At 44.8% G+C, this 71,582-nt stretch overlaps 1 protein-coding gene and 1 long non-coding RNA gene across 2 annotated transcripts; one reads left to right on the top strand and one right to left on the bottom strand.

The window, feature by feature from the left end:
- Positions 1–45,337: 45,337 nt before the first annotated feature.
- LOC119325880 lies at positions 45,338–46,161 on the bottom strand. Its single transcript, XR_005157737.1, has 3 exons — positions 45,911–46,161; positions 45,737–45,818; positions 45,338–45,653 (listed from the first exon to the last, which is right to left on the bottom strand). It is a non-coding gene; the product is annotated as an uncharacterized LOC119325880 (long non-coding RNA).
- Positions 46,162–49,147: 2,986 nt separating this feature from the next.
- LOC119326404 (cytochrome b-c1 complex subunit Rieske, mitochondrial-like) lies at positions 49,148–68,790 on the top strand. The gene is made up of 2 exons (XM_037600060.1): positions 49,148–49,452; positions 67,831–68,790. The coding sequence occupies exons 1-2, from the start codon at positions 49,284–49,286 to the stop codon at positions 68,472–68,474; spliced, it is 813 nt and encodes a 270-aa protein (XP_037455957.1). The 5' UTR covers positions 49,148–49,283; the 3' UTR covers positions 68,475–68,790.
- The last annotated feature ends 2,792 nt before the right edge of the window (positions 68,791–71,582 follow it).

Below are 71,582 nucleotides of genomic sequence, written 5' to 3'. Positions count from 1 at the left end.
AGGAGAGCGAATCAGGCCGCGCGGGGGGGGGGGTTAGGTGAAAATAGCTTTAACAGTAGCGTATGGAGGCAAAATGCGCTGCTGCTAAAATCCGTAGTAGTAGCGCTGTTCCTAGAAGGGCGCTACTACTATACCTAGCACGTCGGGAACGGTGTGGCAATTATAGTAGTAGCGCGTTCTGTTCCTACCGCGCTACTGCTAAGCGGGTAATAGTAGCACCGTTCTAGCCGACGCGCTACTGCTAAGTAGCAGTAGCGCCTCATTTTAACAAGCGCTACTGGTGACATTCTGTGTATAAGGTTTTCCCTAGTAGTGTTAGCACCAAAGGGGAAACTGCCTCCTCTGCGCCTGCTGGCGCCCGCCTAGCCTTGGTAGTCATGGCTTGCTTCATCAAAACCTCATGAGCTGGGTACCTGCATAGAAATCTCTGCTCCTTAGGAGGCAGCCTAGGGAGACCACTCTCTCGGGATGTCTTGGCGTCATTCACCTCGCGAGGCTTGGCCCCTGTGAGGGTCTTGTCTCGATGGTCTTGGAGGTGGGCCATACCAGGCCGTCAAAGGAGACACGTCATGGGCCGCGGGTAGGCAAGTATGGGTACCCTGGTTCCTAGAACGCCGACACTATGCAATTCAATTTCATCAATACACGTTTCAACAATACCACTTTGAATGACTACATTTGGTTGCTGCATGTTGTAGCTAACACGCCTTTCCATTTTTATTTAACAATAACCAGTGTACTTAGACCGGCACAATACCAGTTTGAATGACTATGTTTGCTTGTTGTTAATTGTTAGGCCTGTTGCACTTAACACACCTTTCCACTTGTTTTGCTTAACTAGCGTGCTTAAACCTGCACACTGAAACTATCTTTTTGAGATTATTTTGTCTGCCATGGATATATTTGGTTGATGTTTAGCATGTGGTGCTTCACATGCCTCTCGATGTACTTACACACGAGAATTTCGGGAATGACTGTTGTTTTCCATCGAGGTTAGTTTCATCCCCTGGCTTATATATACTCACTATTCAGGATATCAGCAGCTGGTACCATATAGGTCGGGGGCTTATAAGGGACTAATCGGTGAATCGGACTTTCAACTGAATATATCTATAACCCATTTATCGTTAGGTTAACTAGGGCCATGCGTAATATATCTGAGGCTACATAGCAACATGCATTGTACTGAATGTCTTAATATGCAATCCTAGGCTACATAGCAACAAGGAAGAGTGCTACCTTAATATTCTAATGATGTCTACATATACGTAGAAGAGCAGCAGCAACAATAACAACAACATAGCAGCAGTTAATCAGCCGATAATTTGTAAAAATGCAATAAACTCCCTCCGACTCATAATATAAGATGTTAATTCATCCAATATGTGAGTATATTGGATGTTACAAGATATTATATAATGGGACGGAGGGAGTGTTGTACTACATCATTGTGCAATTGTTGTTTAGCTTCTAATATTAACTTGGTGCTTTTAGGTACGTATGTCATTGGTAAAGATCCGCGCTTCGACCCTTTTTGTGTATGGGGCAATGAGATATTGATGAACCAGCATCAAGTGAGGAAGCTGATAAAGATTGTTAGTAAAATGGGTCAAAAGATGGCAATTGAACTATTTGTTTACACTTTATCCAAGACAACAGCGAACTGCAGGATGGTAAGTAAGAACTCTGCAGCCTTCTTTTCACTTCCCATAATGAGTTGTTTTAGATGACAATGTCTGAATCTTTTTCCTTTGCAGTGGTTTCCAAAGCAATTTACTCAAGATTACCTCTCAAACTACATGATTGGTGGCAAAGGTTAAAGTATTTCTACCAGAACACGATGATTATCTAGATGTGTTCATGAAGATAGTGAAGGATGGGCGGTCGGCCATCACAAGGAGGTGGACTAGAGTTGTGTGTGCCTTCTACATGGAGGATGGCACAATATGGGCATTCTGCTTCACCTTGTTTAGCAACCAGAATGTATTTCGCCTCTTTCTTTACCGTCTTTAATAGACAAGTATACAAATGTGGTTCATCATTCTTTATTTGGTGCTTATGTAATTCTTGAACATATGTACCTGTGAATCGAATAATGCATTGATTGTTTGAACCTAATGGATATGAATCAAGCTATAGCATACTTTCCAATTCAAATCTGGTACAATTTGAAATAGCAGCAATTAAATTACGATGAAATTACGGTCTGCAGGTCGTTACGGCGCACACGGTCGGTAAAACACAAGCGTTTGTGATATACACTATAATCCGACGTGGTTCATAGAGAGGAAACATGTGCGAGCATTCACACAGTTGCCATTTTCAAACCGTGTGTGATGTCAGACAATATCACAAATGGTGCAGGCAAACTAAATGTTTGTGATAGTTGCCTTATCGTACATGATTTGCAACCATGAACTGTTTCTAATGTGGTATGTGTCGGGGATATACCCCGCGGTGTAAACCGGCCGGAAGTTAACCCGTCCGGACTTGGCGGATTATTTGAGGTCCCGCTGGCACTTGGCGATATTCATCTGGTGACCCGCCCAAACCTGGCGATTTACCAGCAACCCGCCAGGACGTTGTAACTCACTGGTGACCCGGCGGACGGGTCAGAGGAGCGACAAGACCCGGTGGCCCGTCTGGCGGTTCATGAAGGCCGGTTCAACCATTGTGGGCCGGTTTAAGAGGAAAGGCATGAGGAATATTTACCTTACATGGAGTTAAGACCAGGACTTGTATCCAGTTTGTATTAGAGATAGAATAGTCCTAATCCTAATAGGACTCCACATGTAACCCGCCCCTTCAACATATATAAGGAGGGGCAGGGCTTCCCAAAGAGGGACAAGCTACAAGCAATAAGAAATAATCTTAGGGCTAGACACAAAGAAGAGAGCCGGTTTACGGCGACTCCCTCATGATGATAATGAGACCTAGCCTCAAACAGCATGTAGGGTTTTTACCGGATGATGTTTCCCGGGGCCCGAAGCTGTCTAAATCCCTGTCTTGTGTTGCGTCTCTCGATTCCGCTCAACCCCTCTCAAGCTACCAGATAGATGCGTTGGCCTCGCGACTAAGTCCTTACATTAGGACATCTGCCGTGACAAATCCACGACAGTTGGCGCCCACCGTGGGGCTTGCGCACGGTGGTGTTGAGTTCTTGGAGGGATCTTTCCAGGGTTACGGGAAGCTCGCGGTTGTTCAGATAAAGAAAAGATCGGTGTCAGCTTCAAGTTCATCAGTTTAGATTTATAATCTATGAGATTGGAGTTTAAGGAGAATTAGGGTTAAAGATATTCGCGTCTGCCGCTGCCATCCGATGATCCGCCGAAACTGACAGTCGTTAAATACCAGAGAAAGCAAATACGGCCAATTTCTGCAGCACCTAGTATTGGCTGGACACGTAAGGCGCTAAGACCAAGGAGGACCGTTCCGATGAAGAATCCAGCAAAATCGTCGAGTTGACGAGACCGACAAGCAGTCTAATCCAAAACCGGATCGATTTCTCGGGATGCTATCGCGCGTCGCTACTATTACGAGGCGGTGTGTTACTAGTACTACTTCCCGGTCGTACTACTACTCCACATCATCACAAAAGGACAAGAGGATCTGTGCTTCCTACGTGGTTTTGAGTGTTAATTCAGTTTTTTTTAGTTAGTACTTCTGATGGCTATGCGTACACACAAGGAGGCGGACTGTTTGAAGAAACACGAGCTGCAGGGTACGGATCCGTACACCAACGTACAGTCAAATTTATATTAAAAAAATAATATCGCAGGCAGGACATTGATTTGCCTCTGGAACAAAAAAAAACTCCGAGCTGCTGTCATCACCAAGTTTACCAACGTTTGGATCAAGAAGAGTACTCAGTACATGCACAGCTACCGCAAAGCAGAGATGGAGATCGATTCCTGGGCGGGCAGTCCGCCGAGATGAACATCAGTTTCTGCTATGCTGCCGCTGTCAAATCGCAGGCCGTCTCCGCACACACGCGTTCAAGTCCATCCAGCTGGTCCAGCAACAGTAGCGCTGTCACATCTTGAAACTACAGGCCTGCCACCCACGTGAAGGGCCAAGCGCCAACGGAAATCAAAAACTATGCTAGTTCACGTAAAAAAACATTAAACCGGCTACATCCTCGGCGGCCGGTCCCTGCACGGGCGACGAGCGGCTCACGGGCAGCAGTGGTGGCAGATCAAAGACAGTGCCTAGCTCCAAAACTCTCCTGCTCTACTTCGCCGGGGCTCTCTCGCTGCAGCCCAAGTCGCCGCTGGTCGGTCAAAGTTGCCGCAACTAAAAATGACCAGGTGATATCCGTCCAGTTTATTTCAGCACATATTAATTTTTGTATGAACAATTACTTTGTGTTGCGATACTTTTTGATGCAGGACAATTGTTCATAACTAATGAGGTGTTATATTACGGTCCCTTTGGCCGACTCGCCCGTCCGCGCCGTTTTACAACGCCACGGACGGATCGCCCGTCCATCCGGGAGACCGATTCACGCATCCACGCCGACTTACGACGCGGAGGGCAACTTGCTTGTCCGCACCGGCTTGGGGGCTAATGTCGGGGATATACCCCGCGGTGTAAACCGGCCGGAAGTTAACTCGGCCGGACTTGGCGGATTATTTGAGGTCCCGCTGGCACTTGGCGATATTCATCTGGTGACCCGCCCAAACCTGGCGATTTACCAGCAACCCGTCAAGACGTTGTAACTCACTTGTGACTCGGCGGACGGGTCAGAGGAGCGACAAGACCCGGTGGCCCGTCTGGCGGTTCATGAAGGCCGGTTCAACCATTGTGGGCCGGTTTAAGAGGAAAGGCATGAGGAATATTTACCTTACAAGGAGTTAAGACCAGGACTTGTATCCGGTTTGTATTAGAGATAGACTAGTCCTAATCCTAATAGGACTCCACATGTAACCCGCCCCTTCAACATATATAAGGAGGGGCAGGGCTCCCCAAAGAGGGACAAGCTACAAGCAATAAGAAATAATCTTAGGGCTAGACACAAAGAGGAGAGCCGGTTTACGGCGACTCCCTCGTGATGATAATGAGACCTAGCCTCAAACAGCATGTAGGGTTTTTACCGGATGATGTTTCCCAGGGCCCAAAGCTGTCTAAATCCCTGTCTTGTGTTGCGTCTCTCGATTTCGCTCAACCCCTCTCAAGCTACCAGATAGATGCGTTGGCCTCGCGACTAAGTCCTTACATTAGGACATCTGCCGTGACAAATCCACGACAGTATGCATCATAAACGTTGCACCACAGAATAGCATCTACGATAGTTATCATGTACAACGATGTTACGAGGTCCGACGTTTCTTAATCCTATCCGAGACTCGTATGATGATTAGCTAATATTCTTAATTAGTTATCGCATACGGTTCGGGAAAAGTAAATGTGTGTGATTGTCTGCTTATCATACACGTTCTATAATCGTGAACCATTTGTGATGGGCCGCGCATGGTAAACGTAGCACCACATAATACCGACTGCGATGGCAATGCGAGCACAAACGAGTAGCAAGGATGAAGCATTTGGGATATTCGAGATATCACAAACAGTTTTATAGGGACAACTATATGCATCAAGGCTCCCTATCCCCGGCGGTTTCTGGGTCGTGTGGGAAGGACCCCCGTATCGCACACACTCACTTGGCGGCGGTTCAAAATGTCGTCACGAAAAGGGGTTAAAACCGTTTGTATAGCACCTCGATGTACCAGTGCATGCTTGAACCGAGGGAAATGAAAGTGGGAGACAAAGTACATTGCAAAGCACTTTATGTGTTTCCCTTTGGTCATCCATTCCAAGATCCATTTGGTGTTATAACCTTCATCACCAGAGATATACAGTGTGGCATAGAATTGTAGTATAATCCCTCTGTTCCACGGGTGCTGAAATGCAAAGACATGCATGAGGGCAAAAATCTTCGATGCATTGCAATACTTGAATGAAGCAGTCAATGTTCTTCATCGCAGCGATATACTCATGAGGAAAAATCTTGCGGCTGTCATAGAGAATCCAAGAATAAAATATAGCCTATTCTTGAGTCTAGAACCAAGGAGATTTAGATGTGCGAGGTTTACTGTACGGACTCTCTTGAAAGAACTGAGGGTGTGTGTTCCAATTGAAAAGTGGCCCTTTGACACCAACGCCGATAGAGAGTAACGGCAATTGTTCGCGAGGATATGGATATTTGATCTCATCTTCAACGGAAATCACTTCATCGCCATAAATTACGGAATCTGAATGATGAGCAGAAACAGACTTTACTGCAGAAGGACCAACATCTGAAGTTCTTTTCGTTGTGTTGAGGGAAATTTGCAGTGGATAGGGATCGGACACTTTATCAGGTACTGAACCTTTATCAGGCACCGAATCTTTATCAGCCACCGGGGACCATTGAGGATTTTCTTTAGCAAGCGGTTGAGGTGCAGAGGGAGGAACTGAATCATGTGGTTCAACACGAGCTGGAGATGTTTGAAGTGCAAACTAAGGAATTTCACCTTCTTCCGAAACAATTGGCTAAGAAGGATTTGCTGCATGAACAGGGGAGGTCATAGGCACTGGTTCAGTTGGCCTTGGCGTGGTTGGAGCATATGTAGCTGATTCATGAGTTGGAGAGGGAATAGCATGCTCCAAAGAATTTTTCCTTCTGTGGCACTGCTTCTGGAGACTTTTCTTTCGGAGGAGGATGAGGAGCATTCTTCTTTGCAATTTTCTTCTTCTTCTTCTTTTGCTTCGGCTGAGCAGGCGGATCAATGTGCCCTTTGACAAGATCATTATATCCATTGGCCTGAGCTTGATGATCGAGGCAGACCTTGCGAACAATTTGATACAGGCCAGAATGAAATCCTAATCGTTTGTTCTAAAGGATAGTCAAAGCTTGATTGACATCCACATATGATTCTTCAAGTTGCTTGATGACAAACTTGGATATCGTAGCCTTCATACGGTTGTCAAGCTCATTTAACTGGGCAATGAGGTCGTTGATGTCAACAGAATCATCTCTCGTGTCTCGAACCAGATCAGTAGCTTGAGCAATTACTTCAGAGGGAATGGGCAAAGATGCCACTTCTCCATCAAACAGGTTCTCATCAAATCTGCCAAGCTACTCCATGATGAACACTTGGTCAAAGTAATGAAGTGCAGCTTGATCATCAGTCTATGTAACTGGAGCAGTCTGTACTACATTTTGCTCGGTTGAAGGCTAGACGCCAATGGTTGAGTCAACTTCAGAGCAAATTGGTCAGCCTTTTCTGTCACTGTATTTGCTTGCGGAGCACTTTGCTCGGCAGAGGGAGCCATGACTTTCTTCACCTTTTGCTTCGGGATCTTCTCTCCTGGATTAGCTATGCCTACTGGGGCATCAACTACCAAATCTTGCAAATCTATTGCAGAGGGGTTGTATTTACTTGATCAACCATTGTGACAGTGACAGGAGGCGTTTTTCTCTTCAATGGGTTCTTCTTCGAAGGTGCTATTGGGACAGCACGAGCTCGAAGATCAGGCAGTATGGTAGAAATAGTGACGTTCACTTGTTCGGAGAGAGTCGCTTCAATTTTTTCTCTTGTGAGTGGAGGATCATCTTGATCGAAGGAATCACTTCAGCATCACGCTCAACTGGTTTAGCCGGCCTTCTCTTTGGCACACTCTTTTTCTTCAAAGCAGCAGATCTGGTATCATGTTTGTGCTTTGGACGCCCTTCTGATTTTCCTTTGGCCTTTTTCTTTTTTATGTCTGATTTGATAAGACGACGATTTTCTTCTTCCCTAGATCTTTCCTTTTCAATCTTCTTAGCTCTCTTTTCTGCATTCTTTAGGCGCTTGGCCTTTTCTTTGGGATAAAAGTAAGGTGTTTTGAGAGATGACTCATCAGCATCAGGAGGTGGCGGAGGCCTTTCCTGGGGATCACTTGCACGGATGAGTCCAATTTCACGACAGTCACCCCAAGGAGGATGGAAGGCAAAGTTCTTGGCATACCGAGGATGAACCATTTTCTAGTTGAACCACTTCCATACCCAGTGACGTCAAATCTTTTGCAGATGCCTTCTTTTCGCTGATGAATTTTCTCCTGGAACAATGTTGTATTTGTCATCAGATATATACTGAGCTGAATTTGTGAAATGTTGCCTATCTCCTTTCTTTTTCTTCGATGCATCTGCTTCTTGCTCATTTTTATTTGGTTCGGACCTTTTTCTCTTGCTGCAAGATGGGCCTACCATTAGGCCGTTGGCATTTAGAGCTTTGGATTCAGCAGTTGTACCCATGAATACCTCTTCTTCATCGGCCATACTGTGTGGTCTAGCAGAATCCTCAACTTACTGCATATACCTGTGAATAAGAGTTGATACAAGGGGAAATGGGGACAGGGTTACAAATGCTCACAGCGAATATTTTCCCGAACAAACAGTATTTTGAAGAAGAAATAGATGCAGACTTTGAGAAATGTTTCGAATGAAGCAAACATATATAGCGAGCTACTAGGTCCGAAGAATATACTAGACATCATGCTAGGCACTTCATTAAAGTGAAACATAATATAAACTGTAGATCTGAAGTGATTCGAATGTGAGGAACAACTACAACCCATATCCTCACTAGTAAAGGAAAAAACCTAGATCTAAGATATGCGGTAAAATCAAAGGAAAATAACCGCGGGCGAACTCGAATCATGAAGGACGAAGGCCCGAGTTTGAAGTTCACGTACCATAGCCTGGTGACGTGCTGGCGGCGCGGGGAAGTATCCCACAATGGCGAGTAAGGACTCCGGTGACCACTTTCCGGCAGTGAAGCAGCGAAGAGATTGTCAGCGTCGAGCTCAAGGTGGAGCGTTGTGGCGAGGATTTGGGCAAAGAGGGGGCGAGGAGAAAGAGAAGTGAACAGGATGGAGGAAGGGGTGTGCGGTTTTAGAATGGAATTAACCATACACAGTTAAATTTGATCGAACAATCTCTGCTCAGAGACTATTGCGATTCAATGGACAAGATGGAGTAGCAGTTGATGTATTGCGCGTGGAAACTGTCATAAAAGATCGTGGTCCTGACTTGGGCGGGAAACCCCAAATTTTGCACAGCTTTCACCAAAACAGATTAATGTTCGTACTGAATCTTAATCGTGCTCAAGGACACTAGATAAAGTTTCGTTCCAGACAAAATTGAGCATTTGTAACGGAACAACATAGACTGGAAGAGATACAGCAGAGGGAGAACAGGGTCCTAGGCATTTCACCCAGAGAGCAAAAACACAAACACTCGAGCAAATAGCTATGAGAGAAATGCATTTGGACAACATAAAAACTTTCGATCGAAAAGAAACTCAATGAAAGAAAAAATTGTGGTGGCGCAATCCACCATATAAGAATTGTATGACCCCGAGCATCACACAATTATCGTGGCACCCAGTTAGTCTAGTTATTCGTTAATGTATTCACTCTTAGAAAGAAAATTTCACTTTTCAAAATTTTCAAACTCTTCGAGTGTTATGCATCCATTCCTTCAAATATGTGAAAGTATTAGCGCGGGTGCCGAGTCCAGCTTATTGCATGTTTGCGAAGTCTAGGATATTTAGCCCACACCATAACGCACATAATATTTTCTCATCGAGAGGCTTGGTGAATATATCAGCGAGATTCTCTTTGGTCTTGACGTGATTGATGATAATATCCTCTCGAGCAACATGATCGCGAATGAAATGGTGTCTGATAGCAATATGCTTCATGCGAGAATGTTGCACAGGATTATGTGAAATTTTGATGGCACCCTCATTATCACAATATAGAGGGATATGCTTGACCTTGATGCCATATCCTTCAGTGTCTGCTTCATCCACAATAACTGAGTGCAACAAGCGCCAGCAGCAATATATTTGGCCTCAGCCATAGAAAGAGATACACAATTATGCTTCCTTGATGACCAACAGACCAATGATCTACCAAGGAAATGGCATGTCCCCGAAGTAGATTTCCTGTCAACCAACTCACCATCCCAATCTGAGTCTGAATGTCCAACAAGATCAAACTATGCTCCCTTAGGATACCATAAACCTAAGGTGGGGGTGTGAGCCAAATATCTTAGAATGCGCTTGACCGCTTGGTGATGCGATTCTTTCGGTGCAGCTTGATAGTGGGCACACATGCAAACACTCAACATAATGTCAGGTTTGGATGCACATAGATAAACAAGAGAACCAATCATCAAACGTTAAGCTTTCTGATCATAATCCTTACAATACACATCTGCATCCAGCTTACCATTCGTGGGCATAGGTGATTTATAGCACTTCATTTTAGAATCTTACATTTTGAACTTCCTCAGGCATTCTTTCAGATATGTCTCCCGAGAACTGAAAATGCCATTTGCCTATTGACGAATTTACAGTGCGAGAAAGAACTTGAGTTCACCCATCATAGACATTTGATATTTACGGGACATCAGTTTCCCAAACTCTAAGCTGCAAGCATTGTTAGTACAGCCGAAGATAATATCATCCACATAGATTTGACATACAAATTGATCATTATCAATAGCACGAGTGAAAACTGTGGGATCAGTGGATCCTGGCTTGAACCCTTTGCCGAGCAAAAACTTCTTCAACGTGGCATACCAAGCTTGAGGGGCTTGCCTCAGCCATATAGAACTTTCTTCAACCTGGAAACTTTGTTAGGAAACTCAGGGTGTTCAAAGCCAGGTGGATGTCTAACATAGACTTCCTCATCAATTTCACCATTGAGAAAGGCACTTTTCACATCCATTTGATAAAGCAAGATATCATTGTAATGTGCATAAGCGAGAAGAATACGAATTGCCTCAAGGCTTGCAATAGGAGCATATGTTTCTCCGAAATCAATACCTTCTACCTGTGTGTACCCTTGAGCAACAAGGCGTGCCTTGTTTCTCACCACAATGCCATTTTCATCTTGCTTATTGCGGAAAATCCATTTTGTGCCGATGATATTGTGCTTCTTTGGATTCGGTTTGTCAACCAATTCCCACACATCATTTAGTTTGAATTGCACCAACTCCTCTTGCATGGCATTCATCCAATCTAGATCATTCATGGCTTCTTCATACTTGGTAGGTTCTGCTAATGAAACAAAGGAGGAACTACCACAGTAGTTAGCCAAACGAGTGCGTGAATGAGTTGTGGGTCGATAACCTAGGTTCTCAATTTCATCGAGAATTAATGAAGGACCAACTCGATTAGCCACTCGAGGATGAGCATTTTCTTCGTGACGATCATTTTCATTTTCATCAGCATCAGCATTTGTATCATCATTCCCTTCGGGGTTGTCATTTTGATCGGCATTTGGATTTTGATTGCCATTTCCATTCGGAGGAGAATTTGCTTCGGTGGTGGCTTGACGAGTTCTGCTTCGGGTCATGGGAGCATCATCATCAGAGGATTCAGGTGCATTTCCTTCAACAGGCTTCACACTCCCAATAGCCATTTGCCGAATAGCATCCGATATTAGTGGTTCATCTATCACATTTGGCAGGTGCTCCTTTTGGGAGTCGTTAGATTCATCAAACTGCACATTTACCATTCCCATAACTTTCATGTGGTGAGAGTTATAGACACGATACATATGCGAGTTTGAGCCATAACCGAGAAGAAAACCTTCATGCGCCTTAGGTGCAAACTTGGAAGAATGATTCATATCAAGAATGTAACAAGGTGCACCAAGGACGCGTAGATAAGAAACATTCGGTTTCTTGCCAGTGAAAAGCTCATATGAAGTTTTCTTAAGGAACTTGTGAAGATAAAAACGATTGATAACATCACAAGCAGTGTTAATGGCATCAGCCCAGAAGCGAATGGGAGTTTTGTACTCACTAAGCATTGTTCTCGCCATTTCAATGAGAGTTCTGTTCTTTCGTTCAACAACTCCATTCTGTTGGGGAGTGTATGCGGTAGAGAACTCATGAGTAATACCATGTTCATCAAGAAATTCAGCAATATGAGTATTTTTGAACTCAGTTCCAGTGTCACTTCTGACATGCTTAATCCGCACATCATATTCATTCTAGGCCTTCTTAGCGGAACTTTTGAAAATATCTTGGGTGCAGGTTCTGTCTTCGAGAAAGAATAGCCAAGTGTATCAAGAGAAATCATCAACAATAACCAGACCATAATGACTTCCATTGAAACTTGCATAATTTTGAGGACCGAATAAATCCGTATGAAGAATTTCTAGAGGCCTTATTGTGGCCATGACTGTCTTTGATGAATGATGCTTCTTGGATAATTTACCAGCCTCACATGCAGCACAAGACAATTCTTGACGAATTTTACATTAGGAATGCCGCAGAGATGGTTTTTCTTCACCAGGGTCTGCAAATTTCTCATACCTGCATGACCAAGTCTTCGGTGCCACACCCAACCTTCGGTTGCTTTTGCAAGCAAACAAGTTTGGGCTGAAGGATCCTTAGAGAAATCCACAATATATAGATCATCTTTTCTAATTCCCACAAAGACGAAGGAATTAACATAGGCATGAAGACAATGCATTTTTATATGGAGAATAGAACTAGCATGCATAAATCAAATAGCTTGCCAAGAGATTGAACAAGTAGAACATCATCAATGGACTTGTCTTTGGATATAGCAATTTTACCTAGCCCAATTACCTTTCCTTTGTTGTTGTCACCAAAAGTGATATACTTCAAAGGAGAAGTGGTTAAGTTGGGGTCGACAAACAACGACTTGTCTTCGGTCATAGACTGGTGCATCCGCTATCCATTATCCATTTTGTACACCCGGAGACATAGTCCTGCAGAAGAACTAGGCTTTCTTAACCACCCACATCTTTGCAGGTGGCTTCGAAACAGTAGAGCGGACAGGATATGATTTCTTTCAATAAGCATAATTATTGCTTGGTGATGTACGAGCATAATTGAAAGAATAAGCATTGAAATTCCTTCCAGAAGCATGAGTATAATGATTGACTGAGGTATGCATGTACTCATTCTGTTGGGGATATAACTATTTGTGTAAGCCGCCCAGGAGGGGCCGGGTTATACAAAGAGGACTCACCAGGAAGAAGCCCAAGATCAAGCATGAAGATGGCGGTTTAATAAAGAGTCTAAGGCCCGCGGGCGGCTTAAGGCCCATAGTGGTAAATCGCCATGATGACATGACTTGTAACATAAGGTAGAATTAACTAGTCACCGAGCCGGACACTGTCTATGAGCCGGCCGGGACTCTGTAGACTGCAGGGCGTCCACCCGTGTATATAAGGGGACGACCCACTAGCGGCTTAGGGCAAGAAACAACTCATCGAGAACCGAGCATAATGTATCTCGCTCCCCGGTCATCGAAACATCAAGCAATACCAACCCAACTAGACGTAGGCCTTACCTTCATCGTAAGGGGCCGAACTAGTATAAATCTCTCGTGTCCTTTGTCCCGATAACCCCTTCAAGCTTCCTAGTTGTGATGTCTCCACAACTAAGTCTTTGCAAGAGGACATCTTCCGTGACAATTCCACGACAGTTGGCTCCCACCGTGGGGCCAGCGCACGGTGGATTTGAGTTCTTGAAGGGCAACTTCGAAGGGCTCAAGGGATACGCAGTGGGCCGGATGACCAAGAGTCGTCGCGGCAAGATCTACATCGACGATGAAGGCTGGGGCCCCAACACCGGCTCAGTTGAGTACGGGTACCGGGTCCCCTTCGGCGAAATCCACATCTTCATCGGCCGGATTGGTGAGCCGGGCCCTAAGCCAGACAACTGCACCGACCTCGTCGAAATGGCTCAGTGTGCGAGACCCGCCTGAGTTCAACTCGTCATGAAGCATGCTTTCGTGGGCTACATCCACGGAGAGGAACTTTTTGAAGGATCTGAAGATGGTGGTGAGACGGCCGTCCTCTCTGACGGTGATTCGTCCACCGATTCAACAGATTCGCTGTACCAAGTGCAAGACGGCGTGCTAGGGGGCTGTTCCGATGGCACCAGTATTCCGGACCCCTATGAGCCGCAAGATGGGCAAGAGTCTTCATGGCTAGGACTCAACCTGGCCAAAACTCTACAACCGCTACAGCAATAACGTCCGGGACAGGAGCAGCCGGGGCAGGAGGCCTTGTGTGCCCGTCAGCTTAGGTGCTTATAGATCTCATGGATAAGCTTACGGCCCTGTTGACCGCCACGGTTATTCCCGCAAATAAAGATGAGCATGACACGGAGGTGGCATGGGTGCACGAGGAAATAGCACGGGCCAAGGAGGCCTTGGCAGCTGAGGATACCAGGTTAGCCACAGAACGGGCGGCTTTGGATGCACGGGCACAACGGCTACAGTTAGAGGCCTTCCAGCTCATGATGAGCCTGAACACATCTAACGAGGTGATGAGGAGGAGACATCAGAAAACCCAGTCCCGTTTACCTCCGGTTTATGATCCTCGGAATCTTTTTGCTACACCCGGAGCCGGCCCAAGTAACCCGCCAGATGCAAATCAGTTTATGACAGCTGGAACAGGAGGACCGGCTCAGCCTCGGGAGATGGCACCTCCTCACGGGAACATGGCACCGCCCCGTTACGTGCCAATACCACCGGGTCACTTCTCCAACCCCATGGAGAACTTAATCGCAGCATCGGCACGTTTGGTGGCTCTCCCAGTGGACGGTGATGATCCAACAGCGGTGGAAACCCGGAGGATCAGAGAACTTGTCCAGACGGCCCTAGCTCAGCAAGAGACTTATTCTTATAGCCGGGACAGGATTCATTCAACTCCTCCGCCTTGGTTAGCACCGCCTCGTCAAAACCGGAGTCCAAGTTACAGCAGGCACATGGAGCCAGAAGCTTTGTCAAGCAACGCCCAGCGCCGTAACCAGCCTGGTGGCTATAACCCGGTACAAGACCGAATACGTCAGGAGAACGAGCGGGCGGCTCAGCTAGCGGCTCAAGAGGCGGCTCATCAAGATTTCCCAGAGTATCCGACGACTTCCGTTGAGACAGGAGTGGCTACTAGAACCGGCGGTGTTCCTTGTTTGGTGTCGGCTTTGCGTAATGTACGCTTACCTAAGGACTTCAAGGGACCTCGAAAGGTGCCGAATTACACGGCCGACTTACAGCCTGGGGCATGGATTGAAAGTTATGAGATGGCCATGGAGCTGTTGGAGGTCAGCGACGCGGCAATGGCTAAGTACTTCACCATGATGTTGGATGGAACGGCCCGGTCTTGGTTAAAGGGCTTGCTGCCCAATTTCATTAATTCATGGGCAGAGCTAAAGGCCCGATTCATCTAGAACTTCAAAGACACTTGCAAGCAATCCATGTCGATTGTGGACTTGACAAATTGTAAGCAGGAGGAGGGTGAATCCACAACTCATTGTGTGCGCCGGGTCAAGGAGATAATACATTCATCTGATAAGATGGATGCCGGCTCTGCAGTCCTTATGTTGGAGAAGAACTGCCGCTTTGAGCCGCTGAGACAGAAACTGGGGCGCCTTAAGCGTGATTGCAATGACATGGGTACGCTGATGGCAGCTTTAGTCAAATACGCCGACTCTGATAGTACCAAGGATCCCGCGTCTGATGAGGAAAAGACAGGGAAGGGAAAGAAGAACGACAATGGAAAGGGCCAGCAGCATAACCTGATGAATCAAGGAGGCAATAAGCGTAAGGCGGAGGGTAACCCGGAGTTTGTGGCCAATGCCAATGCGCAGGGTAATAATCAGAGACGTAAGGGAAAACCGCCCCCTCGATCTGGCGGGTCAGGTCCATCTCTTGAGCAGCTACTCAATGAGCCTTGCCCGAGACACGGCACCCGGGAACGACCCGCCACCCATTTATGGAAAGATTGCGCGATCATGAAGGCTTTTAAGAATTCCAACACGTTTGATGGCAATCATGGGTCGGGCGGTGGCTCAGGAGCTGGCGGCTTTCATGGCCCGGGCGGTGGTTCAAGTTCCGGCTTCCAGGGACATCAAGGCGGTTATAATCAACAGCAGTCTGGTCAAGGGGAGCAACAGCAGCAGCAGTCGGGTTATCAAAGCCATCCGAAGCAGCTAAATAGTGGGCAGTATCACGTGTTCACCACCAGCTTGTGCAAACGTGACCAGAAGGTTCATAAGAGGGCCGTGAATTCTTTTGAGCCGGCGGTTCCCCGTTATTTGAGGTGGTCAGAACAGCCCGTTGTATGGAGTAGGGCGGATCACCCCCTCCGGGTTGATAATCCGGGTCAGTTAGCATTGGTGGTAGCACCTCAGGTTGGTGGATATAAAATCACTAAGGTACTCATGGACGGGGGTAGCAGCATCAATATCCTTTATTATGAGACCTTTCGACGCATGGGGTTGACTGATAAGAATTTGAAGACGTCCAACACTGTTTTTCATGGAGTGGTTCCTGGTAAGTCGGCTTACCAAGTTGGCAAGATTGAACTGGAAGTGGCCTTTGGAGATGAGTATGATTCCAGGGCTGAGAAATTGACGTTTGAGGTGGTCAAAATTAGGAGTCCATATCATGCTCTGTTTGGGCGGCCGGCTTATGCCAAGTTCATGGCACGGCCGTGCTATGTTTATCTGCAGCTTAAGATGCCGGGTCATGCTACCTCTTGAGCACTGCGTTGGATTTCCCCGAAGAGGAGAGGATGATGCAGCAAAGTAGCGTAAGTATTTCCCTTAGTTTTTGAGAACCAAGGTATCAATTCAGTAGGAGACCACGCACAAGTCCCTCGTACCTATACAAAACGATAGCTACTCGCTACCGACGCGATTAGGGGTTGTCAATCCCTTCACGGTCACTTACGAGGGTGAGATCTGATAGAGATGATAAATAATATTTTTGGTATTTTTGATAGATAGATGCAAAGTGAAAAGTAAAAGGCAAAGTAAAAACAAAGCAAGTAATAAAGCGATAGAGATTGATATGATGAGAATAGACCCAGGGGCCATAGGTTTCAGTAGTGGCTTCTCTCAAGAGCATAAGTATTCTACGGTGGGTGAACAAATTACTGTTGAGCAATTGACAGAACTGAGCATAGTTATGAGTATATCTAGGCAATGATCATGTATATAGGCGTCACGTCCAAGACAAGTAGATCAAAACGATTCTGCATCTACTAGTATTACTCCACTCATCGATCGTTGTCCAGCATGCATCTAGAGTATTAAGTAAAAATAGAGTAACGCCTTAAGCAAGATGACATCATGTAGAGGGATAAATTCATGCAATATGATAAAAAACCCATCTTGTTATCCTCGATGGCAACAATACAATACATGCCTTGCAACCCTTTCTGTCACTGGGTAAGGACACCGCAAGATTGAACCCAAAGCTAAGCACTTCTCCCATTGCAAGAACTACCAATCTAGTTGGCCAAACCAAAAAGGATAATTCGAAGAGACTTGCAAAGATAACTCAATCATACATAAAAGAATTCAGAGAAGAATCAAATATTTTCCATAGATAATACTGGATCATAAACCCACAATTCATCGGTCTCAACAAACACACCACAAAAATAAGATTACATCGAATAGATCTCCACGAGAGGGGGAGAACATTGTATTGAGATCCAAAAAGAAAGAAGAAGCCATTTAGCTACTAGCTATGGACCCGAAGGTCTGAAATAAACTACTCACACTTCATTGGAGGGGCTATGGTGTTGATGTAGAAGCCCTCCGTGGTGGATGCCCCCTCCGACGGAGCTCCGGAACAGGCCCCAAGATGGGATCTTGTGGATACAGAAGGTTGCGGCGGTGGAATTAGGTTTTTGGCTCCTGTTCTGATCGTTTGGGGATACTTAGGTATAAATAGGAGGAAGGAGTACGTCGGTGGAGCAATAGAGGGCCCACGAGGTAGGGGGCGCGCCCCAGGGGGGCGCGCCCTCCACCCTCGTGACCGCCTCTGGCACTTCTTGGAGTAGGGTCCAAGTCTCCTGGATCACGTTCGGTGAGAAAATCACGTTCCCGAAGGTTTCATTCCGTTTGGACTCCGTTTGATATTCCGTTTCTTCGAAACACTGAAATAGGGGAAAAAACAGCAATTCTAGGCTGGGCCTCCGGTTAATAGGTTAGTCCCAAAAATAATATAAAAGTGGAAAATAAAGCCCAATATAGTCCAAAACAGTAGATAAAGTAGCATGGAGCAATCAAAAATTATAGATACGTTGGAGACGTATCAGGTCACAAGGGCACCATCACCATGCATGGAAGTCGAAAGGTAGCCCTGGAATGTGAGGAGGGCGACGAGGCTTATGTTGGGTCTGTTTGTGCAGCAGAGGAACTAAAGTTTTATCAAGACAACGTTGACCCGGCGGATATGACCTCTCTAAAGAAGCCAACCACCGAGCATGACCCGTCGATGAAGTTTAAGTCGGCTGCTGAAACCGAGCTCGTGGATTTCAATCCAGGTGATTCATCTAAGCAGTTCAGTATCAGTGCCAATTTGGATCCTAAATAGGAAAGCGCGCTCATCGAGTTCATCCGTGAGAACCAGGACATCTATGCATGGAAACCTTCTGACATGCCGGGTGTACCGTGAGAACTCGCTGAGCACACTCTTAATATTGATCCGAAGTATAAGCCGGCCAGGCAGTTTCTTCGACGGTTCAATGAAGAGAGACGGAAAGCTATTGGAGAGGAAGTCGCCCGGCTCTTAGCGACTGTGTTTATTGTTGAAGTTTTTCACCCGGAGTGGTTGTCTAACCCGGTGCTCGTGCTCAAGAAGAATGGCACCTGGCGGATGTGTGTGGATTACACGAACTTAAATAAAGCTTGTCCGGCTGATCCCTTTGCTCTCCCCCGTATTGATCAAATCATTGATGCTACGGCAGGTTGCGAGCATTTGAGTTTTTTGGATGCTTACTCTGGTTATCATCAGATCAAGATGGTAGTTAAGGACTAGGAGAAGACGGCTTTCATCACACCGTTTGGAGCCTTCTGTTATGTATCTATGCCATTTGGGCTCAAGAGTGCTCAGGCGACTTATCAGCGATGTCTACAGAACTTTCTCCACGATCAAATCGGGCGCAATGTTCGTGCTTATGTGGATGACATTGTGGTGGAGTACAGAGAGAAGGAAACCTTGATATCTGATTTGAAAGAGACCTTTGATAATCTCCAGGTTTATAATATGATGCTTAACCCGGCCAAGTGTGTATTTGGTGTACCTGCAGGCAAGCTCTTGGGTTTTCTGGTCTCAAACAGAGGCATTGAAGCTAATCTGGAGAAGATCAAGGCAATTACCTCTCTGGCTAAACCGGCATGCATCAATGATGTTCAGCGACTGGCGGGTCGTGTTGCTGCTTTAAGCCGGTTCATAAGCCGGTTAGGTGAGAAGGCCCTACCGTTGTATCAGATGATGAAGAAAACGGACACTTTTGTCTGGAGTGATGCTGTTGATACTGCCTTTGAAGATTTACAGAGACAGTTGTCCGAGCCACCGGTCCTTGCGGCTCCCATTGATAAAGAGTCGTTGCTGTTATATGTGGCTGCTAATTCACGAGCCGTCAGTGTTGCCATAGCGTAAGGAGGCTGGAAAGGAGCATCCGGTTCAACGGCCGGTTTACTACATCAGTGAGATGCTCATTGAGTCTAAACAAAGGTATCCACATTGGCAGAAACTTGTTTACGGAGTGTTTATGGCAAGCCGGAAGCTGAAGCAGTACTTCCAAAGTCATCCTATAACTGTGGTAAGTTCTGCCCCCTTGGGAGACATCATCCAGAACAGGGAAGCCACAGGACGAGTAGCCAAGTGGGCTATTGAGTTTGGGCCTCATGGTTTGAAGTATATGCCACGTACTGCTATCAAGTCTCAAGCCTTGGTGGACTTTATCAATGATTGGACAGAGTTGCAGGCACCCGAGGAGAAGCCGGATAACACATATTGGACTATTCACTTTGATGGGTCCAGGCAGTTAGAAGGCTCGGGGGCTGGAGTTGTTTTAACTTCCCCTCGAGGTGACAAATTTTGTTATGTGCTCCAGCTTATGTTTCCTTGTACTAACAATGTAGCTGAGTACGAGGCCTTACTCCATGGTCTCCAGATGGCTAAAGAGATGAATTTGAGCCGGTAAGGTGCTTGGGCGATTCAGATCTCGTGGCTCAACAGGTGTCAGGAAAGTGGGACTCCAAGGATCCCCTTATGGCAGCTTACCGTCGTGAAGTAGATGTTGTGGCTGGGTACTTCAAAGGTTATCAAGTGGAGCACATTGATCGAAGAAAGAATGAGGCGGCTGATGCCTTAAGTTGGTTGGGATCTCAGCGTAAGTCGGTGCCGCCTAACACCTTTCTCGATGTTTTGCATAATCCTTCTGTCAAGGTACCTACAGAGGAAGAACTAGCAGTGCCAGACCCAGAGGCACAGCTGGTGGCAGCTCTTCACGTCATCCCGGATTGGACAGTGCCATATTTGGCCTATATGACCCGGGGAGAGTTGCCTGAGGATGAGACCTTGGCGAGACAAATCATCAGGCGGTCCAAATCTATGACGATTGTTCATGGCGAGTTACATCACCGCAGTGTCACTGGGGCGTTTCAACGTTGTGTGTCGCCTGCGGAGGGTCAGGAGATACTTCGTGAGATCCATGAAGGGGATTGTGGTCATCATGCCAGTTCAAAATCTCTTGTGGCCAAGGCTTTCCGTCATGGTTTCTATTGGCTGACGGCTCATGCTGATGCGGAGGATGTAGTCAGCAAATGTGACGAATGTCAAAAATTCTCACGACGAGCTCATGTGTCGGCTCAAGAGTTGAGGATGATTCCAATTACTTGGTTGTTCACAGTCTGGGGGCTTGACATGGTTGGACCTTTCAAGAGGTCTAAGGATAAAAAGACACACCTCCTGGTGGCAGTAGATAAGTTTACAAAGTGGGTTGAGGCAGAGCCGGTCAGTAAGTGTGATGCACCCACGGCGGTTCAGTTCATGAAAAAGGTGATCTTTCGTTTTGGTTTCCCACACAGCATCATAACTGATAATGGCACTAATCTCTCCAAGGGGGCCATGGAAGAGTTCTGTCAACGAGAACATATCCGGCTTGATGTTTCGGCTGTTGCTCATCCTCAATCCAATGGTCAAGCAGAAAGAGCTAATCAGGAGATCCTGAAGGGTATCAAGCCCCGGCTCTTTGTCCCCTTACAGCGGACTCCGGGTTGTTGGGTGGAGGAGTTACCCTCTGTACTATGGAGCATCAACACTACACCTAACAGATCTATAGGTTACACCCCTTTCTTCATGGTGTGTGGAGCAGAGGCAGTCCTGCTAAGTGACATCCGGCATGATTCACCCCGTGTGGCGGCTTACGTTGAGGCTGATAACAAAAAAGCTCGTCAGGATGCACTTGACTTGTTGGATGAGGAGCGAGACTTAGCAATAGCCCGCTCGGCAATCTACCAGCAAGACCTGCACCGCTATCACAGCCGCCAGGTTAGAAGCAGAACCTTTCAGGAAGGCGATTTAGTGCTCCGGCTCATCCAGGATCAGTCTGATATGCACAAGCTATCCCCTCCTTGGGAAGGACCCTTTGTGGTCAGCAAGAATATGAACAACGAGTCATACTACCTTATCGATGTTCGAGAGCACAAAGACTCACGTAAGTCGGAGGAGGAGACCCGACGGCCGTGGAATATCGCCCATCTTCGGCCTTATTATACTTGAGCCACCGGCTCTCAAGATGTATATATTTTGACGATGTATATATTATATAAAGCAATAAAGTAGGACCTCTGTCCTTTTCACCTTCAAAAGTTTATGTGTCTTCTTTATCAGGTGGTGGAAACAACGAACAGAGAGCGGATCATATCTGAATCCGGCTTTCCCTTTGGACCGGCTTATGATCATATCTGAATCTAGCCATGATCACTTGGGGGCTTCCTGTTCAAACATAGGTCGTATTCGAACTAAAGAGAACATAGCTGTCGATACTCACTTGATCGACATACTACCAAATCCACTTGGGGGCTTCTTGATCATATTTGAATCATAGCTTAACCCCTTTGGGTCTGACGTGGATCATATTCAAATCAGCGTCATTAAACAACTTTTATGGTCACTTGGGGGCTTCCTGTTCAAACATAGGTCGTATTCGAACCAAAGAGAACATAGCTGTCGATACCCACTTCATCGGCATCGCTAAAGCCAATGGGGGCTATATGATTGTATCTGAATCTTAGCTTAACCCCTTTGGGACGGTTTACTGATCGTATTCGAATCAGGAGCCTTTGAATATTGTTTATTATCCATTATATGTCATAAGCATAATTATTTGACTATCTTAAGACCTTCTTGAAAGCACTATGAGATGGTTTTTGTTCTTCCGGCTTAATATTGATCACCCCAGGTTGTTAAGTGCCAGGTGAACATTATATGTTCCAACTTTTAGGAGTTGAATTTACCCGCATGGAGTAGGACATATAAGCATGCGAGATTACGAAAGGGATCGCAGGTATGCTATTGTGATTATGTTTAACAAATATAATCATAAACCGGTCTTTATATGATGTTTTGGTTCGCACTCTGGGTTATCAATACCTTATGTTACCCCCGATGCGATAAACCGCCAAGGGAATTTTGCTTGTTTTATATGCAGGATAAGGCAAGCAAATTTAGCATCAAGGAAATAAAAGATCAACATAAGCTGGAAATATATAGCGATGGCGGCTTACGAAAGTATTAAGAGCCATAAGCATGCGCGAAGGCATGACAAAAATTGAGAGGTTTTTCTACCCTATTACATGACTCCCCGAGTCTGAATAATGAAGCATTGTTTTCGCAAAGTCATAAACGCCTGGTGGTTCACTCTTTTGGTGGGCTTGAAGATTCCGGGTTATCCTTCTCCGCCTCTCCGTCGGTTGCCCTCTCCTGGAAGGTTGACGAGGTCCAGTCAATGCCACTCAAGGCTTCAAACTCAGCTTCATCATCTATTAAACCGGCTGGGTCCACTTCAGGGGCAAAGGTATGCTTACGAATTGGAGGGATCAGGCTGACTTGATCATAGGGAGGTGTTGGAATTCTCCGGTTCTCACTGTCATAGCCCGGCTGATACTTGGTAAGGTCAGTGTCGTTCCCAATGAGGGTAGCCACGGGGCGTATGTCTTTGACGCAGGCGGTGAAATCTTGTTCATCAAATACGGTCCCATCCTCTTTCAGACTCGGGTATCCAAGAGCGAGGTCAGCCGGGTCTAGTTCTGGAATCCATGCTTTTGCCCGGCTCAACGCGGCTATGGCCCCGGCTCTTGAGGACGCCCGCCATAGATCTTGGACCCGTTGAGGTAGTACAGCAAGACACTTCAGCGCGTCTTGCAGGAGGTGGGGATTGTTATTTGATAAAGCTACAACAGGCAAAGTGCGTTGTGACCCGGTGTACAGTTGCTCCACTAGAGTGTAAACCGCTTTCAGTTTGATCAAATGTTCTGTTTGAGGTTTGTGCTCCTGGGGCCTGCGTTATAAACATTAGGTGAGCTGGAGATAACAATTTAAATAGTCATCAAAGGAAGGATTGCAATATTTGAGGTTATATACAGTAACTTACTGAAGATGGCTGAGACCATTTGAGATATCTGGCGCTTTAAGCCGGACAGCTCGGCTGTTGCTTCTGCAAGTGATGTTTCTGCTGTCTCGACCCGGGTTACTAGTGAAGCCTTCTCATCAGCCCATATTTTCTTCTCCGCCTCAAAATTCTTCTTCAACTTCTCTTGTTCAGAGATGCTGAATTCAAATTTGGAGTTGGCCTTTTGAATTTCAAGTTCTTGAGCTGTCAGATGGCTCTTTAGGTTAGCAATCTCCGACTCAAATTGACTTATGGTGGCCTGCATTGATGTCGGGTTATAGTCAGAATCATGGTAAGATAACATTAAGTCCCAAGCACTTTGCAAGCAAAGATACTTGACACTTGGGGGCTAATGTATGCTGAAGAAATTTTAACTTACAATGCCATTTCACGCAAATTAAGTCCCAAGCACTTTGCAAGCAAAGATACTTGACACTTGGGACTTAAATATCATGTTACAACCGAGTTAAATATCTTCTTTTTAAACCGAACCAAGCAGTGCTAAACGGTTTTCTAAGTCTACATCATATTTATTCATAAGCAATAGACTTGGGGGCTGATATAGTAAGTATGATTTAGAAAAGTAGCATAAGTTATACCTCAGATTTTTGCTGTATTTGCTTCACCATGTCAATTTCCAGGTCACGGCTGCTATGTACTTGATTGAGATAGCCAGAGACTATGTCTCCAATGCTTAAATGAGTATAGTCAGCAATGTCTAGCTTGGCCTTTCGGCGTTCCAGAAGCTCCTCCTTAGTAGAGCACTTGGCAAGGACAGTGGGCCGCCCTGGCTCAACAAACTGAGTCTTCAGAATCTCAACTTCCGGATCAATTGTCTTGACCGGGCTAGGAGCTTTCGGGTTATCAGAGCTGTTGAGAGTATCATCGGCGGGTGGATCAGAGGTTGGTGCTGGAATGTCATAGGCTGGTTCAGGCGGCGGTTGATGGGTAGAACTGTCAGGAGCAGCCGTACCAAGCTCCGGTTCAGTCATGACCGGGTCTTGGGACGGCTTACTCTTTTTTGCCCTCTTATTGGGCTTCACTTGCACGCTGTGGACAAAGGCAGAAGGATGAATACAAAAGCATGGGTAAGGTAAAGCATAAGGTAAACAAAAATACATTACCCGGGGACAGTTTTGAAAGCCGGCATGTTAGACTGCATAGACTCACCGGAGGAAGGAGAGGTATCCTGATAATTGGAGTCAGATGAATTGAGAGGTTGATGAATTAAACCCGCCAAAGGTAAAACAGAACGTAAATCGGGGATAACCTCAGTCTGACGCTTCCTGGTTACGTCAGGTAAGCCGGAGGAGAGCTCTATATCCTTGCTGGTCCGGGTCTGCCTCCGGCTTTCCAATTGGTGTTGCTTCAAAAGAAATTGAGGATCTTGGTAAGCCAAAGGATGTGAAAATCTTACTTTCCAGGTTACTCTTCGAATTTTCTGACGCGGCAGGGGCTTGGAGTCGGAGGAAATTATAGTTACCTCTTCCTCAGCGGCTTGGCTGTTCCCTGTGTCTTCCTGGAAAGATTTAAAGTCAGTAAGGTAATGATAAAGAGTCAAGGGAGTTAGAAATTACCTCTTCTTCATCATCATCAGTATCGTCAAGTTTAAACATATCCGAAGCGCTTGGCTTCTTCTTCTTCGAAGTTCCAGTCTTGGCGGTTTTCCTTTCGGCTCTTTTTGCCGCTCTGGCTTGTTTGGCCGCCTCATGGTCATACTTGACCTTCCAGAAGTTGTCATCGGCCTGTGAAAAAAGATAAGGGGTTATGAGTAAAAGCAAGGTATAATATAGTAAAGAGTATTCATTGAGGTTGATGACTCACTACGGGGGCCGGGTTCTTCTTGCAGAAAGGAAGTAAGCCAAAGGCATTACTAGTCACCGTGCCCTCCAACAACGTTTGGGTCGTAGCCTCCACCACATCATCTGGTAAGTCGTCGGCACTATGACGCAGTGGGTCATCCTTCTCGCCTGAGTAAGTGCACATTAAGCCGGGGCGGCGGCTTAACGGAAGCACTCGCCAAGTGACCCAGACTCGAACTAGGTCGACGCCATCTAAGCCATTTCCCAAAAGAGCTTTGATTTTTCTAATGGTGGGAGCGAGTGGCAGACGTTCAACAGCAGTCAATTTATCCGGCAGCGGGTGGTTGGATTCAAGGCGCAAGGCGCGAAAGCCGGGCAGAGGATTTTCTTCAGCCGGAGAAGTGACATGGCAGTAGAACCACGTCTGATTCCAATCATTTGGATGACTCGGCAGTTCAGCATAAGGAAAAAAGGCAGTCTCTCCTCCGTTGAATCGAGATGCCACCAAGTTCAAGACTGGGCCCGTTGGCACGTTCATTCTGTCGGTTTAAATAGAATAACTCTCTGAATAAAAGTAGATTGGGCTCTTCTCCCAGGTACACTTCGCAGAAAACTTGGAAGTTGCAGATATTTGACACGAAGTTGGGTCCAATGTCTTGAGGTCTGAGGTCAAAGAAATGCAAAACATCCCTGAAGAATTTTGAACCGGGTGGAGCAAATCCCTGGCTCATAGGATCCGTAAAAACTATCACCTCCCCTTCTTTTGGCTGAGGTTTCTCCTCAGACGGGTCAGGGGCACGATAAAACATGACCTCCTTCTTGGGCAGGTGACCAGACTTCACAAATTCAGACAATTTGCTTTCTGTGACAGTGGATTGGACCCAATTACAGGTCACAGGAGCCTTGGTTGCCTTAGGTGCCATGACGTAAGTGGAAGCCTATGACAAAATAAGAAACTCCGGTTCAATTTTAACCCGGAACGAAAGTATTTTTAAGTCTATTCAAAATGGTGGCTTAAGACGGGGACTAATGACATATGACTAATTATATCTGGTCAGTTAAGCCGCTATGAATATCAGAAACAATTAAGTTATTTTAAACCGACAGGAATTGGTAACGCTGTGATTCAGTGTTATCTTTTTTAAAGCCGGTGGTGAGAGTCGCTGCGACTAACTGGATCTGACAGAAACGGATTCTGCCTAAGTGTCGCACAAACAGGTTTCGTAGTTGGCGGATATTATTTTGGATCAAACAGGTGCACAGGAAACAAAATATTCCAGACCTAAAACTAGTACAGATAAGTTCATCAGTTCTAAACAAGGCTTCTGTACAGAGAAGAGGAATCTGCTTGCATTCGAAATGGGTGCGAAATAGCTACCACATCAGTTTTATATCATCTTAAGGATCAAGAAACGGTGGTGGTGATGAAATCTGTGAGGGGTTCCTGACGAACAGCAAGAACACCGAGGAACTCGAAGGTCCTAATGCGAATCTGAGGAACAAGAAGGAGGAAACTTACAGATGCAGAGTTGATGCAGAGGTTCGTCGCGGTTTTCTGGTCAAATCAGGTTGATGCGGCGGCCTGAGTTGGTAACGACGAGGAGATCTGCGGCAGCGGCGGTGGAGCTCGAGCGACAGAGAAACAGTGAGAGGAAGAAGAAGACCGAAGGGGGAGAATGGAAAAGACCTAGGTCGTGCCTATTTATATGGAAGGGCTGACTGAGACGGCGCGAGAAACGAGGGGACTAAAACATTATTATCCAGCGGCCCCGACGCCTCGGTTTTCGGAACGGTCAGTAAAAGCAAGGATCCGTTGGAAGATATGGTGGAATAAAGAATGAATTTAAGAAAAGATGACATCACGGCGGGTTAACGCGGATCCATAAGATGATGTCATGGCGGGTTAAAATCCCTTGCACAGGCAGAAGGCTGAAGATTTATTTCTTAAGGTATTTTAAGAATGACATGAACCGGTTCAAATCAATCTGGGGCCTAATGTTGGGGATATAACTATTTGTGTAAGCCGCCCAGGAGGGGCCGGGTTATACAAAGAGGACTCACCAGGAAGAAGCCCAAGATCAAGCCTGGAGATGGCGGTTCAATAAAGAGTCTAAGGCCCGCAGGCGGCTTAAGGCCCATAGTGGTAAACCGCCATGATGACATGACTTGTAACATAAGGTAGAATTAACTAGTCACCGAGCCGGACACTGTCTATGAGCCGGCCGGGACTCTGTAGACCGCAGGGCGTCCACCCGTGTATATAAGGGGACGACCCGCTGGCGGCTTAGGGCAAGAAACAACTCATCGAGAATCGGGCATAGTGTATCTCGCTCCCTGGTCATCGAAACATCAAGCAATACCAACCCAACCAGATGTAGGCCTTACCTTCACCGTAAGGGGCCGAACTAGTATAAATCTCTCGTGTCCTTTGTCCCGATAACCCCTTCAAGCTTCCTATTTGCGATGGCTCCACAACTAAGTCCTTGCAAGAGGACATCTGTCGTGACAATTCCACGACACATTCTGTCGAGCTTTTTCTTCCTGCATGGTTAGTTGAGTAGTAATAGGCAAGGCATCAACAGCTTTCTTAGGCACCCAAATAGCTTTCTTTGGGGGGGGGGGCATTTCTGCTGTTTGGCCCTGAAAGTACATGTAGTCCCCATGTGTGGTTTTGGTAATTAAATAACAATCCTAATGGACTAATGTTTGCACTGAGATATACATTTGAAGGAAAGTTCCATTTGCAATGCATGAAGAATATTGGATGAATTGGATGAAATCCATCAACATCTATATATGCATTGAGACTTGATAATGAATGACAATTCCTATGAAGAAACAATGACATCAAGTTATATAGGAAGGTTTGTTCCATGGGTGATGCAAGAAGGATATTCAATGGATTCGGAATGAATGCCATATACATGTAGTTGTGCATCAAGATTAATCATGGAGCAAAGATTAAGGTTGACCAAGATGAAGATCGAAGATTGAATTCAAAGATGGTCAACACACAAGCGCAAATCATGTGCCACGTGAGATCTTGTGGTATGGTAAGAATTTGTCAATTGCGCTTTGTGTACTAACCCATACTATGTGTTGCCTATGTTTTTGAGAGGAGATTCTCATGGGCTCGCATCGAGAGAGATATTTCAAGTGTCTATGAGAGGATGACATCAAGTGTTGATGATCATGGTTGACAAGGGCAAGTTCAAGATAACTATCCCGAAGGATTACATGCTTGAAGCTTGTGGATGATCACATGATGGACACATGAAGATAAATACAAAGCAAAGCTTCCCACATTGTGTATGGGGGAGCTACTTGAAGACTTCACCAATGTCTTGCCATTCAACTTGATCCAAGAAGAAACTTCAACTTCAAGCTCAAGTGAAAGGCTCGAGTCAAAGGTATTAGTTCCTTCGACGTTAGTGTTGTGGAGTGATGAACACCGAAGGAACACATACACTCGAGAATGGATTATTGATAGCTATGTAGTGTAGACCTTTTATGATTCTTGAGTTATAGGGATCCCGCACTATTAAGAGGGGATCAAAGGGGTTCGTGATAGATTTGCTCAAGTCAACATCTTCTCTACACAATTCCACTCATATCCTATATACCAAAGAAAATCCAAAGCCAAATAGTTACCCAAATACATGATAAAACCTTTGCATATTTTGCATCCTCCATTTTGGTTCATCTTGGGTGGTTCTCTATGTGAGGACCTGAGTTTTTTTCATAGCTTCAAAACGAGCCCAAGATCATCAAAATCGGAGTCCGGATGTAAAAGTTGTGCCTGTTTCAGTTTCTAGGCTGCAGCAGTTTGGTTTGGCCGGATCATTCGGGTCCTCTCCCATATCATCCGGGCTTTGCCCGGATCATCCGGGTTCCTGCCCGGATCATCCGGGTTAGTCGTAAAATTCATCACAGAAGCTTATTCCGCTAGCCGGATCATCCGGCTACCCACCCGGATCATCCGGCTATGTCCCCGGACATCCGGGTATCTACTTCACCACATTGTATATTGACCTTCCCGGATCATCCGGGCATTGCCCGGATCATCCGGGTATGCGTCCAGATCATCCGGGCAGGTCAACAACTGCGGGAAACGGCTCTATTTTCTTTGGGGGTATAAATATCCCTCTCCCACTCCGGCGGAGGGTTGAGCACTTCATCCCAAATCGTCCCAAGAACACAAGTGGCTCCCTCTCACTTCTCCTACACCAATTCTTAGATCCCGGAGAGATTAGTGAGTGTTCTTGAGAGTTGTTCCAATCAAAAGATAGATCCTCTCCCTCTCCCTCTTGTGACCAAAGCAATTCGTGATTTGAGAAAGTCTTGAGCATTTCCCCCTTGATCTTGTTACTCTTGGAGGTTGGAGACTCCTAGGCGGTAGGAGTGCTGCGGTGAGGAATCAACTTGTGATTTGTCCCCCAGAAAGTTTGTGAAGGTTTGGAGGCCGCCTCAAGGTCTACCACTAGTGGTTGAGAATTGCCTTCGTGGTGATATCTCAAGGAGAATAGGGTGAGCCTTCGTGGCGTTGGTGTGCCTTCGTGGTAACATCCACCTCTCTAACGGTGACTAGCTTCCCTCCAAGGAAGTGAACATCGGGATACATCCTCGTCTCCGTGACTTTGGTTATCCCTAACCCTAACTCCTTACTTGTGGTTGACTTTGGTCATTTGACCGTGCATTTACTATATCTTGTTGTCCTCATTATATTGTGGTGGTTGATTATATTGTGTTGGCCATTTCCTTGTAGAGATTATTTAGGCCTACACTTCATATTCCGCAATTCATACTTGCTACTATTGATATACATTGTGATTAGTGTGAATTGCTAACTTGTGTTATAAACTTCCATATATTGTGATATTGCTCAAGTAAGTTTGTGTAACTTACTTGAGTTTGCTTGTATCATTAAATTCCATATATTGTGATACAATTTGTGTAAGCTTGTATTGCTTACTTGTGGTTGTGTGTATTATTCATTTCCATACCTCATGATATACACTGAGTAAGTTTGTGTGACTTACTTGTGCTTACTCATATCCTGTTGTTCTCATCTTGTTTATGCTAAGTTGTTGGTGCACTTAGTGAGCCTAGTATATTTAGGATTTGTGCTTGAAAAGTATCTGCTTAGTTTATTTCCGCATTAGGATATAGCCAAATCCATAAAAGATTTTAAAACGCCTATTCACCCCCCTCTAGGCGACATCGTGGTCCTTTCAATTGGTATCAGAGCTAGGTCTCTCCTTATTAGGCTTAACCTCCTAGAGAGTAACGATGTCGACTAGTGAACTAGTGCACGATGACACATTTTGTTTTAATGGCACAAATTACATTATGTGGAGATTACGCATGCTTTGTCACTTTCGGGCCATGGGTCCAAATGCTTTGCGGATTGTGGTTGTAGGGAATTCAAATCTAAAGGATGGACAATCTCCATCACTTGATGATATGCATCTTGATTGTGAAGCTTTAAGTTTCATTCACCAAGCTATAACCTTCGAGGTGTTCAAGTCAATCTCGTCTTGTTTGTTGGCTCATGATGCTTGGACCAAAATTGAAGATATATATGGTGGGTCCAATCTTGATGAAGATAATATTCTATTGGGGGAGTTGATGGAGGAGTTCTCCACATTTTTAAATCATGAAGAGCTCTCTATTACTTCCACCTCCGATTACTTGCACACTTCAATATCTTGCACTTCACCAACATGTGGCATGCGACAAGGTAATGACATGGTGAGTGAAGAAATATCTTGTGATGGTGGTGTTAAGCTCATTTGTGATGATATGCTTGATCTCCCATTTTGCCATGATAGAAATATCGTGATTCCCTCTAGTTCTATTTGTGAAACTAACCATGTAGAGGAAATCAAGAAAAAGAGGCATGCTTGGTTGATAAAGAACCCTCTTCTCCAAAAGAATCATCATCAACCCCTTGCGTTCACATGTGCCTCATGGCAAGAGGTAATGACGAGGTATCATCTTCTCTTAGTGACAATGATGATAGTTGTAATGAGGAAGATGATGAAGTCTTGACTCAAAATCTCTATGAGATTGGGAAAACTCTTCGTAGAGCTAAAAATAACACTTATAAAAGGTTCCAAGATGTACTTGCTTGCTTTCAAAAACGTAATGACTTATTTCTTTACGAGCAAGCAAAAAGTGAACAACTTGAACATGAACTTGCTATGGCTCATCAATGTCTTAGTGACTTGAGGTCTTTAAAAGAAGAGATTGAAGTTACGCATTGTAAACTTAAAGAGGATTTTGAGCCCGTTGACCTTGACTACAAGAAGGTCAAAGGAGAGCTCATCAAACTCTCTAAGTCTCATGAGGAACTTCAAGCTACTCATGCGGAGTCTCTAGCTTCTACATGCTCCTCTCATATTGATAATGATGCTTGTGCTACTAACTCTATCTTGTGTGAAGCATCGATATTAAAAGAAAATGTTGACCTAAGGACTCAATTTGATTTGCTAACTAGCAACTATGGGAAATTGGAAGAAAGTTATGAAAAGCTCTCGGGCACTCATGAGGATCTTATAATCTCTCATGATGGGCTAAAGTTAGCTCATGAGGTTATGTGGACCAAGGTAAAATCGTGTGAGTCTCATGTGGATATTAGCACATCTTCTACTCGAAATGCCTTATTGCCATGTGCTAGTCCTTGCAATTCCTCTCTATATGATATTGGTACATCTTGTGATGAATTGCTCACCATGCCTTGTTGCTCTAACAATGAAGTTTCTACTTCCTCTAGTTCTTTTGTTAATACTAACCTTGTAGAGGAAAATAAAGAGCTCAAGGCCCAAGTCACCAGTTTGAAGAAAGACTTGGAAAAATATTGTGATAATATATTGAGTGTGCAAAAGGACCCTCAAGATAAAATTGGACTTGATTTCATCTCCAACAAGAAGAAGTCCAAGAACAAGAAGAAGGGACGAGATCAAGTCAAGAATTCGGCCAACATTATTTGCTTCAAGTGCAAGAATGTTGGACACCATGTGAGTTCTTGTCCATTGAAGAAGAAGGCTTCAAGTGCGAAGCATCAAGGGAAGTGGCCTCAAGTTCAATATCAAGATAATGAAAGGCCTCTTCCCATGCCTAACCAAGATAATGTTCTCCAAGTTGAAAAGGTAAAGAAGAAGAGAAAGGGGAGCACATGTTGCTATATTTGCCGTAAGAAGGGACACATAGCTTCATCTTGTTCCAACGGTAACATATCTAAGCCTCCTATAGTCAATAATCATTATTCGCTAAAGAAGGATATTGTTGGCAATGTGTTTGCCAAGTTTGTGGGTTCCCAGAGAAGTTTGAAAGTGGACAAGACCATTTGGGTTGCCAAGCCTATTGTTACTAACTTCTTAGGACCCAACTTGGTTGGGGACCATCAAGCTCAAACTTGATCAATAGGTGTGTGGAGGGCATTGGAGACTTGGCTACTTCATGAAGAAAAACTATTTTTCACCATATGTTATGGTTAATGCCAAGTCAAGTGGATTATCATCATATCTATCAATCCAATGCTCCTCTTTGCAGTAACTTGTACTTGCATTGTTTACATTGAAAGTTACTGTGTCCCTTGCATGTTTCGGTTTTGTACCTAGCATGTGCTTTTTTTTTGTTGTGCTTCCTAGTATGCTTGATTTGTGTTATCTAGCATGTGTAGGTCACAATGCACTTCATATATTTGTGCGTGTGTGGTTTCAAGCCTTTATTGCTTCATTAGTTGAATCTTCCTTGGCTGGATCATCACATTATGGGGGAGTGCTATGTTTTACGGATATCACAAACCTTAAAGGTGTATGTATGTGGGATACCACCTAGTATTGTTAGTGCTATATTATCAAGGTACTATGTGGTATGTAAAGCTCATTTGAAACTCAAATTCTCATCCATTAATTATCCTTAGTTGGGTTTCATTTGCTTCTTGTGGATAATACATGGATCATCATATTATGGGGGAGTGATATGCTTTGTGCATATCACAATCCTTGTTAATATGAACAATTGAGGGATGCCAACTAGAATTTATATTTGAGATTATCTTATATCTCCGTGGCATGCAATGTCTTGTTTACGTATGGCATTCTTGTGCGGTTTTGCCCATGGTTATCTTTAAAACCATATTTGGAAAATCATTTGATTAAAGCTATTCCAATTATTGCTTTTCATGATTATCTATCTAGTCGGAATGTTAATATTATGCTATCCAAGCATTGTGGTTATTCCTAAACTCTCATGTTATGCTTGTGTTAGTATAGATGATCATGTACTTATTTGGTTTCTACACCCAATGATAACCCGAAATACCATTTTGTTCGAATTCATCTTATTGCTCTATATGAGAGTTTGTTATCTCATTGTTTATGGTGTCCTATATCTACTTGAGTGGGATATTCCTATGAGTATGTGTGCAATGCATATCTTATATGCTCATTGTTTTTTTTTGGTTCATATGTTGAACTTTGTGTGCTATCATATGTTGATTTGTCACTTTGATTCATTTTGGACAACATGAATGACTAGTGTTGTTATTGGAAGTATTAACAGTTATGTGGTCATTTGTCCAATTTATATCTCCCTGGATTTTGGTAGGCTTATGCATGCATATTTACTATGTGTAAATTCACATGCCTTGTTTGCCTTATTTGATCCAATATATATATGGTAAATCCATCAAATTCTTAATAGCTATGATGTGCATGAAATTCAAATTCATATCAATAGGCACATATTTAAGTGGTTTTACCCTATGTGTTGTAGTTATGCTAACTACGTCAGACCCAATAAGTTTGGGGACCATATTGTACTTAAAATGTTTTAGGTACATTTGAGAAGCATTGGGTCCTTGGCTTATTCATGAAGGTGGTGGCACTATGAGGAAATTAGAGCCAAGCTTGGACATTTCATTTGATCTACAACTTCATACCAATGCTATCTCGGTAACAAGTATTTACTTCATGCATATATATAGAAATGGGGTTAACCTTGTGTAGGTTCCATCATGGCATGAATTTCTTGACTCGTTCCTGTGATACTTGTTTCCTTTCTCAAAGCATCCCAACAATGATCTCTTGTTGCTAGTTGTGATGTCTTTGATGGTTGTGTGTTTGGAGTTCATTAATATACAATAAGATTATATTAAGCCATGTGCCATGCTTTCAAGCAAAGATCTCATTGGTATATTTTATGACTCCCGTTTTGATATCTTATTCCTTCCTTTTGTAACTATTTTATGTGTACATCCTTCTTTGTGGATATCATCTACCTAGTATCTTATACACGTGAGAGAAGTTACATCTCTAGTTGATATCCCTATTCTTTCATGTCCACCATTTCATTCACTTTTTATATCTTTTTGGTGGTTCCATGGAAGCATTTGTTGAATGAGTGCATGTCTTACCTCTTTCCATCTTAGTGCACTCATGTTTGGTGAAGATTGTTGTTCTCATGCTTGTCTTGACAAGCCTATTATTTCCTATCTTCATCATGGGTTGTCACAAGCTTTGATTTTTAGTTTGCTATTAGTGAGCTTGTGAACCCATTTTCTTGATGTGTGTGTGACCTTCTTAACTTCATGTGTGTGGGAAGGACATGTCTTGCACCTTGTATCTCATTTACTCAAGGCTATGTTGATGCTTAATTCTCATCCTTATACTAGTCTTCTCAAGTGCTTTGACGTGTCTCACACACATCATTTTGGTTGTGCCTATTCTTAGGTTGCCTCATGTACATGTTGCTCAACCATATGTTTGTTGCAAATGCTAGGCTTCTTTTCTTATCTATGTTTGCTTGCAATTGTTGTGTGTTCCTATTGATTTTGGGGGAGTGATGATCCTATTTTGTGCACTTGTATCCAAATAAAAAAAATTCAATTGTGCACAAATCATGGGGAGCTTCTCTATTTTCCTTAGAACACTCCTTTACCCAAATCGTAATATTCTTTTATTCTTTTGGCTCATCGGATCTTTTGATTGCTTGCTTCACTTTGTGTTATGCAAATGAGATCAAGTTGTGCCATGTGTTTTGTGCCATGTGCCTTGCTATTATGACTAGGCTCAAGTTGTATAATAGTGGATTCACTTGTGGATATCATGTTCTTATCAATTGCAACCTTTCTTTTTGTGTATACGAGTTTCTTTGTGGATACATATCATGATTACTATAGGCCACTTGCAAATTTTTATACATGAAAAAGTTCATATCTTCGTATCTGGTTGCATTCTATAGATTTCGAGCTCCTTTAATTGTTCATCATTGAATATGTGCATTTGTTTTCACTCACATTTTGTTATATGCACACATCAAGGAGGAACTCATACTATATTGGTCTGCTAGATGTTTTGTCTTCCATTTTGGCATTTGTTGCCAATGGGGGAGAAGTTTAGAGGGTTTAAGATAAATATCTTTTCTAGTTCTTGTTGTCACTCATGCATATCTACCCTTGTTATATATTCTTATTGCATGGATGAGTCTTGTATATAGAGAAATCTTCTCCTAGTTTATGTCAACCAATATATGCAATGACATTCAAAGTTCATTCACAAATTCATATATTATGGGGGAGTTTGCTCTATATACTATGGGTGTACTATCATCAAATGCTTGTGTAGTGTATTGATGATAGTACAACCATCCCAAGTATACAATTTATCCTTGGATAAATTTCATGCTTGTTTAAAAATTCATTATATAAACCCTCTTGTTGAGATTGTCATCAATTACCAAAATGGGGGAGATTGAAAGTACATGTAGTCCCCATGTGTGGTTTTGGTAATTAAATGACAATCCTAATGGACTAATGTTTGCACTGAGATATACATTTGAAGGAAAGTTCCATTTGCAATGCATGAAGAATATTAGATGAATTGGTGGATGAAATCCATCAACATCTATATATGCATTGAGACTTGATAATGAATGACAATTCCTATGAAGAAACAATGACATCAAGTTATATAGGAAGGTTTGTTCCATGGGTGATGCAAGAAGGATATTCAATGGATTCAGAATGAATGCCATATACATGTAGTTGTGCATCAAGATTAATCATGGAGCAAAGATTAAGGTTGACCAAGATGAAGATCGAAGATTGAATTCAAAGATGGTCAACACACAAGCGCAAATCATGTGCCACGTGAGATCTTGTGGTATGGTAAGAATTTGTCAATTGCGCTTTGTGTACTAACCCATACTATGTGTTGCCTATGTTTTTGAGAGGAGATTCTCATGGGCTCGCATCGAGAGAGATATTTCAAGTGTCTATGAGAGGATGACATCAAGTGTTGATGATCATGGTTGACAAGGGCAAGTTCAAGATAACTATCCCGAAGGATTACATGCTTGAAGCTTGTGGATGATCACATGATGGACACATGAAGATAAATACAAAGCAAAGCTTCCCACATTGTGTATGGGGGAGCTACTTGAAGACTTCACCACTGTCTTGCCATTCAACTTGATCCAAGAAGAAACTTCAACTTCCAGCTCAAGTGAAAGGCTCGAGTCAAAGGTATTAGTTCCTTCGACGTTAGTGTTGTGGAGTGATGAACACCGAAGGAACACATACACTCGAGAATGGATTATTGATAGCTATGTAGTGTAGACCTTTTATGATTCTTGAGTTATAGGGATCCCGCACTATTAAGAGGGGATCAAAGGGGTTCGTGATAGATTTGCTCAAGTCAACATCTTCTCTACACAATTCCACCCATATCCTATATACCAAAGAAAATCCAAAGCCAAATAGGTTACCCAAATACATGATAAAACCTTTGCATATTTTGCATCCTCCATTTTGGTTCATCTTGGGTGGTTCTCTATGTGAGGACCTGGGTTTTTTCATAGCTTCAAAATGAGCCCAAGATCATCAAAATCGGAGTTCGGATGTAAAAGTTGTGCCTGTTTCAGTTTCTAGGCTGCAGCAGTTTGGTTTGGCCGGATCATCCGGGTCCTCTCCCATATCATCCGGGCTTTGCCCGGATCATCCGGGTTCCTGCCCGGATCATCCGGGTTAGTCGTAAAATTCATCACAGAAGCTTATTCCGCTAGCCGGATCATCCGGCTACCCACCCGGATCATCCGGCTATGTCCCCGGACATCCGGGTATCTACTTCACCACATTGTATATTGACCTTCCCGGATCATCCGGGCATTGCCCGGATCATCCGGGTATGCGTCCAGATCATCCGGGCAGGTCAACAACTGCGGGAAACGGCTCTATTTTCTTTGGGGGTATAAATATCCCTCTCCCACTCCGGGGGAGGGTTGAGCACTTCATCCCAAATCGTCCCAAGAACACAAGTGGCTCCCTCTCACTTCTCCTACACCAATTCTTAGATCCCGGAGAGATTAGTGAGTGTTCTTGAGAGTTGTTCCAATCAAAAGATAGATCCTCTCCCTCTCCCTCTTGTGACCAAAGCAATTCGTGATTTGAGCAAGTCTTGAGCATTTCCCCCTTGATCTTGTTACTCTTGGAGGTTGGAGACTCCTAGGCGGTAGGAGTGTTGCGGTGAGGAATCAACTTGTGATTTGTCCCCCGGAAAGTTTGTGAAGGTTTGGAGGCCGCCTCAAGGTCTACCACTAGTGGTTGAGAATTGCCTTCGTGGTGATATCTCAAGGAGAATAGGGTGAGCCTTCGTGGCGTTGGTGTGCCTTCGTGGTAACATCCACCTCTCTAACGGTGACTAGCTTCCCTCCAAGGAAGTGAACATCGGGATACATCCTCGTCTCCGTGACTTTGGTTATCCCTAACCCTAACTCCTTACTTGTGGTTGACTTTGGTCATTTGACCGTGCATTTACTATATCTTGTTGTCCTCATTATATTGTGGTGGTTGATTATATTGTGTTGGCCATTTCCTTGTAGAGATTATTTAGGCCTACACTTCATATTCCGCAATTCATACTTGCTACTATTGATATACATTGTGATTAGTGTGAATTGCTAACTTGTGTTATAAACTTCCATATATTGTGATATTGCTCAAGTAAGTTTGTGTAACTTACTTGAGTTTGCTTGTATCATTAAATTCCATATATTGTGATACAATTTGTGTAAGCTTGTATTGCTTACTTGTGGTTGTGTGTATTATTCATTTCCATACCTCATGATATACACTGAGTAAGTTTGTGTGACTTACTTGTGCTTACTCATATCCTGTTGTTCTCATCTTGTTTATGCTAAGTTGTTGGTGCACTTAGTGAGCCTAGTATATTTAGGATTTGTGCTTGAAAAGTATCCGCTTAGTTTATTTCCGCATTAGGATATAGCCAAATCCGTAAAAGATTTTAAAACGCCTATTCACCCCCCCCCCCCTCTAGGTGACATCGTGGTCCTTTCAGGCCCAACATAGCGAGCAACAGTTTCCCCATGTTGATTCTTAAACAACTTATAGTTGTCCAGAGAATCATCATCGAGATATTCAGGGTGGGGATAGTCATATCGCAAGAGTAATGCTGGATCGAGCGTTTTTCTTTTTGCAGGAACCGACACAGTTTGAGGATATTGAGGTGGTTCCCAATAAGTGCCATTTTCATTCAATTTTCTTTCGAAATCAATACTTACTTCCTAGGATTTTTGTGAAAAATCGATTTCTTCAGAATGTCACAAAGGGTTTGGTACCCTTTGAGAGATTTGGACATTCCTGTCTGAAGAAGATCTTTCAACCTAGCATTTTCATCAAAAACAGAACCATTTTCCTCGACTGAGGGGTTATCATTCATAGATGATTCAACATTAGTTCGTTCAAGGCATTTTAGGCAAGGTGGCATAAACACTTCAGGTTTATCCTTAAGTTGTTGGGTGAGAAGAGAATTTTCTCTGATCAAATCCTCATGAGCCTCTCTCAACACCTCGAGTTCCTATTTCCTTTTCAGGTAATCATAGGTCAATCTTTTGTGGTCAGTTGAGAGAAAATCATGACGAGTTGATAGTTCGTCCATTCGTGACTTGAGAGTGGAATACTCTTCGGTCAACGACTGATTTTTCTCCATCTCCTCAACCAACACCCTTCAGATTTCCTGAGGGTTTTCTCAATTTTCTCAAGAGATTTTTGTTGAATATTGGAAATTTTGATCAGCTTAGCATGGTTATCCTCATTAGAAGGATATTGGTCACTTGAGTGAACTTGTGATGTTTGGAGGATACCTTTTCTTTTGAGGCCTTGGCCATGAAGTAGTAGGCAGGAGTTTCATCGTTGCTTGACGGGTTCCCAAAGAAATTTGTCGCAGGAGAGGAGGCACATGCTATGCCAGCCATGCCCGAGTCGGAATCCTCATCGGATTCATCAGCCTCTTCGGAGACAGACGATTCTTCTACTTTAGAATCCATCTCCTTGCTGATGTACGCCTTCGCCTTGCGAGAAGTATTTTTGCGGTTGGAGGAGGACCTGGAAGGGTTCCTTGATGAAGATCTTGACGAAGATTTTGAAGTGGAGTTGTCCTTCTTCTTAAAGAATTTCTTTGTTTTCTTTTCTTCATCGGAGTTGTAGTTCTTGATCTTGCTTTTTCCTCGATAGTTGCCCGAATCATATATTCTACTAGCACGGATTTCAGCTTACCAGAGAGGGCAGTCCGAATGAAGTGTCCAGGCTTTTTGCACTTGAAGCAGGTGTATTCTCCCGTAGGTTTTGATGAGGGTTTTGAGCCGCCAGAGTTGCTTGAACCTTTCTTCTGAAACTAACTTCTCTTGTGAAGACGCTGGAATATTTTCGTGATCAGTGTGAGGTCTTTGTTGAGCCTTTCTAGATCATCCGACTCTTCTTCGACATTTCCTTCGGAGTAAGAATCAGCTACAACCTTCAGAACATGATTTTTGTGTTGACTGGAGCCATAGAGATCTCTATTCTCTTCTTCTTGTTCCTCGTGAGTGTTTAGTCTCTCCATGATATCAGCCGAGTCGAGGGTTTTGAAATCAGGACGTTCGCGAATCATCAAGACAAGAGTGTCGAATGAACTGTTAAGAGATCGAAGCAGTTTCTTCACAACTTCATGGTCAATGATGTCTTTGGTGACGAGACCTTGAAGTTCATTTGCTATGTCACTGAGACGGTCAAAGGTTTGCTGACACTTTCATTTCCAATGCGCTTGAAGCGATTGAATTTCGCTTGAGGAGTATCAATTCGAGCTTCTTCCTGAGTTGAAACTCCTTCATTGATCTTCTCGAGGACATCCCACAAATCCTTCACAGTTTCACACTGGCGATAGCAAATAAATTGCGCTCGGTTGAGGTGGCCACCAATCTCATCTTTGGCTTGAGCATCCAGCTAAATGAGCTTCTTTTTTTCTTCTGTAGGGGGCTTGAGGTGCATCGATCGTGAGCCTGAACTGCACCACATTCCACATATCATCATCTATAGCACGGAGACGGATCTTCATCTTCTCCCTCCAGAAGGGGTAGTCCGTCCCATTGAATATGGGAATCTTGAGATGCGATTTGTAGTTCACTGAAGACATACTTAAACTCCAAAGTCGTTAGACTAAAATGAGCAGAGTCAAGGAGTACCTTGCTCTGATACCAATTGTAGGAATGAAGTATGTCTACTAGAGGGGAGTGAATGGGAGTTTTATATTTTCTTCGAAAAACTCAATACTATCAGAACCCAGCAGCAGAACGGATGAAAAGCAAGCTACGGTGAACTAAAGCAGAGTACCGAAAGGAAACTAAGATATGCATTGATATAAATCACACGAATGAAAATGCATCAAAGGTAAACATGGGTGACAGAGATAACCAAAGATGCTCGATGGCAACAAGGTATTTGTTCGACCAGTTCGTCCTTCTGCATAAGGACTACATCTGGTTGGAGGGGCTGTGACTTAACACCGAAGATAAACTCTCTTCACCCTATTCTCCTCGACAATCAATTTGTCAACTGATGTCGATTACTCGCCGTAGATACTTGAAGGCGAGCTTACAGACTTCTTCTTCGAGAACCACAATCACTCTTGGTCTCTGAAGAAATTGACACCTAACTGTCTAGAGAGTTTGGAGCACTCAAGAGTAATAGGCGAAGCGTACTGGACTTAGATTCTAGTGATGCTAACCACTATCTAATTCTTCGGCCCTAGGGGTTTTTTCTCGGTGGATTTTAAACTCAAATCGCTCTGAGAGTGGGTTGTTGCTCAACAATCTTCTAAAAAAAACAGAGCAGCCGCCAGACAAAGCCGGCGCGAGGTGGCTATTTATAGCTGCAGCCTTCCCAGATGGGAAATGAACATTTTGGACACGAGGTCCACCCAATGGCCAACCCACATGTTTGCAACGGTCGGATTTTGGAGCAACGGTAACATTACTTGTGGAACAAGTAATGCTAACTCCTCTGTCCGATACAAATCTCTTGTAGCAAAGAAGATCATAGTCTCTTGCTCGCAACTATTTGCTAGGAACACAAAGAGATTTCTCTCACAACTTTCATAGGATTTGGATTTATCATCGGAGAACCAAAGCTTCAAACCCTACACCCCTCTTAATAGTATGGTGGTCCTATGACTCAAGGAAAGAAGAAGAAGAACGAAATAAATGCTACGTCTTCACTTCGTCTTCATTCTTCCTCAAATGCAATCATCTTCTTCGAACAGACACTGAACCAATTGCTTGATCTTCAGCAGTTTTTAAGGGTCACTCTTGTTAGTTTCATCTTTGGTGATAACCTTCGCTGCAACACAGGGAGATTATCTTTGTTGTTTGCATCAAACTCCTCGACATCTCAGGGATCTGTTACTCTGTGTGCACTAGCAAACACATAAGTCCCATACTATTTATGTCAACAAACTCCAAAACATAAGGGGCCTATCATTGCACCAACAAAAGGGTGGACATGGCTATTCGGTGAATGGCTTTCAAATATACAATGAGAGATAATGATCTTAATCGCTGAATAGTTGATGATGTTCTTTTAAAGTGCTTGGACGAGGACCAAGCAAGAGTTGCTATGGGAGAGGTACATGAAGGCATATGTGGTTCTCATCAGTTGGCTCCTAGGATGAAATGGTTACTGCAACGTGCTGGGTTTTATTGGCCAACGATGATTAATGATTGCTTCAAATATTATAAAGGGTGTGAAGCATGCCAAAAGTTTGGTGATATTCAATTGGCTCCTGCTGCTATGTTACATCCCATTATCAAGTTGTGGCCTTTCAGAGGATGGTGTTTAGACTTCATTGGAGAAATTCATCCGTATTCCTCAAAGGGGCATCGGTTCATATTGGTGGCAACCGATTATTTCACTAAATGGTCTGAGGCAGTACCTCTCAGGAACATGACACATATGGAGGTAATTCAATTCATAACTGAGCACATTATTCATAGATCGACATTCCTCGAACGTTACCTACAGATCAAGATTCATCTTTCATGTCACATCAAGTCAGAGAATTTTCCGAATCTTATAACATAAAGTTGCTCAATTCCTCTACATACTATGCCCAAGCTAATGGACAAGTTGAGTCTAGCAATAAAATTTTAATCAAACTCATCAAGAAGAAGATTGAGGATAATCCGTGGAGATGGCACGAGTTGTTGTATGAAGCTTTGTGGGCACATAGAATCAAGGCATGGTGCTATAAAGGTGACTCCATATGAGCTAGTATATGGTCAAGAGGTAGTTTTACCAATGGAAGTAAATTTGATTGCTTTGAGAATAGCCAAATAAAATGATTTATCAGCAATAGACTTTTATAACTTGATGATGGGCAATCTTGATGAGGTTGCCAATAAACGTTTGGATGCTTTGAAGGCCATATAGAGAGACAAGTGAGGGTGGCAAGGGCTTACAATAAGAAAGTCAAGTTGAAGAATTTTCAAGTTGGCGATCTCGTCTGGAAAGTGATTCTGCCAATTGGTTCAAGAGATAGAAAATCCGGGAAGTGGCCTCCGAGCTGGGAAGGTCCTTTTAGGATTACAAGAGTAGTTCCCGGAAACTCGTATTTGGTGGAATCCATACAAGGGACATTGTTACCTCGAGATCTCAATGGCAAGTACTTGAAGAAGTACCACCCGAGTGTGTGGCAAGAAGCCTAAGTAGGCAATGGCCGATATACGATTATCACCCTTAGCACAAACATGGCCAATACATAATTATCGCCTGAGAGATATAGATGGCCAATGGAGTGTTGACATCGTCCTCAGAACAAACATTGTGCATATTAATTTTCGGCATGCAAAGCTTTGCCGAAAATAGGGGGCATGTGTTGACATCAGAATTGGACACGGCATAAAAAGCAAATAAGATGGCCTCAAGTGAAAGGGTTTTCAACATGAAAATGTTTCGCATCATCGAGTGGAACAACTTTGATGTTTAGGTTATCGACATCCGACCTCGTCTTAGGGGCTGAAACTGTACTCGGAGTGGCAGAATGTAGTGTTCCGAGTGCTTTTCGACCGATTATGCCTGACGACCTCGAATGAAGGAGCACTCTACATGGATTGTCTTTGTCTCGTCGAGGCAATCGGTTTTGATATATAAATCATCTCAACCCGAGTTCGTATGCAAAAGTTAGAGGCAATGCACTGCAAACTGCCCCTGAGCGAAAATATGGCGCGAGGTACCAGACACCCACCTGGTGATGTCTGGGTCACGTGAACAATTCAGACCTCGAGACGGCCCTGAATCAAAAAAAATGCTCAACACAAAAAAGTTTCGTCTCGTCGAGTCGGTTGATTTTGATATATAAATCGTCTCAATCTGAGGTCGTATGCGACCGGGACAGGCAAGACAAGATCAGGGTTTGTTTTTAGTCGGCAAATCCGAGTGAAAAGCTTACCATCCGAGTGAAAACTTGCCGTTCGAGTAGAAGATTGCCATCCGAGTGAAAATATTGCCATTTGAGTGGAATATTGTCGTCCGAGTAAAAGGTTGGCATCCAAGTGGAAAAATCTAGTCGGGTGATCCGAGTGAAGGACCCTAACATCCGAGTGGGGAGATTCGAATCCGAGTGCTTCGACCAGAAGCTGAAAATGTGCCTGAAAGGTTATCTGGATGGCTTTGGATGGAAAAGTGTTCAACACGGCAGTTGTGCGTATCATCAAAACGTCCAACTTTGTTTTTGGGGTCATCATCATCCGAGGTAGTATACGGCCTGCAAATTCGTTACAAGACTCAGATAGTCCAGTCAGCTACATGACCAAATCCGACTGGAGGTTAAAGATGGCTTCATAGAGTATTCAAGATGGCCGTCTTTGGAAAAGTGATCAATATGAGAGTTGTTCGACTACTCAAGATGCACACATTTTATGTTTGGGTTGTCTTGATCGGAGGTCATATGCAAATTAGACGGCCCGCGCAAGGAGCAAGACAGAAGTTTGGGCCAGATTCAGACAGAATCCAAGTTGGACTAGAACTAGGACTCTAGGACGTGAATTGATGTAATTTTTCGTGTAAGGAAAGCCTAGATGAATCATTTGCTTGTACGGGAAGTCCAGCCGCCTCTTATATATGTTGGAGGTAACGGTCGATTGAACAACACACAATTGAACAAATCAATATACTACTTTTTCATCTACGTTTTATCTCTCCATCGTTTATCTCTCTCGTTCTTCGCTGTTCCTCGAGTTTGAGAGCTGCAAATCCCGAGGCTCTAGGGGTGAGCGAATCAATCTAGGGTAGCCCATAGCTACTGCACTCCCTGACGGGGTCCCTCCCGGGCGTGTGGGGTTTCAGGTCGCGTATCACGCTATCGACTGGGTCTCCTTCGACGTGAGCTATGGTGCATCACCCCCGGTGTCGAGGGTACACATGACGTGTTCGTGTGTCAACAAACAGTAAAATTGCAGTCGAATACATTGTGTTGGACGCGGGAACTCTGTAGGTTACGACCAACTAAGGTGCTGCTCTGTTTCACCTCTGCGGTCGGTCTTGCCGGACAAGTACCTAGTCTTGCTCGTTGATCAGTGCACCAATTATATTAGTACTATAATCCTGTTTTTCATTTGGCTTATGCATCATTTGGCCAACTTCATTGCTTTTTTAACAGTACATGTTTTGACTGAATTTATCCAAATGCAACAAATTCAACTATTCATCGTCATTTTGCAGAACAACGCACAAAGGCACTATAAAAATCTAGTAATTGTCAAAGGGAAAAAAGACAAGAAGGGAGGGATCAACTTGTGCTAAGACTTCATAAGTAGGAGGAGAGAGAAGGGAAGGGAAGAGGGCAACCAGATAAGGATAGAAGAGAAGGGAGAGGATGCAGATAGAGGAGGGGGAGAAGGCAAAGGATGTGCCACACACTCGACATCGGACGCTGGGTGTATGATCCCCTGACTTGCTGCCGATGACGCCTCTCACCAGAAATGAGAGACGGCTGTCTCATCACGTGTGATTCCTGCAATTGTATTCTAACAGAGTAGAAACGAAGAATCTCAAACATGAGAGGTCCTAAGATCTTGCAACATAGGATAAGATCTTGCATGGGAAGTACCTTCTATCCTTTTAGTTTCGTATGATCAAAAGCAGGTGCTGGAATAGACCTACTGTATAAATTCAGCCTCCATCTTTACTATCTACAGTGCATACAAATTACAAATGTGTCTTCGTCATTCACAACAGTCAAAGAAATTTTACCAATGGAAATGGCCAGTTAGAAGAAGGTTACCTGCTGATTCGTGTATGTGCCGTCAGTAATATCACTGAATTTTTTCACCTCACAAAGATGAATCTCTTTGTACTTCCTATAGTACCACATTCATGCTAGTTGGACAGTAAAGAGACACACGAAAAGAGATAGAAGAAAGTTTAGGGAAAACTCAAAACGGTGCCCGGGCTCATCTGCTCCGTCTCAGCAAAAAATTCAAAAAAAATACTAGAAAAATTCAAAAAATTCCAAATTTTTTTGTGGTGGTAGATAATTTGACGCGTGAGGTGCTCCCCAAAATTCAACTCATTTGGACATCTGAGCAGCTCTCGGCAAAAAAAACAAATCGGGTCAAAACAGTGCGTGAACAGTAAACATTTTTACAGACCCTGATTTTGTCTTTTTTGCCGAGAGCTGCTCAGATGCTCAAATGAGCTGATTTTTGGGGCGCACCTCACGCGTCAAATTATCTACCACCACAAAAAAATTTAGAATTTTTTAAATTTTTCTAGTTTTTTTTGAATTTTTTTCTAAGCGTGGGTGTAGATGAGCCCGGGTGCAGATTAGCCACACTCAAAGTTTAGGCCATACACAACAACAAGTAATGAAGCGACACCAATAAACTCAGCTTGTCTCGCTGTGAGGAGTTGGCCAATGTATGAATCCGAAGGTAAAGTGTGTCAGCCAGAAGTTTGAACTCGTCAACCACATCCATCAGCCAATCCACCACGATCCCAATATAGTCATCCCTCGGCCTCCTCGATTGTTCAACCTGTAATGTCACAAGATGCAAAAAAATCACACAGGTGTACCTCATTTAGTCAAGGAGTCAATTAGCATAAGGGGTCAAGAACAAATACATCATTCGAGGGGGGGGGCAGAGAAAAAGCTTCAGAATGTGCTTTTCAATGGGTGTTCCAAAAATTATTAGGGGCGCGAGGAGATTGGAAGCGGGTTGGATTTGGCCTGGCTGGGTGGACCCGGGTCACGATTGGAGAGGGCAAGAGGCGATGGCTGCTAAAGTCCCCGCCGGCAATGACACAACCACCTATCTCGAGCGTGCAGAGCCACAAAATAGGATTCAGGGGCGAAGGTGACGCGTCGGACTGGGCAGCAGCGGCTGCAGCAAGCTCCTCTGATGCGTTTGTCTCTGTTAAGCATCCAATCGAAGCGCATAGCCCCGCCGGCGCCAGCCGCGAGAGAGATGGCGAGCTCGTCCCGTCCACCTCCAAATTCACCGGCGGGGAGCCAAGGATCTATAGGCCCTTGGCGGCGGGAAGCGAGCGCACGAGAAGATCGAGCCAGAGGGTTCAAAGAGGAGGAGGTGGCGTGTCTAGGTGGAGACGATGCCTGATGAGAGGGGAGGCGTCCAGACTCGAGACGAGGATGTTGACGTGAGGGTCGATGCGGATTGCGAAGTTGCCTTCGTAGGGAAGGAAACGACCGAGGAAGTTTCCTAGAAATTCATTGGCCACAACCTTCGCGTCTCCTGCCGACGTGGACATGCCCCACACGCAGAACCAACCAACGCTTGCGCGTCTCCTGCCGACGTGGACATGTTGAGTGGGTGCGCCTTGCGCGTAGCTTATTGTTGTGGATGTTGTGGATGACCCGGAATTTACCTTGAGCCAATTCTCGCTCTATTTTGTTTTCCCAGGGTGAAGTTTAACACGGGTAAACCCAAATTAAACTAGAGGCTAATGTTGGGTTAAACTGGAGGCTAATGTTGGGGATATACCTCACGGTATGACCCGACCAAATATGACCCGAAAGTCTTGTGGCGGCTTAAAGACGACCCGACCGTTTGAGCCGTGACGAGCCACAAGATTCAAGGCCCGGGGGCGGGTTGAGAAGGCTGGCTCACAGCCCGGAGTCTGGCTGCACCGGCTCAAGAAGGAAGCCAGAAGGAATCTCCCTTACGTGAGGAACAAGATAAGTAGGAAATAGACTAAGACACGGGTTGTATTACGACCCGAAGTCAATTGTAAACCGGAGGACTCACCTGTTATATAAAGGGGAGCCCCTAGGACAGAAATGACTAAGTTACAAGCTCTCGAGTTAGCCAAAGTCACACCCTTTGTAACTGAGATCTCAAGCAATAATTAATCAAGCAGGAAGTATGCTTTTACCTCCACCGTGAGAGGGCTGAACCTGGGTAAACTCGTGTCTCTCGATTCCGATCAACCCCGTTTGAGCTACTACCTAGCTGCGATGGCCTCACGACTAAGTCCTTTTTCGAGGACATCTACCGTGACAAAACCATGACAGACGGCCTCTGCCTCGGCCTGGGGTGGGACAACCGGCGGTCTCTACCCTGACCTCGGCGCGGGAGATGTGTGGCGCGAGGTGGCGACGCGACTGCCTGCGTAGAAACATGGCGGTGCGAGCGGCGGCCGACGACAACATTTGCAACAGTGGTCACGTGAATCGAGGCGATGGTAGGTCTTACCGGTGAGAGCGCCTAGCTCCAGCGGCGAGCATCGACACTCCTGCATCTTGGAGCACACAGAGGAGAGGAAGAGGGATTTGCTCCTAAGGGCACCTGATTGGCTGGCCCCTCTCCTCCCGCTCCAGACCGCCGGCCTGGCAACGGCGGCAGCCAGACGGTGGCGACGCGACGTGTCTCGGGCGCAGGCCCTCTTTAGGCGGGATGTTGAAGATAAGAGCACCAACAAATTTTTAAATTTTTGTTTTTTGCCTATGACAAGTGGACCCCATACAACCACACAATGATGATAAACGTTAGCCAACTTTGCCGTTACACGCAAAAAAAAAAGCTGTGTCATGTCAGCCTGATTGGCGGATCCAATCTACTGTATTACAAACACACTCAGGCCTCCTTTGGTTCATAGGATAGGAATTTTATAGGAATAGGAAAATCATAGGAAATGAGATGACATGCATCTCAATTCCTACAGAGAAAGAGATGTTATTTGGTGTATAGGATAGAAATTTTTTCATTGAGTCTAGGCTAATGTTTTTTTTTCCTCCAAAATATGAAGGATTGATTCCTATCCTACATACGAATAGAAATCCATTCCTATAAACCAAAGGGCTTCAAATAATTTTTTCCTTTGCAAATCCTATCCTATAGAGTTCTTATAAAATTCCTACAAACCAAAGAAGGCCTCAATCGTGCAAAATCCATCGATCAGTGTTTTCAAAAAAAAATACACAAGACTTAATGTTTTCTCGCCGGAAAAAAAAGTAACATGGTGCTTTGTGCAAATCTAACCTTGAACGCGGCGCTTTGCTGCAATTTACTCCTTCCTTCGTTTTCTCTTCCTTCGTTCGTTCTGGTCGTTTCGGTGAATCGATCTCGCCCACCAAACCCGACCACCCGATCCCCCGGACAGCCGGAGAGCGAGGCGAAGCGGCGACGCCTACCGCAACCATGCTCAGGGTCGCAGGTCGACGCATATCCTCCCATCTCGCATGGCGCCCCGCCGCGGCCGCCTCCGCCGGCAGCAGCCCCCTCGCCGGCGGCCTCCCTGGCGACGACTTCCCCCGGGACCAGAATCCGCGCTTCGCCATCGAATCACCCTTCTACGTCGCTGCCAGAGGTGCACTTCCTGCCGCCCCGGTCCCTCCGTCAATGTCTCCCTCCGATCTGCGACACATGGGGAACCCATCCCTGTTCCTAGGGTTTACAGAGCCAGCGTTGGGCGTGGCCATCTAGAGTTGAAAATCATCTGAGATTTGAGGGATTTGAGTTAGGGATTGGAGGGAGTGTGAAGAGCATTTGGGGAATTTCTGGATCGTTCCTCACCGATCCCTTCTCTGTGTTCTGATTTATATTTGTTTACAATTTACATTTTAGACCCTAAGGATTCCTCTAATTACATTATCTATACACCAACACTCTCCCTCAAGATGGGGCGAAGATGTCATACAGACCCATCTTGCTACAAAACATGGAAAAAGTTTTTTCAGGGAGTCCTTTTGTAAGTACATCTGCTACTTTACTGGCTGAAGTTACATATGGTAGGCGAATTATCCCTCTATCAAGCTTCTCCTTGATGATGATCAATTTCTATGTGCTTGGTTCGATCATGCTGAACAGGATTATTTGCAATATCAATGGCAGCTTTGTTGTCACAGTACAACATCAGAGGTTTGTGCTTGTACAACCGCAACTCTGCTAGGAGAATCTGCAACCATAATAACTCACATATGCCGTGAGCCATAGACCTAAACTCGGCCTCTGCAGTAGACCGAGCCACCACATTTTGTTTCTTACTTCGCCATGAAACTAGGTTTCCTCCAATAAATGCACAGTAACCAGATGTTGAGCGCGTGTCATCTAGGGAACCAGCCCAATCAGCATCTTGCAAGTCCCCTTGTCTGGTATATAAGAGGCCTTTTCCTGGGCACCCTTTAAGATACCGTAGGATCCTATTTACAGCTTCCATATGAACTGATTTTGGGTCATGCATGTATTGGCTAACTACACTCACAGCAAAGGCAATATCTGGACGGGTATGAGATAAATATATTAATCTTCCAACTAGTCTCTGGTAGCGCTCTTGATCCACTGGTGTCCCTGCATCACTACATAACCGATGATTTTGCTCAATAGGTGTAGCAGCAGGTCGACAACCAAGCATACCTGTTTTCTTGAGCAGATCCAAGATATATTTTCGCTGTGAGAGAAAAATACCCTTTGACCCTCGTGAGACCTCTATACCAAGAAAATATCTTAGTTGTCCCAAGTCCTTCACTTCAAACTCGTGTGCAAGATGACACTTCAGATCTGCAACTTCCTTGGAATCATCTCCAGTAATCACAATGTCATCGACATACACTATCAAGATGGCAACCTTGCCATTAATATGCTTGTAAAAGAGTGTATGGTCAGCATTACTTTGAAGATAACCCCTTTTTAGCATAGCATGTCTAAAGCGATCAAACCAAGCTCGTGGTGATTGCTTTAAGCCGTATAAAGAACGGTGTAGGCGCAATACCTTTCCAGCAATTTGACTTGACTCAAACCCAGGCGGTATATGCATGTATACTTCTTCTTGAAGATCATCATGAAGGAAAGCATTCTTCACATCCATCTGGTGAATATCCCAATCAAAGTTTACAGCACATGATATAAGTGTCCTTACTGAATTCATCTTTGCCACCGGTGCAAAGGTCTCTTCATAATCGATTCCATATGTTTGCGTGTAGCCTTTTGCTACAAGGCGGGCTTTGTACCTCTCCACCTTGCCCTCAGGGGTGTGTTTAATAGTGAAGACCCACTTACAACCTACAGGTTGCTTACCTGGTGGTAGATCCACAAGCTACCAAGTCTCATTCTTCTCCAAGGCTTTCATCTCATCAAGCATTGTTTCCTTCCAATTTGGGTCCTCTATAGCTATTTTCCAGTTTGATGGTATGGAGACAGGATCTAAAGATGCAATAAAGCTTTTGAAGGGTGGAGTGCAGTATTCGTAGGAAATGAAATTGGCTATATCATGTTTAAAATCTTTGAGGTGTCTTGGAATGTTTCGATTTCTAGTAGGTTTCCTTACAGCAATAGGTAGATCATTTTCAGGAGCAAGGATAGATAATTGGTTATCACTCTGCCTTGTGGTGCTAATAGGAGCGACGGGACTAGAGGGGTTATTGTTAGTACCTGGGTCCTCATGCCTGTGAAGCTCACCATCTTGTGAAGGAAGTGAAGAGTTTTCTGTTGCATCTTGTATATCTCCATGACCAAAACCATGATTACACCCATCACTATTTGGGTCCTCCCCCTGATTTTGAACATTATCTAGAGTGGGTAAAACATCCGAAGTGGAAACAAGAATAGGGCTTAATGGAGAGCCTTCATTACCCCTCTCCCCTTCTTGTTGCACTTCAGGTGGGGATAGGGCAATGCCAGTGTAATTGGTTGTGCCATAATATGATTCATGTTCACGGAATGTCACATCCATGCTCACAAAAAACCGGTGCTCCGAAGGGCACCAACACCTATAACCCTTTTGAGAGGGAGAATAACCCATGAAAACACATTTGAGAGCACGGGGATCTAATTTTCCAACAGAGTTCCTATAATCATGCACAAAGCAAACACACCCAAAGACCTTAGGAGGAACTACAAAATCACTAGATTTCAAGAGACACTCAGCAGGAGTCTTATGGCCAAGAACCCGAAGAGGCATACAGTTTATCAAATATGTTGCAGTTTTTGTTGCTTCCCCCCAAAGAAATTTAGGCACGTTCATTGTGAACATAAGTGAGCGTGCAACCTCAAGCAAATGTCTATTTTTACGCTCTGCAACACCATTTTGTTCTGGAGTGTTAACACAAGTAGTTTGATGTTTAATGCCGTTTGAGACAAGGAACTGTGCAAACTCCTGGTTCATGTATTATGTACCATTATCTGAACATAAGGTTTTAATAGTTGCCCCATGTTTATTTTTAATGAGAGCGCATAGATCTTTAAAAACTGAGCACACATCACTCTTATGCTTCAAGAGATAGAGCCAAGTGTAACAACTAAAGCAATCGATAAAAGTTACAAACCATCGATGCCCAGAAATCGAACGAACCTCACAGGGTCCCCAAACATCCGAGTGAATCATTTCAAATGGTTTGGCATCATTTCAAATGGTTTGGCACTTCTTAATCCTATACTAGGATATGAACCTCTTGTATGTTTAGCCAATTCACAAGCATCACATACAAGCAGCTCCCTAGGACACAACTTGAAAAGAGAAGGGTAAATACGAAATAATGCAGCAAAAGAGAGATGCCCAAGCCTGCGATGGTGTAGTAGTAGCTCTTGACTAGGAGACAAGAAGCATGATGCAAAAGCAACTTCATCACTCCCTTCATCAAGATAGTAGAGTCCATCATGCACGGTCCCAGTCCCCAACAATCTGCCTGTCTCTAGCTCTTGAAAAGCACAACAACTAGGATAAAACAGACCTCTGCAATTGAGAGATTCAGTAATAGAGCTAACTGACAAGAGATTGATTGGAAATTTAGGAACATGTAAGACATGAGATAAGGACAATGTCTTAGTGCACCTAACAGATCCATGTCCTGTGATAGGTGCCATGGATCCATCAGCTACACGTACTTTGTCCTTACCTGAACAAGGTGTATAGGAAGTGAATATATTTGAAGCTCCTGTCATGTGATTGGTAGCTCCTGTATCAATAATCCAAGATTTTGATTGCGTTGTAGAATTGTGGTGAGGTGTCATACCTTGGTGTGAAGTGGCATGAAAACTAATTTCAGCTTTAGAGGAATCCTGGAAGGAGGACAAGTCTTCTGAGAGTCTAGTCTTGGAGGTGAAATCCTCAAGAGCTCGCACTTCTACTACCGGTAGCTCCCTCTTGGATGTAGTAAGGTTCGCCTATCTTTTATGAGCTCCCTGACCTCCCCCTGGCTGAGACTTTCCTTTTTCCCACCAAGTTGGATAACCATGCAGCTCAAAGCATGAATCCTTTGTGTGTCCAGGCCTTTTGCAATGGTTGCAAAAGAGTTTGCTTTTATCTGTTTTAGCAAAGGTCTTAGGAGCACAACGAGCTTGTATGGATAGGGCTGCACGCGCATCTGATTTTTCTTGAACATGCTCATTGGGTTGAGCAAGACGAGTCTCCTCCTCAATCACACTGGAAATGATATCATCAAGGCTTAGCCATTCAGTTTTGGAGAATATTAGCTGGCGGCGGAGATCAAACTCCTGATTGAGCCCATCAAAGAAGAGCTTGCCCACAAATGGTTCAAACCAGGTATGGTGAACAGCCACATCATTCTTGTCAACGGGTTGAAAAGGACGGTAATAATGCAACTCCCTATACAATCTCTTCATCTCACCTGCATACTCAGTCATTGATTTTGAGCCTTGCTTCAAGTTAGTCAACTCCTGCATGATGCGAGTAGCCTGCATCTTATTTGATTTTCCTGAAAATTGCTTCTCCAAAGCTTTCCACACTTCAAATACAGTGGTCATAGTCTCAAGTTGTTCTCGTGTCGGTGGTTCCATGCTTCCTAATAACCACACCAAAACTCTATCATTGATCTGTTTGGTGATAGTACCACTTTTCAGTTTCTCTTCATCGGCTTAAGCAATTCTTCGTAGCCATGAGAACTTAGAATTAACTGGGCATGCCGTGCCCAGCTGATGTAATTGCCGGGTCCAGCCAACTTCACTGGATTGGGCTCAAGTGCATACTTGACAGCTTCAGGAACCACTTTGAGTTGTTGCTGTTGCTGCTCAAATACTTTGCTTAAAATTTCATACAACTTATCCACACTAGTATCCCCTGATTTCCCCTTTGTTGGATCTGCCATGATTTACCACCACACAAAGAAAAAACCAACACACAGGACTTGGTTTTTTCAGATCTCCACTAACAACAACACACAGGCAGTACAAGCAGAGTACAAGCAGAGTTGGTACTAGCCAAGTAGATATACTAGTGTGGGTTGCTCTCAAATGCACACAGACTGCACAAGTATTTTAATCCGGCCACTAGGCAAAGATGAGCTATCCAGCTGCACTAATCACGGTTCTCCAACGGCAGCCACAAGTACTAGTACCGGCTGCACTAATCAATTAACTACAGAAGACAGCTTACTGCTTGGACGGACGGCACAGCGGCAACCAGCAATTTTTCCGCGGCAGCACAACATCCACTTCTCAGCACAAGGAGTAAGCACAGATGCACCGAGAGGCAGTTCAACAGGCTACCTTAGATTGGGCGCAGCACTCGGTGCCGTAGCTTGGAGATGATGTTGCAGGTCTCGGCGGCAGCTCGCGAACGATGCAGCTCGAGTGCCCACGGCCGTAAATCACGGCGACACAACACCGCAATTAGCCGTCACCAAGGTCGAAATCACACAGGACTAACCTGCTCCGATGCCATGTTGAAAATCATCTGAGATTTGAGGGATTTGAGTTAGGGATTGGAGGGAGTGTGAAGAGCATTTGGGAAATTTCTGGATCGTTCCTCACCGATCCCTTTGTTTTCTGATTTATATTTGTTTGTACAATTTACATTTTAGACCCTAAGGATTCCTCTAATTACATTATCTATACACCAACATCTAGTTGCTGATCTATGGTCACTGATGTGAGGAGGGTTGTTTAGATATTTTTTGGATTACTCACTTCTTCATGCCCGATTGCCTTGCGAGTCCTCATCTGGTTTAGCGGTTGGATTTTTTTTTTTGGAAACTGTCACCCGGAGGAAAGACTCCCCATCTGATTTTTTGTTGTTGTGTTTTACAGAGTTAGGTAGTTTTAGAGGAGTAGTCACACCAAAGAGTAGCAGGGCCCTTTAGTTCGGCAGTTTTAGCCGATGAGACCAGAGTTGCGTCTGAGATTACATTATGAATTACATGCAATGGATCCACATTGATCCCCTGAAAAACACTCTGTGTTGCGTGCATCCCATATTTTCGGAAGGATTAGGAGGAAGATAAATGACCAAATGGATGTTGGCAAACCGTTTGGGAGAGGTGATGTCTACCAGTTGGGCACGTGAAGAACAAGTGAGCCCTGTCCTCCAAGGCAGCCCGACACCGAGGGCAACTGGCTGAATCCATCAGCGTCTTGCGATGGAGGTTTGACTTGGTGTTGAGCCTATCGAGGTAGAATAGCCATCAAAAGCACGTACCCTACTTGGGACCTTTGAGTTCCAGATGTTTGCAAGGTTTGGATCAGCGAGCTGGGAAGCAAACGCCTCGTATGACCTTTTTGCGGAGAAAGGGGAGCCATTCAGTAATGACCGCGGGTCCGGATCCGCGGTGATAAACGCCCCACGGTTAAGGTTAGTTGATTAAGCAAATCCAAATCGATCCCATCCAGCATAATTCGATCTAGAATGCATTTTGCTGTAGGTTGTGGGTGAATAAGGTGGGGAAAGCAATGCAAAGTGGCTCAGGAAGTAGCCATCTATATCAAGCCAAAAGGAGTTAGAGGAGTTATACCATTAACTGCTTGTGAAATATCTCTAAGCTTTTGTAAGTGCTTGTAAATGACTCTGCCAAGAAAAGAGGCATTTGCTCCTAGTCCTTATATGGCGGTGAGTGTTGATTAACCCAGTGAGGTTTGTGGGCTGGAAGAATTTGAATGCAAATTTCAACATGAGGCAATTGTTTTTGTGCTTCTAAGTTTTCGACCCCAAGACCACTTTGCAGCTTTAGGTATATGCACTCCCATGCAACCAAGCATTTAGCACCTGAGAAGGTGTCATTGTTAGACCAGAAGGAAATCTTCCTATGTTTGTCTAGCTCCTAAAGAACGCTCTTAGGAAGGGTAAATCATAGCATGAAGTAAGCGGGTAGGTTGTGAAGCACTGCAGAGAGCAGTATGAGTCTGCCATCGCATGAGAGAAGCAGCACACGCCATCCAGAAGGTAGATGTCGCATCAGTCAATGACTGATTGGAAGGTCGCTGGGTGTAATTTGTGCGGTGATAGCAGGAGACCTAATAGGTATCTTTGGGGAAAGGAAGCAATATCAATAGCCAAAATGGCTGCCATGGTAGTCTAAATGCCGTCGTCTACATTGATGGGAATGAGGGTGTTTTTGGAGAAGTTTATATTGCGCTCGGTGACGGCAACAAAGTCATTGACGATTTTCTGTAGGTCGGAGGCAGCATTTGTGTCAGCTCTGGCAATGATCAGCGTGTCACCCGCATATCACATGCTTGCATGATCAAGCATTGTAGCACGTCTAGCCACAATGGTAAATAGGAAGGTCTCGGAGAGCCATTTAGTATGATTGCAAATGTTGCTTGAATTCAGCAGGGCTTCAATCCATGCAATCCATTTGTTGGAAAATCCCCTAGTGCGAAGAATTGGGAAGAAAGAGGGCCAATAGAGTCAAAGGCTTTGCTAAAATCTAGTTCTATGACCGTCATAGGTGATTTTAAGGTGCCTCCAAAGATGGAATGGTCACCCTTGTGGTTGTTCGAATTGATGTAGCCGCCGTAGCTTCCTCTTGTCGATGCGCGGCGCGCTCTTCATCTTGGAGGTGACGGTCTTCTTGTCGGCACCGTTCTTCATGATGGACTTGGGAATGCATGAGCATGCTCTTCACTTGTCGTTGCTCTTGAGCTTCATGGTGGCGATGGAATTGAGTGAACTTGAAGATGGTAGCTGAAAGTATGTGCACTTGAGCGTCGTCGTGAAGATGATCTTGAAGAGGAAGAAGACTTGCAGTTGTTGAGCATGTTTTCGATGAGCTCCACTTCTGCATTCAACTTGGCGTCGAAGTGGTCCATCTTGTCATTAAAGTAGTTCTTTTAGGCGTAGATTGGATGCAATGTGCCTTCCCTATCCTAGTGACACTCGAGCAAGAGTTATCTCTTTTCGATCTTGGTGAAGGATCAAGTGATCTGTCAATTGAAAGTGTAAAATGAGTGCACTTGGTGGAGCTTGGTAGGGAACTATTGGCACGATTCAAGCAATATGAAGTCCAAGATATGTAAAAGCTGGAAGCAAACCACAAGGAACACAAAGTGCGACATGTTAGATGTCATTTCGGATAATCCTATCGACATTCCGGCGCTATCCAGAGAACACTTGGTCGGCCATAGGGTCGGACCCTGGGTTGGACTGTCCAACTTGGTAGGTTTCAGCAACCTTAGCTTGTTGATGATGATCCTCACTTCCCCTTTGAGTACCTTCTTCTTACTTGAACATCCTCCTTTTCCAAGCTTCCCTCGCGGATGGTGTGGGCACTTGTGCATGTCCTACACTCAATGTTTGTCATTCGGTTCAAACCTAAAGGTAGATAGAATTCACCTTAATACATGTGATGTGCGTGTCCCTTGGCAATACAGCCAAGGCCATGAGATGACCCTAGGGTGCTTTGCACCATACCCACCCTATCTTGAAAAGAGTCGTCCTCGACTCTAAAACGCCATCACCATGGAGAAGGAAACAACAATCACTATGTACTCAAGAGTGGAACTCACCGATCACTGTGTACTCATCATCTTGATGCTTTGTATGGCCGCTCTTCAATGTCGCTACTCCATCCATGAGATGTATCATGCAACAAGGAAACAACAATGAAAGTGTAGCTCATTCTCGAAGCTCATATCAAGATGGTGCAAAGGGAAGAGTTCACCTTAGGAAGGTTTTCGAAGAACGTGTCGGCTAGCATACTGTATGTCCTGTCGCGGCCAATATGTCCCATGATGGCACCGCCTTGTTATTCCTTCAAAATGAGCACATGTAACAAACACTTGGAAACACAAGGGGGTTAGCGTGAACGCAATATTCATTCATGTGTGATTCACGCAACAAGTGTCGTCATCATGCTTAGCATAAGATGTGACAAGGAAATGTTTCATGGCATGAAAGTATGTTATGTGAGGACAACCAAAGGCATTGGGCTCATGGTCCAGAAGCAACATAACTTTATGATAAGGAGGATGCAAATGTGAGGTAGTGGTTATCCCATCAAAACTACGCATGTGCGTGAAATCATCAGAAGGTTTGTGATATAGGAAGGTGTAATCAAAGTGAAGAACAACAAAGTTGCTAATGAGGTGCCTAAACACATGTGTCATCAACTGCATGAGAATATGAGGTTCATTAGGCAATCTCAAGTGCATGACAAGACATTGATATGTTGTGAAGGTGGTGGTGTAAGGAGTGTTACACTCTAACAGACTAACACATTGGAAAGAGCAATTGTTTAACATGCGTGAGGCAACAAATGAACAAGCATGATTGCATGACATGTATAATGCAAGGGCATTGTTGCAATCAAAACATATGGTCAACACAAGGAATCAACAAGTTTGAGGCAACACTCAAGGCTTTGGTATCAAGACATGGAAAAGTGGTAATCGAATCAATATCACTATCATGTGGGCAAGTAATTATTCTAAAGGAAAAAATGTGCGATATTGTACATGCAATGCATGTGGTGTCATCCATAATTTCCATTCTCAAGTTTGTAGGATTCTCAAAAGAGAAAGATTTCACCTTGAAAAGTTGTCCTTCTGCGTACTTTGCAATGTCAGGGTGGAAGCAAGTGTGTTTGGAACATCCCGTGGATAAGCCTTACAGCTGGGAGGCCAGTAAAAGCTTACAAGTAAACCAGATATGGAGATGGCGACTAAAGTTGTTGCTTCCATTTTTATAGAATTTCAAGATTACCGTAGAAGCACGTTGATGGAATGCATACTAGACTCAACCTTGAGCTCGCGGGGTCAACTCATGTTGAGTACAAGTTGACGAGTAATCGTTAGTTCCTATGCATGCACAGAACAAAGCAAAGAATGTATGTGCATGATACGTGAATGCATCATCCATCATGATGCATCTCTTCTCTTGCGCATCATCATTAGTACAAAACAAGTGCATGGAACCAATGGGTATGCATGCCATATGCCATAGTAACGATGATCATCATGCATATTGTGCAAAGAAGGAGAGCAAACGTGCTTCATATGGAATATATCAAAAATCTCCAATCATTTGTGAGAATACTATGGGGCGTTCTCAATATCAATAAATAAAGCATTGTTGCATTCAACATGTACCAAATAACTAATTTTCAATATGAGAGATGCAAAAAAGGGAAACTTATGACAACATTCAGTACCAATCATGTGCAAAAGGAGGAGGTAGATTGAGCAAGGCTCTCTCAAGGTTTAGTTTATACTTTGCTAACCCTAGATATGATGAGTAGTACGGTGAATAGTCTGGCCACAAAGAGGTAGGTAGGTCGGGAAAGTTACACGGGCCTGTGGCCACATACACTGCATGCAGGCAAGTCGGGCACTTAGACAGGTCGGACATCCCGGCCTAGTGTCCGACCTGGTACAGAGGGCTCTGGGTAAGTCGGGCATGGGGTTAGATGTCCTGTCTGACGTGTTCGAGGTCGTGTTGGACATTCTGACGCTTGGACTATTCGACTTGGTAGGTTTCAACAGACTTAGCTGGTGATGATGATCCTCACTTCCCTTCGAGTACCTTCTCCTTGCTTGAACATCCTCCATTTCCAAGCTTCCCTCGCGAATCGTGTGGCTGCTTCCTTGTGCATGTCCTCGTCCATTGCATATTCGTCATTTGTCTCAAACCTAAAGGTGCAAAGGGTAGGAGGGTCATGTAGTATACCATCCCGTTAGAGAACCAAGTAGACATACATATGGATAGAATTCACCTTAATACATGTGATGCATGTGTCCCTTCGCAATGGAGCCGAGGTCATGGGGATGACCCTAGGGTGCTCCACACCAGAGAGGGAATGTGCTCTCCGATGTCTGACCAAGAATTGAGGACCCTTGGTCGTGAAGTTTGGGGCTGTTGATGGGCTAGGCCTTGAATGTGATCGGTGTAGGGGGCGTAGACTGGTGAGGGCAGCAATTTGAAATTCCCAGATCTCGCGCGCAGTTTAGGATGGGATGTGACTAGTGTAATCGGGTTAGGTTGGAGAGGGCAACAATTTGAAATTCCCAGATCTTGCGCGCAGTTTAGGATTCGGCCTAGGTATAGGAGTAGGCCAAGGAGTCGAATAGGGGACCATTTGAGGATTTCCTCTCTAATTTTTTTTCGAATAGGGGACCGTCGATGAGTTGATCCTGGCAGTGAAGAGTTGGAAGGGAGGATTTGTCCACAATTGAGATGTAATAGCCGCGGTGCAAGATGGTGCCTTTTAAGGAGAATGATATCTCGGATGCATTGCTACACAACCTTAAACGAGAAGAGTGGAGAGATGGATATGACCCTATACTCGTATGCCAGGAGATGCCAGGAGGAGAGCAGCGTCGAGATTGTCATAAGATGAGCCGGAGGCGATGTGGACGTGGAGGCCACGCCAGATATGATCTTGGAAGTCCAGCCCCATGGCGTCCCTGCACCCCAGCACGGTGCGGAGTGCGACGGCTGTGGCATTGAGGTAGCGTCGGGGTTCATTGTCGTGAGATCCATCCAAGACAGAGGTGACCGGTGAGCTTTTGGTAGTGGAAGACACGTTTGAGGGGTTGGGGGCATTGGTGGTGACTGTCGGAGCCAAGTCGAGAGCTATGGTGGGAGAGTCGTGTGTGGTGATTCCTGGGGGGTGGCATGGGCTACAGGTGTGGGCCTAGGGCTGGAGCTGGCCGCAAGGAGTTTGGCGGCAATCGATGGTGGATGGCTGGGAGGGGGAAGAGAGAGCCATCCGCCCTGTCTGGCCACTGTTTTAGCTGCTGGATTGGATGGTTGTAGTTGTATGTTTTTTACTATGTAGATTATTGAAGTTATGGTTTTGATTATGGTGGTTTCTTGTTTATTCCTGAACAGTTTTGGCTGATGGTTTTCATTATTATGGGCTTATGTCCGTTTTGTTCTAATTAGTCTAATATGTTATGCTTCATCCGCTAGCCAACTCAACCAAAAGCCTGAACTGATGCTTCATGCACTAGCCAACGCAACCAAAAGTCCAAACTAGTGGAAAGGGCTAGGCAATCTGCATATACACTTCAACACCCATCTTTGGGATGTCTCGGTAGTACCCTACTTTGCATACACATCTTGTATCAACGTTGTTCTGAAATTTCCTGTGATCATATGCATCAATACCAATGTGATGGTTCTTGTAGGAATTTTCTGTTCCCTTTCTGTTTCCCTAAAGGAAAAGGACAGGCAGATTTATGTTTTGGATGTTTATTTGTTCCCCTCCAATATTAGCTAGCAAGTATTTCGCAAACCATAGAAAACCTGTAAATTTGTTTAGAAACAACTATTATGTGGGCTCCATCATTAGATAACTTAGTTTATGTAATGAAATTGATAATTCTAACAAGAATTTAATGTTTATCCACTCTGTCCTTTGATTCGCAATGAGACAGTTCTCATTACTTATGTTATGTCCTTTGATTCGCAATGAGACTTGTCAGCAGCGCTGAGGATGAAGAGGCGAACAAGAGCTGAAGAGCTACAGGAGAACCGGGCCAGAGCGGAGCAGGCCAGGCCCAAGAGGAGGATGCAGGCCCCTTCAAGGTTGCGTGGCCCAGAGTGGGTCCGGTAATCGCGATATATGTATTCCCCTCCCCTCGCTGTAACGGGTGGCTGGCGGCTTCGGCCGAATGGATAGATAGTTGGCGTATGAGACTTGGCTGCAATCTCTCCTCCCTGCTTGAATCCTCATGAACTAGATCGAGATCCGAGTAAATCCTGCAACTATATTCGAGAGATCCTAGTTCGTGCTTACAATTGGCACCAGAGCCTTAGATCCTGGCGCCGCCAGACCCACCCCACCACCCACACGCGACGAGATTCGCGGCGCGGCGCCGCCGTGAAGCAATGGAGAGCATGTCGCCGGCGACAAAGGCGGTGTACGAATTTCTCAAGGCCGACTTGGTGGAGTCCCTCGACGCTCGTTTCAAGCGACAAGATGAAGAATCAGCCAAGTCGCTGCGCTCCATCGTGGGCGATCTGACGGCGCGCATCGACGACTTGAAGATGTCGATCGGCGTCGACATGGACGAACTCCGCGCCGGTCTGGAACGACCGCCGACCCCCTCGAATTCGTCCCAATCCGGGCGACCTCCGGCGACAGAACAGGGCGTGGCCAGCAACGGCGACGCACCACCCGAAGGGAGCCGCATGATTCCATCAGCCAAGGGAAAGGACCACGCCCCCTACGTTCCGCCACCAGCCAGAGGTACGAGATCAGATCAGAACTCTGCATTCAGTTCGAGGTTAGCGGAATTGCAACGGGAGAATTCTGATTCCTACGGTTTTGCTCCTCGCATCGATCTGCCCCACTTCGACGGCTCCAATCCGAGGCTCTGGCAAACCAGATGCGAAGATTATTTCAGTATGAGTGGCACGCCTCGGCAGCTTTGGGTTCAGTTTGCGTCCACCTTGTTTGAGGGACCTGCAGCCAGGTGGTTGGAATCGGTTCAGCGTCGGGCGCCAAACGCACCATGGGAGGATTTCTGCAGGTTGTTACAGTGCAGATTCGGACGAAACCAACACCAGGCGTTAGTACGCAAATTTCACAGTATATCCCAAACGGGTTCAGTGGAGGAATATGTGGAGCAATTTGCCGAGCTCTATGACCAGCTGTCTGCATACGAAGCAGTGCCTGAGTCGGTGCACTATGTCACCAAGTTCATCGATGGATTATCTTCTTCAGTCAGGGTGATGGTTGCACTATAGCAGCCGGCAGATTTGGACGCAGCTTATGAGTTGGCCCTGTTACATGAGTCCCTAACCAGTTCAACTTCTCAACAGCATCAGATCGTTCGCCGACAACACTATCCACAGTCTGTCTCGATTGCAAAATCAACCGCGAGCAAACCCACGGAAGATAGAAGAAGCGTGGCAGATGTACAGAAGCAGAAAATGGGCGAGGATAAATGGGAAGCTTTGAGATCTTACCGTAAGGCTAAGGGGCTGTGTTTTATGTGTGGAGAGAAATGGAGTCGTGACCATCAATGCAAGCAGTCAGTGTCACTTCACGTGGTGCAAGAGATGGTAGAATTTTTTCAGTGCACATCTTCAGAGGAGTTTGGTTCAGATGAGGATGAAGAGGTCAATTTAATGGCCATTTCTGAGGCAGCTGAAGGAAGAACAGCTCGTAGTAAGGCCTTTCAATTGGTTGTCATACTCAATGGACAGCAGAAAACCTTCCTGGTTGATTCTGGCAGTACCCACTCCTTTGTGGATACTGCTACAGCGAACATATTGACAGGAGTGCAGACTTGTTCAGCGATGAAGGTCAGGGTAGCAAGTGGAGAAATAATGAGTTGTTCCAGTTTTATGCCCAATTGCAAATGGTCAGCGCAAGGTGTACAGTTTGAACATGATCTCAAAATTTTACCCCTTAGCTGCTATGATGGAATTCTGGGAATGGATTGGTTGGCTAAACACAGTCCAATGACTGTAGATTGGGAATAACAATGGATGTCCTTCCCTTTGTATGGAAAAACAGTAACCATCCAAGGAGCTACACCTGTGGAATTTGCTTACACTATTATAGAATTGTCAGTAGTCACTGATGATAATGCACAAACTGTGTTGCTAGAAATTCAGGAATTACTAGAGGAATACAAGGATGTTTTTGCTATCCCAACTGGGTTACCACCGGAGAGAGCCTGTGATCACTCTATTCCTCTTATTCCAGGTGCTAGGCCATTTTCACACAGGCCATATAGGCTAGCACCGGAGTTAAAAGATGAGGTGGAAAAGCAAATCCAGGAAATGCTAGACTGGTGTGATTAGAAGGAGTAACAATCCTTTCTCCTCACCAATTCTATTGGTTAAGAAGGACCATACATGGAGATTAGTAGTGGACTACAGACATCTCAATGCTCTTACAATCAAAGGAAACTACCCTATGCCTGTGATAGATGAACTACTGGATGAATTACATGGTGCACAGTGGTTTACAAAATTGGATCTCAGAGCTGGTTACCATCAGATCAGACTAGCTCCTGGTGAAGAATATAAAACAACATTTCAAACCCATCATGGGCATTTTGAATTTTTAGTTGTGGGTTTTGGTCTGACAGGAGCTCCAAACACTTTCCAAGGGGCCATAAATGTGTCCTTGTCTGAAGAACCTGATATGCTCAGAAATTTTGTGATAGCTTTCTTTGATGACATCCTTGTTTTCAGCAAGACCTTGCAACAGCATATAGAACATGTCAGAAGAGTTCTGCAAGTTTTGAGAAGGGACAAATGGTATGTGAAACTCTCCAAGTGTGAATTTGCTTCTCAGAAATTGCTATACTTGGGACATATTATCAGCAAGGATGGGGTTTCCACTAATCCTGAAAAGATAAGCACTATTGAACAATGGCCACAACCAGAATCTGTCAAGGAGGTCAGAAGTTTTCTGGGGCTAGCTGGGTATTACAGAAAGTTCATTCGCCACTTTGGAATTATTGCCAAGCCAATGACTAACTTACTGAGAAAGGGTGCTGTATTCGTTTGGACCGGTGTAGAGGACACAGCCTTCCAAACGTTGAAACAAGCGTTAGTCAGTGCTCCTGTTTTGGCACTCCCTAATTTTCAGAAACCCTTTGCTATTGAGACAGATGCTAGTGACAGTGGGATTGGTGCTGTGTTGTCACAAGATGGACATCCTGTAGCTTTTGTTAGCAGGGCCCTGGGTCCCAAAAATCAGACACTGTCAGTGTATGAAAAAGAGTTCTTGGTGATTCTGCTGGCGGTAGAACAATGGCGCTCATACCTGCAGCTAAAGGAGTTTCAGATCATTACTGACCAAAAGGCCTTAGTCAGTTTAATAGAGCAATGCTTGCATACTGCTTGGCAGCAAAAAGCACTCACTAAGCTGTTCGGGTTGGATTATAAGATCATTTACAGAAAAGGGATTGAGAACAAGGTCGCTGATGCATTGTCCAGACGCCCTCATGTGTCAGGAGACTGTTATACTTTGTCAGCAATTCAGCCAGCCTGGGTGCAGGAAATATTGGATAGCTACATTTTAGACTCTCATGCTACAACGATCGCGCAAAAGTTAGCAGTGGACCCAACAGCTGTTCCTAATTATACACTGCAAGGAGGGCTTCTTCGTTTCAAGAAAAGGATCTGGATTGGATCAAATGAACAGCTGCAACGTAAAATCATCGACAGTTTGCATGCTAGTTCAGTTGGGGGTCATTCAGGTTTTCCTGTCACTTATCGCAGGATTTCTTCCAGTGGAAGAAAATGAAGCAAATGGTCAAAGAGGTGTTGCAACAATGCCAGGTTTGCCAGCTCGCTAAACCTGACAGAGTACCCTACCCGGGCCTGTTACAACCATTACCAATACCTGCACAACCATGGGAAATGATGACAATGGATTTCATCGAAGGCTTGCCAGTCTCGCATAATCACAATTGCATTCTGGTGGTCATCGACAAATTGACTAAATATGGACATTTCATAGCCCTCAAGCATCCCTACACGGCAGCAACCATGGGAAATGATGACAATGGATTTCATCGAAGGCTTGCCAGTCTCGCATAATCACAATTGCATTCTGGTGGTCATCGACAAATTGACTAAATATGGACATTTCATAGCCCTCAAGCATCCCTACACGGCAGCAACAGTTGCTGAATCTTTTCTGGACCGTGTGTATCGGCTCCATGGACTTACTGTGTCCTTGGTTTCGGATCGTGACCCCGTTTTCACCAGTGCATTCTGGAAGGAGGTGTGCAACAGAACAGGGATCCAATTGCGTATGAGTTCTGGTCAACACTCACAAACTGATGGACAAACGGAACGTGTGAACCAACAAGTCGAGGGCTATCTCAGATGCTTCATCAGTGCTCATCCACAGCGTTGGTTCAGCTGGCTTCCTCTTTGTGAGCTATGGTATAACACTAATTGGCATTCGTCGACAGACAGAACTCCGTTTGAACTGGTATATGGGCACCCTCCCTGTTACTTTGGTCTCTCTCCTGTAGATGCTATAAGCAATTCAGACGCTCATCAGTGGCTGCGTGATAGGCATGTCATCATGGAATCAGTCAAACAACACTTGGTTCGTACGCAACAGCGCATGAAGGTTCAGGCTGATAAACATCGAACAGAGAGACAATTTGAGGTGGGAGATACAGTCTTTCTCAAAATGCAACCATACATTCAGTCATCCATCGCCCCGAGGGCAAATCACAAGCTTGCTTTTAAATATTTTGGGCCCTTTGAAATTTTGGCTCGAGTTGGTACAGTGGCATACAAGCTGGCATTGCCGGAGAATTGCAGAGTGCATCCAGTTTTTCATGTCTCCCTACTCAAGCGCCATGTTAAACCAGACCAACAGGTATTACCAATCCTGCCTTCGACAACTTCTCACCTGCAGGTGCCTACTGGTTTCCTGGACCGTCGACTGATTTCGCGTGGTAACAAGACGGTAACTCAAGTCCTGGTCAAATGGAGTCACTCCCCGGCGTCATTGGCAACCTGGGAAGATCAAGATGTGCTGAAGCAACAGTTTCCGCGCGCTCCGGCTTGGGGGCAAGCCGTTTCCTCTCAAGGGGGGATTGTCAGCAGCGCTGAGGATGAAGAGGCGACAAGAACTGAAGAGCTACAGGAGAACCGGGCCAGAGCGGAGCAGGCCACTCCCCGGCATCATTGGCAACCTGGGAAGATCAAGATGTGCTGAAGCAACAGTTTCCGCGCGCTCCGGCTTGGGGGCAAGCCGTTTCCTCTCAAGGGGGGATTGTCAGCAGCGCTGAGGATGAAGAGGCGACAAGAACTGAAGAGCTACAGGAGAACCGGGCCAGAGCGGAGCAGGCCAGGCCCAAGAGGAGGATGCAGGCCCCTTCAAGGTTGCGTGGCCCAGAGTGGGTCCGGTAATCGCGATATATGTATTCCCCTCCCCTTGCTGTAACGGGTGGCTGGCGGCTTCGGCCGAATGGATAGATAGTTGGCGTATGAGACTTGGCTGTAATCTCTCCTCCCTGCTTGAATCCTCATGAACTAGATCGAGATCCGAGTAAATCCTGCAACTATATTCGAGAGATCCTAGTTCGTGCTTACAAGACAGTTCTCATTACTTATGTTATTTAAATAAGTGCCGTTGGCGGCTTAATTTCTTATAATGAATGAACTCCTTAGTTCATGTTGCCTGAATAACTGAATAACTGAATGAACTCCTTAGTGCAGTTGTGTTTCAATGTACTACATCGGATAATGGTTGTAAAGTATTCACAGCATATATTTCAGTAATCTGTTGTGATAATTCTGATGTGCAACTTTTATTGTGTGGTTGGTTGGCATGTATAATTTTCTTGCTTGTAAGTGCAACTTTGGTTGTGTGGGTTGGTCTAGTTCTTCCCTGTGGTTGGTTGGCATGTACAATTTTCTTGCTTGTAAGTGCAACTTTGGTTGTGTGGGTTGGTCTAGTTCTTCCCTGTGCTGCTTTGTAATATTACAACATAAAATTGTGAAGACATAATGCTGCTATTGCAATGTTGGTTTCTTGTTTCTTTTGGTATTTCAGACATCTTATCTATTTGCCTCCTTGTGCAGGCTTTTCGGCTGAATCTCTTGTTCCGAGGGACCAGGATGTAGAGTTGGCTGAGCTCACACCAACTACGGCAGCTCTGAAGAATCCCTGTGCCAAAATTGTCTACGATGAGTATAACCACGAGAGGTACCCACCTGGTGACCCCAGCAAGCGTGCCTTTGCCTACTTTGTGTTGAGTGGTGGGAGATTTGTGTACGCATCCTTGTTGCGTTTGCTCGTCTTAAAGTTTGTCCTGAGTATGTCAGCAAGTAAGGATGTGCTTGCCCTTGCTTCCCTTGAGGTTGACCTGTCAAGTATTGAGCCCGGTACCACTGTGACTGTAAAGTGGCGGGGCAAGCCAGTTTTCATCAGGCGCAGGACTGAAGATGATGTGAAGCTGGCCAACAGTGTTGATGTTACATCTCTCCGTGATCCACAGGAGGATGCGGTGCGTGTCAAGAACCCTGAGTGGCTTGTTGTCATTGGTGTCTGCACTCACTTGGGTTGCATTCCCCTCCCCAACTCTGGGGACTTCGGTGGCTGGTTCTGCCCATGTCATGGCTCACACTACGACATCTCAGGTAGAATCAGGAAGGGCCCAGCACCATACAACCTGGAGGTCCCGACCTACAGTTTCTTGGAAGATAACAAAATGCTTATTGGCTAAGAGCACTGGCCGTAAGATTAATCCCTATGGTGCTGTGCTGCCATTTTGTGTTGGTTTGACCATTCATCTTTTTGTTGCTCGGATAGTCCTTTGATGGACTGTTATCTTAGTGCAGTACTCTTACTAGCACTGGATAGTAAAGAATAATCTGCTGCTACTTCGGTACTGTTAATTAATTTCCAAATATGGCCGTGTTTTTTGGAGCTCAGTAGGAATTATCTTATTGTCATATCTTAGATGCCCCTGTCAAGCCTTCATATGATTGTTTTCTACCAACTTTTCTTCAGTCTCCATACATGTGATCTGCTGTTGCTGATATGTTTGGATGTGACATGAAATATTTCTCCATGAGCTGTTTTTATGGTCTGTGGATGATGTTAGTGATGGGGAGGCATAAGTGGTTGCTGTTATGTGCCTATCGACTCTTCATTGCTTGTGTCGCAACCATACATAGACACATTCGGTTTGCAAGTTTTGTTTTTTGAAACAAGGAAAAGGGTTTGCTATTTTCATTGAGTAAGAAGAAGGTTTTTAGAGTCTTTGCCAAAGGCTGAATTACATGCATCACTCTTGCAGCATTACGTTACACAAATATTTGGCCCCGACGAGGCACCACAACGAAGCTTATATCCCAGGGCATTTCCAAAATAGCCAGTAGCAGGAGCCTGAGACCGACCCCAGCTTTATCCACATCCATTCCTTTTGCACTTATTATCCCATATAAGACACCCCGGCGAGGCACATGGCCAAAATAGCCAGCAGCTGGGCCCAAACTTTATCCACATTCATCCCTTTTACATTTATCCCATATATAAATCCCCTAAAAAACCATATATAAAGCACATGTATTTACTAGTTTACACATCGTAAATGTTAGGTTTTTTATATATATAGGTGATCCATCACAATGACCAATGGCAGTCAAAAATTGAAGCAACCTATGAATGGCATGTTCTATAAATGATTTGCAAAGAGTACCTGGTTCCTTGGATAATTATGAATAAGCACAACCACAACCACACCAAGAAACATATGTATAACCAGATTCAAAAACATACCCATAACTAGTGCTATATGTCATTGTCATATTATCTTGCATAATCGTAAGATAGATATCATGATATTTATATGGTTCATTCGTTTTCACTCTGCGCAGTCTCCTCCATGGGCATGTCCATTTCCGCCCATAGGTCGACAATGGGATCCATTGGTTGTTCCTCCTCGTTGTGAGCCCCAAGATTGAAGACAAGGGGTGCTCGAGGGAGTGCACCATTGATAAGGAAGTGGGAAGTGGACTGGGAGCGTATGATGGTGGACCGAGGAAGTGCCGCACTGAGTGATCTATTTATGGGCCACCGCAGAGGCGGCAGGTGGCCGACTGGAGCCGGTCGAAGGGGGCGTTTGTTGGCGGTGCACCGGCGACCGCATAGATTTAAAGCCCTGGCGTGGTGCGAGGAGGAGGAAGGTCAATTTCCTTCCCGTGCGAGCTCTTCGCTTTCATTTTTAAACATCATAATGAGTAAGGCAAGGGTGTTCTATCGTTGATGCATGGCCACTACTTCGTGGGCTCCCTCTACCTCTTCATTTGCCTTGAAAGACCATACGTCGGTAGATCACTTCTAGACGGCGGTCGTGTGCCTTGAAACATCATATGCCTAGATCGACGTTGGATGGTCCTTGCTTCTTCTGCCTCCTCGTCTATTTTTGCCTTACCGCTTGCCTGCTCGAACTGCGCTTGGCAACCCCCCCATTAAATAACCAACACATTCTCTTCCCAATTCCTCTCTATCAAACTCACCCTCTCCCAAATGCAGCCTTTCACGCGTTCTCTGCAACTCCGGCAAGTAGATGAAGTATATGTGTTGCTCAGCAACACCGTACGTCGAGGAACACGATGTGTGATAGGGGCAGGGTTGTCTTGATCTTTTGACGAGATGATAACTATCGATTTGGTGGAGAACAACTTTCACAATCCGACAACAGACATGAAGGACGTTGCACCTTAGCAATCGCTAAACCAATCTCCAGGAGGTTACTGATGATGCTGGAAGCACGATCAACCTGACCACAAAGGTCTATTCCTGCAAGCAATCGAAGAACGAGCAAGAATATAATAAAGCAATCTGAATATTGCGAATATATGTGAAGTATTGATAAAGTGGGGATCAGAAAGCGGTCTTGGTCTGGTCGTTGGACACAAATGAAGTGCAAGAAGTTGCAATTGCTAACTTTTAACTAAACAATCCGAAGTCTAAACGATGCCTTAAGGGTTGTATTTATAGGGGAAAAGACTAGCAAACATGCCCGTGTGTTGCAACGGTAGAAAAAAATTCACAAAAACTGCTATGCTTGACTCAATATGCAAGTTATCCGTGTGCAATACGGCATCCCATCAGTGCTGCCACTGTCACGCCCAATATGCGACCCTATCCAAAAGGAACTCGAAGGTCCCACCAATGATAGAACCGCATATTGACACGCTTTTGCAAGGTGGATATCATTACATCAACATTACATAATAGATATGGATACATGCAAAAGGCATACAATGCCACATGAATACAACATCATCTTACATAAGAGCACCATCCGACTACGGATGAAACACAAACAGAAACTCAAACGACATCCACCCTGCTAGCCCACGCTGCCGACCTGGAACCTATCCCCTGATCGAAGAAGAAGCAGAAGAAGAACTTCAAAACAAGCAAACATCGCTCTCGCGTCATATCATCGCATAACCTATACCTGCAACTGTTGTTGTAGTAATCTGTGAGCCACGAGGACTCAGCAATCCCATTACCATGGGTATCAAGACTAGCAAAGCTTAAAGGGAAAGGAAGGGGTAAAGTGGTGAGGTTGCAGCAGCGACTAAGCATGATATGGTGGCTAACATACGCAAATAAGAGCGAGAAGAGAGCAAACGGAATGGTCGTGAAGCTAGCAATGATCAAGAGGTGATCCTGAACTCCTACTTACGTCAAACATAACACAAAGACCATGTTCACTTCCCAGACTCCGCCAAGAAGAGATCATCACGGCTACACACGCGGTTGATGCGTTTTAATTCAGATCTGGTGTCAAGTTATCTACAACCGGACATTAACA

Source organism: Triticum dicoccoides, chromosome 6B (genome assembly GCF_002162155.2).
Source record: "Triticum dicoccoides isolate Atlit2015 ecotype Zavitan chromosome 6B, WEW_v2.0, whole genome shotgun sequence".
Lineage (NCBI taxonomy): Eukaryota > Viridiplantae > Streptophyta > Magnoliopsida > Poales > Poaceae > Triticum > Triticum dicoccoides.
Note: the sequence above shows the minus strand (reverse complement) of the source record. Positions and strands in the feature narration are given on the sequence as shown.

Coding starts and splice junctions, on each gene's coding strand:
- LOC119326404 (XM_037600060.1), top strand. CDS start 49,284: ATGCTCAGGGTCGCAGGTCGACGCATATCCTCCCATCTCGCATGGCGC. Junction 49,453..67,830: donor CTTCTACGTCGCTGCCAGAG/GTGCACTTCCTG, acceptor CTCCTTGTGCAG/GCTTTTCGGCTGAATCTCTT.